General features: G+C 35.2%; 1 protein-coding gene across 1 annotated transcript; it reads right to left on the bottom strand.

Annotated features, from left to right (window-relative positions):
- Positions 1 to 4,099: 4,099 nt before the first annotated feature.
- LOC306666978 (uncharacterized protein) lies at positions 4,100 to 54,786 on the bottom strand (the record flags this gene model as incomplete). The annotated part of the gene is given in 7 exon segments (XM_079149230.1): positions 4,100 to 5,123; positions 14,070 to 14,251; positions 20,414 to 20,616; positions 48,564 to 48,749; positions 48,997 to 49,296; positions 53,738 to 53,840; positions 53,842 to 54,786. Coding segments are annotated over 7 exon segments (2,943 nt in total).
- Between the last annotated feature and the right edge of the window lie 17,303 nt (positions 54,787 to 72,089).

Consider the following 72,089-nt stretch of genomic DNA (forward strand, 5'->3'; position numbering starts at 1 on the left):
ACTACATATGAGAATGTAAACAATAAGAAAAAGATATATCATGTGAACACAATACAAAAGAAAACTGTCATTGTAATACCAGATAAAATAGATATATTAAGGAGAAAACTTACTAGGATTAAGGAGGGAAATTCATAATATTGAAATATTTAGCTAATAGGAATTTTATAATAATTCTAATTTATATACATTTTATAATATAACTTGAAAATATGACAAGTAAAAAAAGAAATAGATAAAAGTATAACTGTAATTAGAAGAGTAATTAACAGATAACTTCTGCAACCATAAACAAATAAAGAAATATCAAGTGTGCATAGCACAATTAACAAAAATTACCTAATATAGAGGGAACATTAACTTTAACAAATACATAACAAATTTTCTTTCAAGCATATAAAACTTTTACAAAAAGTTGACCATATAGTGAATAGAATAAATCAAGTAAGAATGTATTTCAAAAGCTTAAAGCTTTTTATCTGACAAAAGTGAAATCAAGATAGAAATCAGTAACATATAATGCATCCATTAAGTATTCTTAATACAGAAAACTTCAAACATAGAGAAATGGATATAGATTAATACAATCAGCAACACTATATTAACAATTTATCACTAGCTTGCTAATTGTGTTTTATCTCCTTCCTATCACATTTTTTGCCATAATTTTAAAAAAGCAAGCTCCAGGTATGATATTATTTAAATCATAAATAATTTAAAACAAAAAGTAACAATATTTTTCTTAATATCATCTATCAGTTCAACTTCAGATTTTCTGAAGTGTCTTAAGATGGACTTTTATCTTTGGTTTGTTCAAATTGAGATCCGAAAATGGTCTATACCTTGTACTTGTTGGTATGTTTCATTAATATCTTTTAATATATAACACAAGTCAGCAAACATTTTCTGTAAAGGGCCAGACATTTACTATTTTAGGTTTTGTGGTCACAACAATCTCCATAGCAATGAATAAACTAATTATAGCATGAAAACAGCCATAGACTGCAATTCAGAGTGATTTAAGTTTCAATAAAATTTTATTTATACAAATAGGCAGGTCAAATTTGGCCTTCTGGTTTAGTTTGCAAGCCAACCCCTGGTTTACAGTTCCATAAACTGAATTTCACTAGTAGAAGTTAATAAGATATGATAATTTTGTTACTTCGTACAGAAAATGACCCTAAGAGTTATAAAATGCTTAGCACCACCTATAACAACAACAACAAAACAACAATAAAGGTAACTACCATTTATTTAATTGGGGCAATAAAAAAGTGAAAGTTCAAGTTTATTAAATGTATTGTTCAATCTGACCTTAAAAACCTCCCCTGTGCTGCTACCTGTGGAAATCCTCTTGGCAAATGCTTTCTTTATCTATCACCCATTACTTTTAAACCCTGAACTTCCTGTATTTTATACTCTGCTGGTTCACTCATTATTGAACCAAATAAACCCTAGTACAGTCTAAAAATCTATTTGTATGAGAATTTTGCTTTAAGGCAGAACACATTTTGGATTTTTATGGAAAGAGAAGACCTGGTTTACCAAGAAAAGAGGTTTATGACATGTTTACTTCATATTTTAAAGCTCAGAGTCACTTTGGGTATTATTTAGGTATTATTTGAGGGTATTTTAAAATATGAATCAGATGTTATTATTTCCATAGCATTTGCTGATTAAAATCAAAGAAGACCCTTTCAAAGTGAAACATGGAATCAACCCCCGAATCTCACAAGTTAGAAAGACATTTAAACGCCAGGACTATAACTTCCTGGCAAAGACATTCTCTGGGTACAGTTTATCCTTTTCACTCTTCTTTACCTCAGAGAAAAAGAATGAAGGGAATCAGAATGCTGGACTGAATACTGATCCATCTCGTACTTGCAGTGGGGTGAAGTGGTCCAGCCGTCAGCTCCTTGATTTCCACAGGTAGGGGATGAGGACGGGAGCAGCACAGGGGAGATTTTTAAGGTCAGATTGAACAATACATTTAATAAACTTGAACTTTCACTTTTTTATTGCCCCAATTAAATAAATGGTAGTTACCTTTATTGTTGTTTTGTTGTTGTTGTTATAAGTGGTGCTAAGGAAAACAGACACTAAACGTTCTTGAAACCAGACAGCACAGAGTCTGACAATCAAAGTTGGTAAGAAATTTCTAACTATTCAGAAACACTTCAAAAATAAAATATTGAGAATAGATATATTTAAGACATTAAACCTCACAATGTCCTGAATATGCATTTCAGATGCTTTTAAGAATGAATTGCTTTCAAAGCATTATGTTTTGCTAACAAAATATATCATGGAATTGATTGGTATGGATATGTGATTAGCAAATAAAAAGAAACAAAAATACTAACATGAATTTGCATTGATTATTGCTGGATTGCAAGAATATACCTGAGTTAGATTAGGATTTTTACTTTTTTATACTTTATAAATTGTTCCAAAGAGACAGATATGTCAATTAGACAGAAGTGTTAATTCCACAACATAAGAATGTATAACAATATCACAATGTATCTCATGAATAGGTAAAATCATTGCTGTTACATTTGATTTTTAAAAGTAAAAATCAAAATATTTCATGTAAAATTTAAAAAAAGAAAAAGTCTGCAATGAAATGTTTTATTACTTTTATATATATGCATGAACTACATGCTTATTGAAGAAACCTTAAAAACAAAAGAAAAAATCACCAACTATTTGACTGCCTAGAGAAACTACTGTTAACATTTCATCTTGATCCTTTTAAACTGATTTATACAGTTCTTGCAGAAACAAAAGGGGCCTATTTTACAAACTGTTTTTAATTCACTTTAATGCCTAATAAACCATTCATTTTCCCTAGATTAATAAATAGAAATTATCATCTCTAATGTCTGTATATAATTCCTGCCCATAATTGTAGCATAACTGCCAATCATTCAGCTATTTTTGCATGTTCAAATTATTTCCATTGTTAATTACTATTTATACATGCAAGTGAAAAACATAATTGTTATATTTAAATTAATTGGACAGTTTTTGGTCAAATAAGGGTATCTGGCAAAACACACACCTTGGTCATTAGAGAGTATTACTATTATCCCCAATAGTAGAAATATTACGAGAGATTATATCCTATATTTGGCAGATAACCTTAAGTCATGATAACATCACAGTTCTCCACTGTTTTTTCATATTGTAACTATTATATGAATAACTATTAATTCCTCCTAGGTTGCCTTCCTGAGAACTGGATGTTCAAATGCAAGACAATGCCTTTGGGCTATCAAACTATGTTGTAATTGTGTTCATTTCTCTGAAGAACAAGTTTTTGGATGATCTCTCAATATATTGAGTCAGGATTCATCTGCACAAATGAAATTTTTTTAAATTACATAAAAATTTAAAAATGATTTATAGTAATTATGTGTAGTTTAGTTTTCTTCTTTCATCTTTGACTTTTAATATTATTTCAGTTTCTTAAAATAATTTTGCCATGGAAACTCTTGACCTAAATTTCACATATCTTTTTTTAATATTTTAGAGAAAATACCTCTGAGACCAGAGTTTGGTTGTTTTGGTATATTTACAAATGTATGAATGCATGCACAATTTGCAAAAAAGAATTCTTTGACTCTGTATTATGTGACAATAATTATGGTTGAAGAATCTTGAAACATTTTTTATGGAAGGAAATGATGCATGTCACAGAGTATTAGGGAATTAAGAGCTATGAGAGACAGAGGTGTGGAGGGCAGAAGTCAGATAGGTGCCCCAGGGTCTAGAAAATGCCTGAGAATGTGGAGTGAGAATTTGCTGAACTTCTGAGACATAACCTGTTAATTTTAACTTTCCACTTAGACTAAAATATTTTGGAAAACCTGTCTAGTGTTGGCCATAACTAAAATTTTTTAGAAGCCAACTTTCTTTGACAATTTTCAATCAGAAGATACCTCTGAGTACAGTGATAACTCCAGAATTACGATGGTGATTATAAAAGAAGTTCTTTACAAGACAGATGAAAAAGTGCATAGGCTTTTGTTTGTTTGCTCTTGGTTTGGGTGTGCATCTTTTCCAAAGAGCGGCTAAGCATGGTACTGGTATCTATCTATCCATGGTTCAAAACTTTTCTCCTACCCAGTGTTCTCCGGAGAGCTGCCTTGACTTCCTTGTTTCGTAAACTATAGATGATGGGGTTGAGCATGGATGTCACCACTGTATAGAAGAGGGCTAGGAGTTTATCCACACCTGGTGAGTGGCTAGCCTTGGGCCTCAAGTAAGTGACAGACCCTGAACCATAGAAGAGCGTTACTACAAGTAAGTGGGAAGAACAGGTGGAGAGAGCTTTCCTGCGGCCCTCAGGGGAGGGCATGACCAGCACTGAAGCTAGAATCCTGCCATAGGAAGCAATGATCAATAAAAATGGGCTGGAAATGCAAAGGATTGCCACCACAAAGACGGCAACCTCATTGTGGGATGTATCCCCACAAGCAAGTGCCAGGATAGGTGGGAGGTCACAGAAGAAGTGGTCTATCTCACAGGGGCCACAGAAGTCTAGGGAGAAAATATAATTGGTTTGGCCCAAACCTACCATGCATCCCACTCCCCAAGAAACCACTGCCAAATGGGCACACACCCCTCGACTCATTCGTGTTGCATAGTGGAGTGGAGAACATATGGCCATATAGCGGTCAAAAGCCATGGCTGCCAAAAGGCAGCACTCACTGATAGCAAATAAGGTGAAGAAAAACATCTGGGTGGCACAACCCTCCCGAGAGATTCCTCTGGCCTCACTCACAAGACTCTGCAGCATCTTGGGTATGACAGAGCAAGTGTAGCCAATCTCTAAGAGAGACAGATTGGCCAGGAAGAAGTACATGGGGGTGTGGAGGACTGGGTTGGTCCAGATGGCAAGGGCTATGAGGGCATTGCCCGTCAACGATGCCAGGAACATGAGTAGGATGAGGGTAAATAGAAGAGAACACTGCTCGGTGACTTCAGAGAATTTGGCAAATGCAAAACGTTTTACAAACAAGCTGTTATCCTGCCACAAGGAGCAGTTGAGGCTCATGTCCTGGAAAAAAGAACAGCAAAGTAACCAGAAGGAATCCTCAGAGGAGGGAAATAGATCACTGGGTTAGTTTTAAAGAGTCCTAGTAACTCAGAACGAGAGATTTCTTACCTGTGATTCTAAAATTCAAAAAGTTCAGATGACTACTCATTCTCATGCCTCTTTAAACCAAATCCTTTTCTGTGTTCACAATATCAGTTGATTTCTCCAAAATGTACTTAGCTACCAAGCATGAAATAGAAAAATGTTAATGGTGGTTTGATTCTCCATGCCTTCCTTCAATCAGCTGCCAAACACTACCAAATGAAGGTCCTCTCTTATCTATCCATTTCTCTCCATTTCCATTGCCACTGACATGCATTCTTTACTGGTTCATCCACCAAATATTGAGTCCAGGCTGTATTGTATTTACTCTTGTAAGCATTGGGGTTTGCAATGAACAAAATCCATTTCTCCTCAAATGAGACTTGCATTTTAGTGAAGGAAAACAGAAGTCAATAATTGTTGTAATGCGTAGAGTTAAACCAGTGTATGTTGTGGTGACTGACAAAGTTTAAGTGGGTGGTCACAGTCAGAGATATTGTATCTATGCTGTACTGCTGAGATAGTTACAGTGTTGGAATTTATTTTTTCATCTTAATATTTTTCATCTTCCATTCTTTCTATGTCAGAGCATTTTTTGCTAAATAAAAATTATAATTCCCAGCAAGTTAAGGTTCCTATTTATTAATATGATTAATGCAAATCTATGAATTGGGTCATTAACAATTAATAGACATTTTTATCTCATTCTTTACTCAGATGAACTTAAGTTACAGGCCCATCAAACTGCTTGCGTATATTTTGCCTGCACATATTTCATTTTCTTTGTGATCATTTTCTCCTAGGGCCTTGGCAATTGCTTCACTGATTATTTACCTAGTCAACTGCTTTTTTATGTTTGAATTCCAGCATAGCTTTGTCTCCTCTCTGGAAGCTCTTTCTGACCTCTACCTTCTTTGTTGCTATACTAGTCAGTTATATTGGCGTTGGATCTGCTATTTTGCTACTGCCATTATTCTCTCTCCCCCACACCACTTTACAACCCAGATTGTTAGCCTGTGAACTTCCTCGCCAATCACTGGTTCCTTGTTATTAGCCCGCGAAATTCCACTATTTAAAAATGGCTCCACCACCATTCCCTCTCTCTCTCTCTCTCCTCTCCACTCTTGCTCGCTCTGTCTGCTTCTCTCACCTCCCCTCCCCTCTCTCTCTCTCTCTCACCCTGCGGGCAGACACTCTGCCTGTCAGCTTAATAAAATCTCTTGTGTGAGTTCCCCTTCCGGAGTGATTTCTGGATGCTTTTCAAGTTACATCCTCCTTCATCTGCATTCCCATCACCCTATAACTGCTGTGATAGTACTTATTATGAAGCTGCTTGATTATTTGAGAGTAGCCTTAGACACAGATGTAAGTGTGAGGTTTTGTTTATTTATTTGCTTTTGCTTATCATTATATCTACCACTTTTACCAATCAGCAAGTTCTCATGTGATGGAAAAAGCTTTACTGCTTAGCTTCAATCTGGCTACCTATACATATTCTGACCATTTTTGCATATGTTTTCTAATTTAATCTGATCACTCTTAACTATCTGAAGTGCGACAGTTATTTTTCTTTGAATCAGATCATTACCAACTTTTGATGAAATATTCCTTGCTCTTTTTTAGGTGTACTAAAGATTATTCATTTTGAAATGTCACCAACCAAAAATCTAACAACATTTTCCCTGAACAGGGCAGAAGAATGAGGAGATTGAGTCTATCTGCTCATTGGCATAACCCAGGATCATGTTTATGGTGCATTTGTTAATATCACATCATTGTTTATACCACATTATTTTTAAGGCAGTATATACAAAAATAGGCTTTTGGAGGTACTAAATTATTTTGAATAAACAAAAAAGATACTTGTATTTACAACAAACAAAGTGTACATTTTCACTCATATATATATACATCTCTACACCCATGGAGAGAAACACATAAACAAAAATACTGAGTGATATAATGTTAAGAATATTCTGGACAGGGCTGGGGATGTGGTTCAGTAGTCAAGTGCCTCCCTGGCATGCATGAAGTCCTAAGTGTTTTTATCTCCAGCACCAAAAGGGGGAAAAATACTCTGGAGTTATTCTATATGGGTTCAAATCTTAGAATAGCCATAAAATACTGGGCTAACATTAACGTTTTCTCAAATTCTGTTCTCAAATTGTTTATTTACAAAAAGATATGATAATGTATTCCCCATGAGTTTGCTGTGAGGATTGAGTTAATTCCCAGAAGCACTTAAGAAGTGATTAAATGTTCAAGTATTACCTCCAGCAGCACGTACACATATGAACCTATATGTACATGCCGTGTCACAGTAGAATTACCTTGCATCTTCTCCTTTTGCGAACATTTTGTATCAAAATCACTAATCTTTTCTACAATTCATCAACTTCATCTTTTTCTCATGATTTTTCTATTCATCTGTCATCATGGAGAGAGGAAAAATAAAGAATACATACAAACACACAATTGCCACTGGAAGTTTATGCCCTGGGCAAAAAAAGTTGTGCATTGTAGGTCAGTTTGTAATCCTTTAAATTGATTGTCCACAGATCTATGCAAAACTTTCAAAAAGTTAAGAACGGAGAACAAGTAAACTGACCAAAAAAAAAACCACCCAATTAAATATGAAGTTGCAGCTCAACATGATTATATGAACCCTCGCACACAGCTAGTGCAAAAATTGCCAAATATCGAATAGCCTGTTAGGATGCATTAACACTCATTTGAAGTACTTATAAACACTTTCCTTGCACTATGATTAATTTAAATGTTTGTATTTCTCATGTAGTAATACAATTCACTTAAGGTAGAACCAAAAAAATTAAGACAATGGTTAACTTTTCTTTCTCTTTTTTTATTCTAGAATATTTTCTCAACTATCTTAAATCTTCAATAATAGGTTATGCACTTACATAGAGGGCTCTGGATGTGGAGAGTTTGTCATCTCATTTGTTAAACTTGTAGGTGTGGATCTTACCCATTGTATATTCCTGCCTTTGGGAGGAACTGCAGTTTGTTCAACAACACTGATGGAGAGACCAAGTGGAAAGGTTCAGCCATAAAAAAAAGAATGTCTGAACATTTTTTAACTGCTGACATCAAGAAGATTTCCTTCCATAAATGCCTTTGTTCCACTTAGATTGTTGATAGCAAATGCAAATCCTTGTTTTGGAGATGGGGGTTAGCAACGTCGGGGAAGGAGAGAAACCTTCTGGTGGATGGGACACAGCTTTGTATAATATTCTTTGTATAAGAATGTTTTATTTTATTCATTTTTGTTAATGTGGTGCTGAGGTTCAGAACCCAGTGTCTCACCTGTGCTAGGCAAGTGCTCTACCACTGAGCTACAGTTACTATCTTCAAATAACACCTGCTTTATTAAAAAAAAAAAACAGAACCCAGAATGTTTTATTTTCATTATTACCTATATAGGGAGATTAATATGCTCATAACAGATGTAAAGTTCTTCAGAAAGGAGCGTTGGCAACAATCAGAAAAAATTGGCACTCAAATCACCTTTGCTTCTCATCTGATACATTTTCTTGACTTAAAGTCTGATTATTTCCTCACAAAAGTAGGATGATGAAGTTCTTCCTATCTTTTGTTGTTAAGCAAAAAGTGCAAACACTGTAGAGGTGTACCATGAAAAAGCAGTAAGTAATGCTCATTAAAATGCAAAACCTTATGCCCTTTGTAGTCTCATGCTAATAAACTCATAAGGATACTGCACGGGTTATTCTATATTATTGTCAATCTATAAAATAGCCTATATTAAGAGTTAGAATAAATTAATTTAAATAGGCACTGTCATATAATACAAATATACAGCAATTCCATAGATGATGGTAAATTATATTTTATTTCTATTACTATACAATTTCATAAAACTATGTAGCTGCTAAACACTGGTAAGGTTCTGAAGGCTTGGGTCATGAAATATATTTTCAGTGGTAGTTGGATATAGGCAAAACATGGGAAAGAAGATAATTTTAATAGCTCAGAATGACTTTACTTGTCACTTTACATGGCTCCAAGATTCAAGATAAGTACACTCTATATAGTTCTAATTTGGAAATAATTTGGAACGACGAATTTATTTTGGATTGTTGTCACATAATTAGAAATATTCATTGACTGGCCCAGTTCCTTATTTCATCTGTTTTTATCATGAGATGCTTCATTTTTTTCTATCAGCCAAAGGAAATATACGATACACTGTTAAGATAATGCATCTGAAACAACTAAAGCAGTGTCTCACACCAAGAAACAGTCCATAAATGTTAACCTTCATTGTTCTGCAATTTTTATTTCTAAAATGGTTTAATAGTGCATAAAATTTATGAAAATTGTTCATGAAAAGATTATTAGGGGGATTGTCTATTATTTTCTACAGTCACCCCACAGTCACTTCATCAAGGCCTTAACAAAAACTACAGCTATTTCCTGATAGGGTGACTGAGTCTCTGCATAAATTGTTCTGCTCCTCAGAGAAGTAGAAAGTAACTAATTGAAATAAAATTGAGAAATAGAAATTCTTTTAGCATCAGATATCCATTTTCACACTTTACTGTCTTCAAAAGTCCTCTATTTTTAACACATAAGCTATGATACATACCTTGAATCATAAAATTTAATGGGGAGAAGTAGATGGTTATTTTTTCTCATGAGCCATGCCCTGATTTTCTTGATTTTCTCTGTACCCTCTCCTTTATAATTTCATCCTGACATTCAGAGCATGTAAATCTTCCTTATCCTCATCTCTTAGATTATGCAAAGAGAAGCCTTTGTTGTAGCCAGGGACCATGTCTGATCTCAGGAAGATTGCATGTCTCATAAGAGAGGAGAGAGTATTGTGTCCCTCCTAGCAATGCCCAGTTACATACCTCCCCCACCACCATGTATGAACTTGAAAGAGAAGCATACAGGGTTGTACTGATCACACGATGATACATTTGAGCCTTCCTCTTTCCTGAAAAACAATGCTTTATAAATATATTATACTTCAGTTCTCCTCTGTGTTCTGAGTCCTTATCCTTACACTCACCCCAAGAGACATAATTTCTTCTCACTGGAGAGTGCCAGGAAACAGTTTGATTCTGCCTCTTGAGAATTGTCATGGACAGGTCTGTCTCTATTTGTAGGCAAATGCTGATATTTGGGAAGCAAAAGAAATAAATGTAAGAGGTAGATAAATTAACAGTTAAATGTAATGAATAACATATTAATGGTAACTATCATCCAAGCTATGTATACAGTATGATATGAATTCAAGTGAAATATGTTATTTTAACCAATTCTTTGACCATTGTAAACTATTAATATAAAAATTATTAGTATGTTTTTTTATCTGAATTAAGCATGTCATCAAAAGTTATGAAAATGCTGTAACTTCCATTTTATAACATGTAGACAAAGTCAATATTTGTTCTGATTATTATTCAGTCAAGTTAAATACTTGAATAATTACTCAAATTAATAAATTACATAATCTAGTACACAAGTTTGACAATGCATCTACTTGATTCTATTAAAAGTAAGCACAATAAAATTGTGCATTAGAATTATGTTTTAGCATAGTAAAAGAACCAGGCAAGGAACTGAATGATTATTATTAAAAAGGAAAGTGAGAAAAGTACTGAATATATATGACTTAAATGATATAAAGGCAAAGGTGAAAAATTAGGGAAGAGCAAATGTCATTTAGTTAGGAAATTCTCCTTATTATAACTGCCTTAAATGTCTTTCTTTGAAATTCCACATAACACACTTACTGTTCCACTCTTTCTTATTCTAACTGGTACTTTTTGCATTTAATACTCCTGAATTAGAATTTGATTGATTAAATGTAGTTCTTAACAGTTATCATCATGAAGCAGGTATAGAACCATGGGGAGTTTTACTAGATTTATGAGGATTGGACAAAAATGTTATCTTCTCTTACATTCTCTACTTCCTTAGTGATGGAATAATGAATTTACTTATTTGTGGCAAATGCATTCAGTTAAAAAACATATTTCTCAGACTTTCTTGTAGTTGTTTAACTAATTCTGGATAATAAGATGTGAATTGAAGTAGGTTGGATATCCAGGATGTTTCCCAGGGAGGGAAATGTCTTATTTTTACCTTTTCCCATCCATCTACCTGTCCTGAAACACAACAGCTGCAGAATAAGAACAACTGACAAAGCTAGGAGTTATTGGGACAGAAAGTAGGAAAATGGAGTCCCAACAAACTGGACTAGGTATAAGAGATATAAACTTTCATTTCTTTAAAGGGCAGCAGTATTTTGAATTGTTCAGTATGTAACCCACTAAACCTTATAGATTCAGGATTAACTTCTCAAGTAGGTGATTGAATTAGAAAAGTATTTTGTGCATAGCATCTATCTTTGATTCAAGAAGTTCTTTTTCCCCATTAGTACCAAAGAGCAAATACACTCGTTAGAACTTTCTAAAATAAGTACATTGATTTGTATAATATTAAATGACTTACCCACACACTGAAGGAATGCTAAGCAAGTGGTCAGTAGCAAATTGAATTAATTAGGGAATTTTTTGTTAATGGAGAACAGATGGAAAGTGGAAGCATGTGTGAAGAAAATAAAGGTAAATTTTCAGAGCTTTCAAATATGGTTGTGCAGTTGGTGTACTGCACATAGTTGCCTAATTAATAATTCATACATGACTAAGAGAAGTTCTGTCATTGTGCTTTTTCCCCTCAAATACTTTAGTTCCTTTACTGATATGTACAATTAAATGTTTTATGTAGCAGTAAAGTTCATTAACATGTATTCAATTTGATAATATACTCAACTATTTCTGATAATAAAATAATTTTTAAAGCATGCTTATGAAAAGCCTAATAATCATTATTTTTAAAAGTAATGAACATTACCAACCAACCAGTACATGCTTATTTTGTGACATTGCTAGTTTTGGCCTATTTAATTGGATCAAGGTGATATCTTCTGGGTAACCATTTGTGGATCAGTATTCAAATATAGGCTGTTGTGTTCAAAAGTATGAAGTGCTATTCATTCACTAGAGCTAAATTTAAAACCCTTTAGAAGTTCTGTCATTCAATTAAATTCTTTTTTCTTCCAATTCAAAGTAGGAACTTTTGAAGTTCTCAAACCCCATGCTTTCTTTACAACATATCACTGAGAAGGAAGGAACACCTGGTACACGAGCTAACCTTCAGTCTTATGCTCATAGCAGACATAGAAAGTCAATCCCAGAATTTTCTGTCATTGAATTGGAGCTTTTCCTCAGAATCCTCCCAGATTGGCACTTGACACAAAAACACTTTGGATTCTCATTCTTGAAATGCAGAGGGCATGATGGATTGTTTTTGAGGTGTTAAGATCAACTGCTGGTACTTCTCAATGTCTATTTTGACTTCAGCTTCTTGGAATTACCTTGTGATCTCTAGTTTTAAAATGTCTATGGTTAATTGGAAAAGAGACTTTGGAAAATTTAAGGTTATAAGGATTTTGGCATGTGAAGTTTTGAAAAGACTTTCTTTTCATAGATTCATTTGACTTACGCAGTCATTTATCATTCTCTTTGAAAAATTTATCATAGCAGACACTAAACCATTCTCAGGGTAGAGATAAATTTTGGTCAGATTTGGTATAATTTTACCAATAGTTTATTTGTACCATTTTCTTTTTCTTTTTAATTATTTATTTATTTTATTTTTTGCTGTGTTGGGAAATTGAACCCAGGACCTTGTGCTTGCAAGGTAAGCACTCTACCAACTGAACTACATCCCCAGCCTGTATTTGTACCATTTTAATGTAGCATACTGATAGTTGTACTGATGTAGCCCCCAAAAGACCCTCGCCATAATCGTAACACCTTCTCTCCACCTCAGCAAGAGTTTTACAAAGAATGTCAGCAGGATTTCTGCAGAAAGCTCATTGTGGTTTGAAGCTTCCTCTTTCTTGTAAGTGCCAGGTTTACAAACAAATGGTGTGAAAGACTGTGTCACAAGAAAACTTGCTGCACAAAAGATACTATCTCTGTTTTCTTCATAAAAATGTGTGAAACCTCTGTCCAACCTAAGCATACGGAATAAGAGGTAACTGTCATGTAACCACCAACTGAGTATAAATCTCAAAGAATTTCCAGATGGGTCCAGAGAGTTTTAGGCATTAACCTTTTCAGATCCCTGTAGCTTAAATAAACCTACTTCCTGAAAATTCCTTGAGTGTCTGGCCTCATCTGTCCTACCTCAATGCCTTTGGTTTGGGTACATCTTTTCTTTGCAGGAACATCATAGCTCTCACTTAACTTTCCATACTGAATCAGTAGAGAAATCAAGGTGTTCAAAGAAGCTTCAGTGACTTTCTAGTTCATATTTTATTGTTGTTTAAGTCACAGATTATTCTTAGTTTTGAAATATCATCAGATTTGTGGATTGAATGCTTGTTTTTTGCTAAAATTTGTATTTTGAAGACCTGTTTCCCAGGTTGTTGGTTTATGGAGATGAAGCCTTCAGGAAGTATTTAAATACAAATGAGGCCATGAGAGTGGTGTCTCCATGACAGCACTAATGTGATTATATGAAGATGAAGAGGATGACATTATCAGGATGGTAGGACAGAATGTTCTAGCTTTCATCCCCCCAAAAAACACTGATTTTGGTGATTGCACATGGACATGGATTTCTTGGTGGGAGGCCCATAGTCTTACTGAGGTTTCAGCATCCTGGTAGAGTAAATAATCTGAAAGAAGAGACATTGAAGAGAGTAAGAGAATAGTTTCATTTTTATCTGCATCTCCCTTCCCTGAAGGTGCCACAGCTCATGCCATGAGAGGCTACCTTGGCTTGAATTCTTCTTTCTTTCTTTTTCTTTTTCCTTTTCTTTGTTTAACCATGGTAAAAAGTGAGAAATAAAGTGAGTCCCTACTTTCCCCAGCCCTCAGGATTCTGTCCAGGGTCTTCTTTCTGTTTTGTGCTACCCAGAACACTGATGGAACTGGCCTGGCTGGATCCCTCTGGGGTCAGTAGGATCAGGAAGGGGAGGAAGTACACAGCAACTGGCCAGTTGTTCTCAACAGCCTGACTCATGGACTCCAACAACTGATCCACCTGCAAAACCCACAGAGAAATTCATTGAGGACTCCCAAACCAGCTGACACGCATCACCAGCACCCTGCACCCCTCTAGAAGGTGCCCAATGCATCCCTGAGCAATTCTACTGAACTTTCCAAAGAATCAGCATTTGGTCTCATCAGTATTCTCTATTGTTTGTTTATACCAGATCCACTGGCACCTTGATCTTGGATTTTCCATCCTCTAGAACTATGAGAAGAAATTCCTGTTATTTATAAGCTACCCAGTCTATACTATTTTGCAAAAGTCAGAAGGTACTAATACAATAATGTTGTTCAAATATTCTATATTTTTACTGGTTTTCTGTCTTCCCTATCAGTTCCAAAGGAGTGTGGAGATCCCCAAATATAAGCCTTATTTCCTCTTTTTTGTCATTTTTGGTTTAATGTATACAGGAACACTGTTATTAAGCACACATGTGATTAAGATGATTTTATCCTTTGAATGACTTCCTTCATCTCATTATGAAATGTTTCTCTTTGTCCTGGGTAATATTCCTTTTCCTGGTCTACTTTGGTCATTATTAATATTCTAGTATTTTTATGAATTACATTTGCATATTTGTGTTTTCCATAATTTAACTTTTAACTTTTCTTCATTTGCAATTAAAGTAGAACTCTGATAATTAGAACTTGCTTTGTTATGAAGTCTGGCAATCTTTTAATCAAATCTTTAATCATTTATTGTTGGAGGCCGCTGCCCTGTAGGGCCCACAGTGGTAGCTGGCCTCATCGTAAGATGGCGCTGAGAATCCCAACCACAAAGAAAAACAACTTTAAGGAAGTGCTTTCTATTGGCTGACTGATCTCTTCCGCGTCTGTGCTTAGCTCGTGATCAGTACATGTCCTCATTACCCACCATTAAGTGTCCACGAGCCAAACGCCTGACCCGTTAGGTGATTGGCTGTTACATCCTATAAAGCTGCGTACTTTCCACGGCGAAGAGAGAGAGCTGCACGGTGAGAAGAAGAAGAAGAGGAAGTTGATTCGCAGGTGCTTAACCAACCCGAGGTCAACGTTTAAAGATACACTACAAAAAGGAGAGGACATTTTAGAGGAGATAAAAGAGGAATGATCCAGAACCTCTGAAAGATTATCAAAAAGAGGAAGTTTCTCGGATGAAGAAGAACTTTCAGAAGAGGAACTAGATAGGATAGTCAAAAAAGAGGAACAGGAAAAAAGAAAAAAGTCTAAATTCAATATTGTACCAACAGTACAATATTGTACTGTACTCCCCCTGCCTATAATCCATATTATGACAATAGGGAAAAACATACAAAAAACAAAAAAGTAAATGAGGAGGATATATGGGAAAAGGACTGGAGTTCTATGTTTCCTGTTTTTGAGGATTCAGGGTCACAACAAAGATATCATCAGCCCTTAGATTTTAAAATAGTAAAACAATTAAAAGAAGCAGTCATGTCATATGGCCCACAAGCAGCATTTATGCTGTCGTTAGTAGAACCAATAGGGGCCATGAACTTAACACCTGATGATTGGGGAAAATGTGTCTAGAGCGACATTATCTGGGGGACAATATTTAGTATGCAAAACAGCATGGCAAGAATATTCTTCTGACACAGCTTGAAGAAATATGGCAGCAGGAAATCCACAATGGGATATAGAAATGTTAATGGGGACAGGTCAATATACAGGACAACAGGCACAATTAAATTACAATCCTGCTGTTTACATGCAGATAGCTGCTGCAGTGACTAAAGCATGGAAAACTATACCAGGAAGTGCAGGACTGGACCTCTGTTCCACCACCAGAGCAATACTAACACCAGAAATGGGAGTACAAGTCATACCTGTTGACTTTAAGGGTCCCCTACCTGAGAACACCATGGGACTATTATTAGGCAGAAGCTCCAGTGCACTCAAAGGACTAATGATAGTTCCAGGAGTCATAGATCAAGATTATACAGGAGAAATTAAAGTGCTTGCTTCATCACCTCAGGGCATTATTTCCATTTCTCTGGGAGACCGAATAGCTCAGCTTTGTATACTACCTAGTCTTCATGGCTCATTCCCATCACAACAAGGTTTTAGGGGAGATAAGGGTATGGGATCTACAGGTATCGATTTGGCCTGCCTTACTATGGAACTAAAACACAGACCTATGTTAGAATTAATTATAAAAGGAAAAATTATAAATGGATTGTTAGACACGGGAGGAGACACAAGTATCATAGCAGAAAAAGACTGGCCAAAGGATTGGCCCACACAAAAGGCAAATCAAACATCGAGAGGATTAGGTATTGCCACAGAACCAAAAAAGAGCTCCATGTGGCTACAATGGAATAAGCCCAGAAGGTCAAGAAGGACTTTTCCAACCATATGTCTTAGAACAAATCCCAGTGACACTATGGGGTAGAGATATTTTAAATCAAATGGGGATGAAAATAATCACAGAAGGAATATTCAGGGAACAAGCACAAAACATAATGAAAAAACAAGGGCACAAGTGGGGAAAGGGCTTAGGAATCAATGAACAAGGCATAACGGAACCAATATCAATTAAACAAAAAGGTGATAGACAGGGATTGGATTTTTCCTTGGGGCCACTGATGAAATAATTAAAATAAAATGGAATATAGAAAAACCAATCTGGGTCCCTCAGTGGCTCCTAAATACAGAAAAACTTGAAGCAGCCCAGGAATTAGTACAAGAACAATTAGAGGCAGGTCATATAAAGCCCTCCACATCACCTTGGAATACCCCCATATTTGTTATAAAAAAGAAATCAGGTAAATGGAGATTATTACATGACCTAAGAGCCATCAATGCCGTGATGCAATCCATGGGGCCAATTCAATTGGGCCTACCCGTCTTATCAGCATTACCAAAGGACTGGAAATCAATAATATTAGATATAAAAGATTGTTTTTTCTCTATTTCTCTCCACCCTGACGACACAGAAAAGTTTGCCTTTACGGTCCCCTCCATTAATCATGGACAGCCTGATGCCAGATATGAATGGAAAGTCCTACCCCAAGGGATGGCCAATAGTCCAACCATATGTCAAATTTATGTAAATAGTGCTTTAATACAATCAGAAATAAGTACCCAGATATAATTATATACCATTATATGGATGATGTATTAATTTGCCACCCAGAACAAACAATACAAGATAAAGTATTATTGATCTAATAGGTCATTTAAAGACAAGAGGACTTATTATAGCACCTGAAAAGATACAAAGACAACAAGTTCAAAAATTTTTAGGCACTAAAATAAACAGAACAATCATTACACGCCTAAAAACTTCTCTTAGACTCGACCATCTTAATACCTTAAACGATTTTCAAAAGTTATTAGGTGATATTAATTGGATAAGGCCTTACCTTAGATTAACTACTCAAGATTTAGGACCATTATTTAATATCTTAAAGGGAGATGCTCATCTTTCTTCACCTAGAAAACTTACAGAGGAAGCTAGAAAAACCCTAGATGTAGTACAAAAAAGACTAGACAAGGCACAGGTTGATCGTATAGATCTGTCAGCATCTCTATCACTCATAGTACTTCCAAATAATTTAGTCCCTACAGGAGTCCTCTGGCAACAAGTACCTTTAATGTGGATACATTTACCCTACTCTCCAGGAAAAACAATAGTTTCTTATCCTGAAGCAATGGCACAAATAATATTCAAGGCATTAAAATCAGCCATCATAGTATTTGGAAAAACTCCAGACAAGATAATAACCCCATATAATTCAGAACAAATTTCTTACTTAAGCAATAATAACAATGATTGGGCAATTCTTATGTTCACAATTGCTGCCCAATTTGACAATCATTATCCAAAACATCCATATATATAATTTTATCTAAGAAATCCTGTGATTCAAATAAAAATTACAAAAAGGGAACCTATAAGACAAGCAGTGGTAGTATTTACTGATGGTTCCAATAATTTTACTGGAGCATATTTTCATAAAGACAAGGTACAAACATTTCTTTTTCCAAAGGCTTCCGCACAGCAAATAGAATTATTAACAATAGAACAAACATTAAAAGATTTTCATAAAGTTCCTGTAAATATTCTGTCGGATAGCTGTTACACTGTTAATGCAGTTCAACAACTGGAAGACGCCTGTCTAATCAATAAAAATTCCACCATATCCAACATACTCCCAGCATTACAAAAATTCATTTGGAGTAGAACAGAGCCATTCTACATAGGACATTTAAGAGCTCACACAGACTTGCCAGGTCCGTTAACACAGGGCAATAATATAGCTGATCTAGCCACAAGGGACTCTCATGTTTTTTCTATAATAGAAGAAGCACAAAACTTCCATAGTAAATTTCATGTAAATTCTAAAACCTTACAAATAAAATTCAATATAACCAAAGAACAAGCTTGAACCATTGTAAAAAACTGTAATAATTGTGTAACATAATAAATTCACCTAATAATAGCATTAATCCAAAAGGCCTATTGCCCAACCATCTATGGCAAATGAATGTAACACATATTCCAGAGTTTGGAAATCTCAAATTTGTTCATGTAACTATTGATACCTGCTCAGGGGCTATATTTGCTTCATTACATAGTGGAGAAAAAATAAAAGATGTAATATCACATTGCTTACAGGCCTTTGCAACTTGGGGAAAGCCTAAACAATATAAGACAGACAATGGGCTTGCATATACTTCTGTGTCATTTAAAAATTTCTTAAGTACCTTTGATATTTCCCATTCCACTGGAATTCCATACAATCCTATGGGACAAGGAATCATTGAAAGAGCCAATTAAACACTAAAGGCTGTTTTAAATAAACAAAAAGGGGGAATAGGAGACACATACATGTGTCCTAAAGATAAACTAAACATAGCATTATTTACTTTAAATTTTTTAAATTTGGACAAAGATGGAAAAACAGCCGCAGATAGACACAAAAATCCTACAGTGGCTCCAAAGTTCCTTGTACAATGGAAGGATGTACTCAATGGACAATGGAGAGGCCGGGATCCAGTGTTATTCTGGAGTCGAGGCTTGATATGTGTTTTCCCGCAGGGTGAAAAAACACCAGTCTGGATCCCAGAGAGATTAACAAGACCCGCATCTAAGACGTCATCATCACTCCAACAAGATGAAGACAAACAAGATGAAGACAAACAAGATGAAGACATTCGTCGTGTTCATCATCATAATGACTATGACTCAGACAACAACTGCTGAGACAAGAAAATTATGGGCTATTGTTAAAACATGGCCATATCCTTTACCATTAACTAATAGCTCTTCTATTCTTCCACCTATTTTTAGTACCAATGCCTCGACAGGATTGCCTGCAGTTCCCTTTGATTCACAGACTGTTCCATTTAATGCTATTTCTTTTTCTTTACCAGGAAACTTGAGTTTTCAAATATGGTCCAACAATAGTGCTGAGACTACAACTGAAGACCCATGTATTTCTCTACATCAACAAACCTTAGGATTATTTTATAATGCCTTAGAATCTGCAAACTTCCAAGCTGTGGGGATGATAGCTTTGCAGTGCGACAACAATGATTCCATAACAACAGAATCTTTAAAAAGTTTAAAAGGTGATGCTGTCGTCATGAGAGCATGGACACCACGCAAACACCATGCCAACAAAAACGACTTTGTAACTCCTCGAATCGATCCCCCTTGCAATCCTAAGTATTCTTCTCCCCCCATATGGTCTAATTGCCAACATGCTGGAGCTGCTGCTCCTGTTCAATATGGTTTCTTCTTTTCACCCAATATGACTTCCTATGGAGATAATTTTACCAATAATGATGTTCAGTTAGGAATGAAACGTGTCAATCCCTATGATAACTGGCTTCTACTTTCTAACACAAAAGGATATACTAATATACAGTCATTTTTCAGCCTTCTGGGAGCGGAACATAAATTGTGCCAGTGGAACTCCTCTAATTGGGACAATTCTTCTTTCCTATCTGCTACTCAGTCTCTTACCTGTAATAGAAGCATAAACTTTCCTCCCACTCCAGTCTGTGTGTCACCCCCTTTCATGTTTCTATTAACTAACCATAGTACTACCGTCCTAAATTGTTCTGATGCTAACGTAACTTGCTTCCTTTCACAATGTTGGAATGCCTCCCAGTTTTCTGTTGCAGTGATTATGTGTGTTCCTACTTTGTTGCCTCTACCAGTCTCCATAACTGATGAAGAGCTGCCCGTGATTTTGTCCAGAAACAAAAGAGACTTCGGCATTACAGCAGCAGTGGTTACAGCGGTGGCTGTGTCTGCCGCTGCAGCTGTGGCAGCAGAGACAGCATTAGCTGCTACAATACCAACAGCACAAGCTGTCAATAATGTAGCTGAAAGAGCCACCTCAGCTTTACAAACACAAAAGGTTATCGATGCCCCCTTAAAGGCTGGCATACTTATAGTAAACCAGCGAGTAGATTTATTACAACAACAGGTAGACATGTTACAACAAGTTATGGGATTGGGGTATATTTATACTACCCCAGGACTATGTGTTACTACTGTTGAGTGGAAAAATCAGACACATATTTCTAATCTCACAAGACAGCTTGGTATATACCTAACCTCAAACTGGTCTTATACTCTTGATAACCTCACCACTCAATTAGGATTAGAGATTATTAAACTGAACTCCACTAGAGTTCACATTGAACCTATTTCAGCAATCTTCAAATCACTCAAAAACTTCTTCAGTTTTACTAAAACATGGGCAGACATCATGGCTCTTGGAATACTTATGGTACTGGGATTTGGACTAATGATCCGATGCCTTATGCACATAAGATGCCAACAACAGGGAGAATGTCAGACCATCAAAATGGCACTTATGGTGCTTGAAACTGGCACATCTCCCCAGGTGTGGGTAAATATGCTGGATCGGTAGCCAATGATGGGTAAGCAAGCAGAGACATATATCAACCTAAGACAGGTCCTCATCCCAAGATGGGTGAGATACCAATGACAGATAAGAATATGTTTTGTTGTAATGCAACCTAAGACAGGCACGATCCCGGGGATCCAAAGTCACAGATAGGCTCATGGGGGCCCATACCAACCTAAGACAGGGTTCTGATGCCTGGAGGTCAGAATTCCGATGACGGGTAAGGATGGTGCTCGCCACTTGAGCTATCATGATGACCTGATCCTAAGCCCATTAATAAAACAGAAAGGGGGAGATGTTGGAGGCCGCTGCCCTGTAGTGCCCACAGTTGTAGCTGGCCTCGCCCTAAGATGGCGTCGAGAATCCCAGCCGCAAAGAAAAACTTTAAGGAAGTGCTTTCTATTGGCTGACTGATCTCTTCCCCGTCCGTGCTTAGCTTGTGATCAGTACATGTCCTCATTACCCACCATTAAGTGTCCACGAGCCAAACGCCTGACCCGTTAGGTGATTGGTTGTTACATCCTATAAAGCTGCGTACTTTCCGCAGCGAAGAGAGAGAGCTGCACGGTGAGAAGAAGAAGGAGAGAGAGAGCTGTGCGGCAAGAAGAAGAAGAAGAAGACGGTGGCGGAGAGAGAAGAACCAGGCACTCGGCTCAGAGCTCTCCCATAAAAATAAAGACCTTAAAACTCCATCTGAGAGCCGAGTCTTCATTGTACTCTCTGAACGAGACATTTATAGTCAATAGGGTTATCAGTATGGTTGGTTTAAAATTTCCTATTTTTCTGTTTGATTTTCATTTATTGTTTCTTGGTCCTATCTTCTGTTAGATTAATAGAATATGCTTTTAGTATTCTATTTTATTTCAATTATTAATATAATCAAAAGCACTGCTTTATTTTTAAAATGATCAAGGTTATATAACTTGAACCTTTAATTTATCAATATCTACCTTTAAATAATCTTATTTAGCATCATATGTAACATAAGACTCTTTTAAGAGGATACTCCAATTTCTTCTCCGTTTCTTTGTTGGCGTATATTTTATTTCTACATGCTTTGTGTATACCCCTACACATTGCTATTTCTCTTGTCTTGAAGAGTCAGTTTTTTAAAACAATGAGAAAATAATTTTATATTTATCGTATTTTTACCATTCCTAAGTTCTTACTTTTCTTTTTGCATAGATCCAAAATCCCATCCACTATCATTTTCCTCTCCCTTAATAGTTCTTTTATTAAGGTCTACTGCCAGTGAATTGCTCAACTTTAGGTGGTTCAAAACAGTTTTTTAAAAGTTTTTCTCTGGGGGAAGAAATTTAGGTTGCTAATGCTTTTATATTTCAATTGACAAAAATATCATATATACTTATGTGCGGTATATTGTTTTGACATATATACATACTGTGAAATGGCTAAATTGAGTTAATTAACTTATGCATTGCCTTTCACAATTATTAATTTTTATGGTGAGAACACCTAAGATGTACCTTTCAACAATTTTCAAGACTACAAGACATGTCAGTAACCACAATAACTGTTTCACAGTACCTCTCTGGAAGTTATTCTTCCTAAAGTTTTATATCCTTTGGTCAATATTTCCCCACCCTCCTCACAAGTCCTTGCTGAACACCACTTTACTGTCACTTCTATGAGATGAATTTGTTTAAATATATAAGTATTTTTCTTTCTGTGCCTGGCTTGTTTCACTTTGTATAATGTAGTCCAGGTGCTTCCTTGCTGTCTCAAGTTTTCTTATTTTTTAAGACCAAGTAGTATTCCATTGCATGTATGTGTATATATATATATATATATATATATATATATATATATATAAATTGCATGTATGTTTATATATATAAATATAAGTATACATTTATAAATATAAATATAAAATATTTAAAAATCCATTCATTTGTTGTTAGAGACCGGTAGAGTTTGAATTCATATCTTGGTCATTGTGAATAAAGCTATAATAAACAAGGGAGTGCAGATATCTTTTCCAGATAATGATTATATTTTCTTTGGATATATACCCAGTAATGGGATTGCTGGATCATACAGTAGTTCTACCTTTAATATTTGAGGAACCTCCATGCTGTTTTCTACAGTGGCTGCACCATTCAATAGAGATATATAATATAAAGTTTCCAATTTCTTAAATATCTTCACCAACTCTTACAGTTTTATTAACATCTTTTCTATCAGGTGGCATGTTCATTGTGGTTCTGAACTACATTTCCATTATGATTAATGATATTGAGTATGCTTTCCTATGTCTGGTGGCCATTTGTCTGCCTTCTTTGGAGAAGTGTCTATTCAAGTTCTCTGGCCATTTATTAATTGAATTATTTGTTTGCTCTTAAGTTGTAGAAGATTTTTATATATGTTGGATATTTAATGCTTTATCAACCAGATGGCTTGAAAATATTTTCTTCCATTCCATAGACTGCCTTTTAGTGTTGCATTTGGTCAAATGCATAATGAAATTAATCTACCATTATATTATTTTACATCTGTGTTTATAGTTGTCAAAACGTGGAAGAAACCAACATCTCTCTTAGTAGGTGAATGGATATATATATAAACTGTGGTACACCTTGACAATAGAATATTATTCGGTGTTTAAAAAAAAAAAAAAAACTAGGCTATCAAGTAATGGAAAGCCATGGAGGAAATTTTAGTGCAGATTACAAAAGAGAAAGAAGTCAATATTAAAAGTTTACATGTCACATGATCAAACTGTATGACAAAAGACAAAATTATTGAAACAGTAAAAAGATCAGTGTTTGCTAAGGGTTGATGGAAAAAAAGGGCAGAATAAACAAGTGTAACAGACAGTTTTTAGAACAGTAAAAATACGCCTTTTTTGCATATTGTTGGATTCAACTTGCTAATTTTGCCAAGGAATTGTGTATCTTTGTTCATGAGAAATGATGCTATTTAGTTTTTATTTCTTGCTAATGTCTTTGTCTTGGCTTTGGTATTAATGTATTGTTGATCATATAGAATGAGTTCAAAGTAGTCTCTCTGCTTCCGTCTTTTGAAGGATATTGAAGAGAATTAGTATGATTTCTTCCTTAAGCTTTTGACGTAATTCACCAATAACCCTGATGCATCCAGCAGAGTCAATTTGGTGCGGGAGACAAATGAGTAGCGAGGCTCTTGAATTCGGAACCGTTTATTGTAGATTCAGGAAATCAGGGAACCCCAGCGCTCAGGAGAGCCAGTTTATATCCCCTCCAGGAGTAGAAGGGTAGGGCTGACGCCAATTATGCAAAGATTAGACGAGGAGCTAGATGTCGGAGCAGGCACGATTAGGAGCACTCGGAAACACATGCGCAAGCATTGTGTGCATGGACTTAATTGAATATGGCCAATGACAAATCACCTGGGTGTGCTTATGTTAATCAACCTCCTCACCCACCAATGTGATCAAAACAACTTCTGGCTGGCTGCCAGGCGCCATCTTGGCATAGTCTGTATGGCATAGCCCCCAGCATAACCCCAACTGGGTCATTTGCTTTCTTTTATGAATAATTATTGTTGTTTTGATTTCTTTAATAGATTTAGGCTATTCAGATAGTCTATTTCTTCTTGTGAAAGTTCTGACAAATTGTGTCTTTCAAGGAATTAGCCCATTTCATCTAGGTTATCATATTTCTGACATAGAATAGATTATAATATTTATTGTTCCATTTCCCATGAGACCTATAGTAATGTCCCCTCTTCTGTTTTTTATATTATTAATTCATTCTCTATTTCTAATTTGACTGGGCCAGAGGTTTATCTATTTCACCATCTTTTTTTTTATTATTTTTTATTTTTTTATTGTAAACAAATGGGATACATGTTGTTTCTCTGTTTGTACATGGCGTAAAGGCATACCATTTGTGCAATCATAAGTTTACATAGAATAATGTTGTTTGATTCATTCTGTTATTTTTTCCCTTCTCCCCACCCCTCCCACCCCTCTTTACCCTCTATACAGTACTTCCTTCCTCCATACTTGCCCCCCTCCCTAACCCTAACTCTAACCCTAACACTATCCCTTCCCTCCCCCCCATTATGTGTCATCCTCCACTTATTAGCGATATCATTCATCCTTTGGCTTTTTGAGATTGGCTTATCTCACTTAGCATGATATTCTCCAATTTCATCCATTTACCTGCAAATGCCGTAATTTTATCATTCTTCATGGCTGAATAATATTCCATTATATATATATACCACAGCTTCTTTATCCACTCATCAATTGAAGGGCATCTAGGTTGGTTCCACAGTCTGGCTATTGTGAATTGAGCAGCTATGAACATTGATGTGGCTGTATCTCTGTAGTATGCTGATATTAAGTCCTTTGGGTATAGGCCAAGGAGTGGGATAGCTGGGTCAAATGGAGGGTCCATTCCAAGTTTTCTAAGGAATCTCCACACTGCTTTCCAGAGTGGCTGCACTAATTTGCAGCCCCACCAGCAATGTATGAGTGTACCTTTCTCCCCACATCCTCACCAACACCTGTTGTTGCTCGTATTCTTGATAATCGCCATTCTAATTGGGGTGAGGGTGGTTTTGATTTGCATTTCTCTTATTACTAGAGATGTTGAACATTTTTCCATATGTTTGTTGATTGCTTGTAGATCTTCTTCTGTGAAGTGTCTATTCATTTCCTTAGCCAATTTGTTGACTGGATTATTTGAATTCTTGGAGTAGAGTTTTTTGAGTTCTTTATAGATTCTGGAGATTAGTGCTCTATCTGAAGTATGATTGGCAAAGATATTCTCCCACTCTGTAGGCTCTTTCTTCGCATTGCTGATAGTTTCCTTTGCTGAGAGAAAGCTTTTTAGTTTGAATCTATCCCAGTGGTTGATTCTAGTTTTTATTTCTTGTGCTATGGGAGTCCTGTTAAGGAAGTCTGATCCTAGACCAACAAGGTGAAGATTTGGACCTACTTTTTCTTCTATAATCTGCAGGGTCTCTGGTCTGATTCCGAGGTCCTTAATCCATTTTGAGTTTAGTTTTGTGCATGGTGAGAGATATGGGTTTAGTTTTATTCTGTTGCATATGGATTTCCAATTCTCCCAGCACCATTTGTTGAAGAGGCTATCTTTTCTCCATTGCATATTTTTGGCACCTTTGTCTAGTATGAGAAAATTGTATTTGTTTGGGTTTGTGTCCGTGTCCTCTATTCTGTACCATTGATCTACCTTTCTATTTTGGTACCAATACCATGCCATTTTTGTTACTATTGCTTTGTAGTAGAGTTGAAGATCTGGTATTGCAATACCCCCTGTTTCACTCTTCCTGCTAAGGATTGCTTTAGCTATTCTGGGTTTCTTATTCTTCCAGATGAATTTCATAATTGCTTGCTCTATTTCTGTAAGGTACATCATTGTGATTTTAAATGGAATTGCATTGAATTTGTATAGCACTTTAGGTAGTATGGCCATTTTGACAATATTAATTCTTCCTATCCAAGAACATGGAAGATCTTTCCATCTTCTAAGGTGTTCTTTAATTTCTTTCTTTAGTGTTGTATAGTTCTCATTGTAGAGGTCTTTCACCTCTTTTGTGAGATTGATTCCCAAGTATTTTATTTTTTTCGAGGCTATTGTGAATGGGGTAGTTTTCCTAATTTCTCTTTCTGAAGATTCATCATTTATGTATAAAAATGCGTTGGATATATGGGCATTGATCTTGTAACCTGCTACTTTACTGAATTCACTTATGAGTTCTAAGAGTTTTCTGGTGGAATTTCCAGGTTCCTCTAAATATATAATCATGTCATCAGTGAACAGGGATAGTTTGAGTTCTTCTTTTCCAATTCGTATCCCTTTAATTTCTTTGGTTTGTCTAATTGCTCTGGCCAGAGTCTCAAGAATGATGTTGAATAGAAGTGGTGAAAGAGGGCATCCCTGCCTTGTTCCAGTTTTTAGGGGGAATGCTTTCAGTTTTTCACCATTTAGAATGATATTAGCCATGGGCTTAGCATAAATGGCCTTTACAATGTTAAGGAATGTTCCCACTATCCCTATTTTTTCTAGTGTTTTGAGCATGAAGGGGTGCTGTATTTTATCAAATACTTTTTCTGCATCTATTGAAATAATCATGTGATTCTTGACTTCAAGTCTATTAATATGGTGAATGACATTTATTGATTTCCTGATGTTGAACCAACCTTGCATCCCTGGGATGAAACCCACTTGATCATGGTGCACTATCTTTTTAATATATTTTTGTATGCGATTTGCTAAAATTTTGTTGAGAATTTTTGCGTCGATGTTCATTAAGGATATTGGTCTGAAATTTTCTTTCCTTGATGAGTCTCTGTCTGGTTTAGGTATCAGTGTGATATTGGCTTCATAGAATGAGTTTGGGAGGGTTCCCTCCTCTTCTATTTTATGGAATACTTTGAGAAGTATTGGAATGAGCTCTTCTTTAAAGGTTTTGTAGAACTCGGCTGAGAACCAATCTGGTCCCGGACTTTTTTTTGTTGGTAGGCTTTTGATGACTTTTTCTATTTCAGTACTTGAAATTGGTCTATTTAAATTGTTTATGTCTTCCTCGTTCAGTTTAGGCAATTCATATGTCTCTAGAAACCTGTTGATGTCTTCGAAATTTTCTATTTTGTTGGAGTATAGATTTTCAAAATAGCTTCTAATTATGTTTTGTATTTCAATCCTGTCTGTTGTGATATTTCCTTGTTCATTCTGAATTTTAGAGATTTGGGTTTTCTCTCGTCTTCTCTTTGTTAGTGTGGCTAAAGGTTTATCAATTTTGTTTATTTTTTCGAAGAACCAACTATTTATTTTGTCAATTTTTTGTATTGTTTCCTTTGTTTCAATTTCATTGATTTCAGCTCTGAGTTTAACTATTTCCTGTCTTCTACTACTTTTGGTGCTGTTCTGTTCTTCTTTTTCTAGGGCTTTGAGTTGTAGTGTTAGGTCATTTATTTGTTGAGTTTTACTTCTATTATTAAATGCGCTCCATGAAATAAATTTCCCTCTAAGTACTGCTTTCATAGTGTCCCAGAGATTTTGATATGATGTTTCTTTGTTCTCATTTACCTCTTAAGAATTTTTTAATTTCCTTCCTAATATCTTCTGTTATCCATTCATCATATAATAGCATATTGTTTAATCTCCAGATGATGGAATAGTTTCTGTTTTTTACTCTTTCATTTATTTCTAACTTCAATCCATTATGATCTGATAGAATACATGCTAGTGTCTCTATCTTCTTGTATTTGCTAACATTAGCTTTGTGGCATAATATATGGTCTATTTTAGAGAAGGATCCATGTGCTGCTGAGAAGAAAGTGTATTCGCTCTTGGTTGGATGGTATATTCTATAAATGTCCATTAAGTCTAAATTATTGATTGTGTTATTGAGATCGATGGTTTCTTTGTTCAATTTTTGTCTGGAAGATCTGTCCAGTGGTGAGAGAGGCGTGTTAAAATCACCTAGTATTATTGTGTTATGGTCTATTTGGTTTCTGAAATTGAGAAGGATTTGTTTGACATACATGGATGAGCCACTGTTTGGGGCATAGATGTTTATGATTGTTATATCTTGCTGATTTATGCTTCCCTTAAGCAGTATGAAATGACCTTCTTTATCCCTTCTGACTAACTTTGGCTTGAAGTCCACATTATCGGAAACGAGGATGGATACTCCAGCTTTTTTGCTGAGTCCATGTGCATGGTATGTTTTTCCCCATCCTTTCACCTTTAGTCTATGGGTATCTTTTTCTATGAGGTGAGTCTCTTGCAGGCAACATATTGTTGGATCTTTCTTTTTAATCCAATCTGCCAGTCTATGTCTTTTGATTGATGAATTCAGGCCATTAACATTCAGGGTTATTATAGAGATATGATTTGGTTTCGGGTCATTTGGTGCATTTTTAAAATTTTATTTATTTATTTGTTTGACACAACTTGTTTCCTCCTTTATTTGACAATTCCTTTAGGATAATTCCTCCCTTTGCTGATTTGCTTCTTTGTTTTTCATCTCTTCCTCATGGAATATTTTGCTGAGAATGTTCTGTAATGCTGGCTTTCTTTTTGTAAATTCTTTTAGCTTTTGTTTATCATGGAAGGATTTTATTTCATCGTCAAATTTGAAGGTAAGTTTTGCTGGGTATAAGATTCTTGGTTGGCATCCATTTTCTTTCAGGGCTTGAAAAATGTTGTTCCAGCCCCTTCTAGCTTTTAGGGTCTGGATTGAAAAATCTGCTGATATCCGTATTGGTTTCTCCCTGAATGTAATTTGGTTCTTTTCTCTCACAGCCTTTAAAATTCTGTCTTTATTTTGTATGTTAGGTATTTTCATTATAATGTGCCTTGGTGTGGGTCTGTTGTAATTTTGTGTATTTGGATTCCTATAAGCCTCTTGAACTTGATTTTCCATTTCATTCTTCAGATTTGGGAAATTTTCTGATATTATTTCATTGAATAAATTGTTCATTCCTTTGGCTTGTTTCTCTAGGCCTTCCTCAATCCCAATAATTCTTAAATTTGGCCTTTTCATGATATCCCATAGTTCTTGTAGATTCTGTTCATGATTTCTTACCATCTTCTCTGTTTGTTCAACTTTGTTTTCAAGGTTAAATATTTTGTCTTCAATGTCTTAGGTTCTGTCTTCCAGGTGTTCTATCCTATTGGATATGCTTTCTATGGAGTTCTTAATTTGGTTTATTGTTTCCTTCATGTCAAGGATTTCTGTTTGGTTTTTTTTCAATATCTCAAACTCTTTATTGAAATGATCTTTTGCTTCCTGTATTTGCTCTTTTAATTGTCGATTGGTGCGATCATTCAATGCTTGCATTTGCTCTTTCATCTCATCATTCAGTGCGTGCATTTGCTCTTTCATCTCATCGTTTGCTTCTCTGATCATTTTAATTATGTACCTTCTGAACTCCTTTTCTGTCATTTCTTCTGCCATGCTGTCATTGGGTTTTATTGATGTAACATCTAGATTTGTTTGCAGCATTTTCTTTCCTTGTTTTCTTATATTGTTCAGGTATCAGTGGACCGCTGAGATATTGCAGATTTCCTCTATTGACTTACAATGTCCCTGAATATTTCTATATATATCCCCCCTTAGCCTTCAGTAGGCTGAATTCTTGGAGGAAGTTGATAATGCGGTACTCCACAAGAAAGCTGCCTCTCTGGGAGTGGTGGCCTTCAGGTGGGGTATATTCCCTGCTAGTGGGCAGAGGTGCCTCCACTTGTTGACCAATGGTCATCCAAAGGGGACCTAGGCTGCGGGCTGAGGCAAGGCCTGTTTGGGCCTGAGTGTCTGGTTTTACCGTCCTTGTGGGGAAACCTCACCCGGCAGGGAAGACTCACCCGGTGGGGAGGTCTCGCTGGTCAGTTCCCTCCTAGAGGTTCCCCTCAATTTACAGCTACCGCCTGGGCTGGGCTGCCTTCCTCTGCAAAGTTCCCAGGGGTTCGGCCCTACCTCCTGGGCCTGGGAGCCTCACCCTTCGCAGATGAATCTCCTTAGGCTGCCCCTCCTCAGAGAATCTGCCCGCAGGCCTGGAACCTTCACTCCGCCCTAAGCCTGTCTCTGTGCGGCTCTTCCACCAAGAAGCCTCCTAGATCCTGGGACCCTGCTCTGCACCTAATCACCTGGCTATGCGGCCCCTCCTCTGAGCAGCCACCTGGGGCCCCGTACAATCACTCTGAGTCCCAGAGACCCGCCACATGCCTCTTCCTCCAGACAGCCGCCCAGTATTCCGGTGTGGTCACTAGGAGTCCAAGAAACTTACTGCGTGCCTCCACCTCCCACCAACCACCCGTAGCCCTGGGCAATCAATCACTCCGAGTCGAAGTGACCCTCCCCGTTCCTCCTCCTTCTCCAGATAACCCCCCGGGTGTTCAGGAGCAATCGCTCTGAGTGGCTCTGAATCCACATGACCCGCTGCAGGGGTCCTCTGGGCAACCGCCCGGAGCTCTGGTGCGGCCACTCAAGACCAAGCGACCCACCACGCTTCTCCTCCAGGCAGCCCCCCTGTGTTCAGGAGCTGTCACTTTAAGTCCAAACAACTCACCACTTGCCTTCTCCTCTGAGCAGCCACCTGGAGCGCTAATGCAGTCACTGCGAGTCCAAACGACCCGCCGCGCTCCTCCCCCTCCTCCTACTCTTCCAGGCAGGCCCCGGTGTTCAGAAGTGGTCTGAGTCCAAACAGCTCGCCATGCAGCCCCTCCTCTGGCAACCGCCTGTAGCTCTGGTGTAGTCACTCCGAATCCAAGTGGCTGCGCTCCTCTTCCTCCTCCTCATCCTCAGGGCAGGCCCCGGTGTTCAGAAGCAGTCGTTCTGAGTCCAAACAGCTCGCCGCGCAGCTTCTCCTCTGGCAACCGCCTGTAGCTCTGGTGCAGTCACTCCGAATCCAAGCGGCCACGTTCCTCCTCCTCCTCCTGAGGTCAGGCCCCGGTGTTCTGAGTCCACACAGCTCTCCTCGCCACTCCTCCCCTGGGCAGCTGCTGGAGCCCCAGTGGTTGCTCCGAGTCCCAGCGCTGTGCCGAGCGGCCTCCTTTACGGCGCTCCCAGTTGTCCCTATTTCACCATCTTTTTAAAGAACAAAATTTATGTTCCTTAATTTGATTTCCTGTTTAATTTTTCTTGGATAAATTCTGAGGAATGGCATACAACTGGATCATATGTGTATCGGTTAATTTGCATTGTCAACTTGATTGGATTAATAGATGCCTGATGATTAAGGGGCTACTAGGTGTGTCCATGAGGGTGTGTCTAGGAATGATTGGAATGTGGGATAGTGAACTGAAGTGCAGACCCTTCCTAAGTGTGGGCAGCACCACCCAATAGGATGGTGGCTTGGATGGAATAAAAATTGGAAGAAGGAAGCAGATGCAGATGCAAGCTCAACTCCTCTTGAATGGGTTCTTGATCACTGCTTTGATTGCCTGAGGATATCCGTCTCTTGCTTCTTTACTCTTCCAAAGTGAACTCTGCCTGTGATTTTCTAGGGAGTTTCCAGAAGCCTTGGTATCCGACTAGGATAGCACTGTTGATCCCTCTTGTTCTGGGGTTTCTACCTCTTGGACTACACAGCTACTGGTTCTGATGTAGTAGGTAACTGAACCAGGTCTGGATGGATATAAAGTGAACTAAGGACACTGTCTGTAAGAACAGGTGCCTCAGAGAGTGAGAATTCTCCTCCCTCATTTCCACCAACTGAGTTTCAAGAAAACTAATGAGCACCTTTTACTCCTTCCTTTTGGAATGTAGAGGACTTTCCTTGGGACCTAACCATGTCCCTTTGAAGTGCCAATGCCCCTGTGAAGGCTGGGGCCCAAGGCTAGAGATACAGGAGACCTTGTAAGAGGAGCCAGTCTCCCTTATCGAATTCTGCTTCTGTAAACACTTCCCACTTGAAGACCCTTATACACATAATATACTGTTTCTTGAAACTTTGTGCTCAATTATGTACTGTTTTAGACTAGAAAAATTATGACACTAGATAGTCTATAAATATTATGAAAAATGGGTAATGAGAGCTCAGAATTTTGGAGTGCTAATCTCCTCTGGGCCTGCCAGCATAAAATAAAGTTTGGTACCTCCCATTCTTTGAGTGCCCTTTGCCACTTCTTGTGTGATTCCCACATTTTCAACTCTCCAGCTGGAGACGGCCATTGTGGATTATCCAGCTTCTGGTCATGTAAGCCAAACTAATAAATCCCCCTTTTATAACATACTTCCTGTTGATTCTGTTCCTCTAGAGAACCCTGACTAATCTAATAAGGGAGTTCTATTTTAAACTTTTAAGGAACAACCATACTGATTTCCATATTGACCAACACTCACTTACATTCTCATCAACAGTTTATATGAGGTCCTTTTTCCTAGATGCTCACCAGAACTTATTGTTATTTATATTCTGGATGACTGACATTCCAACTGGAGTAAATTGAAATCTCAGTATAGTTTTGATGTATGTTTCCTTGATGACTAGAGATGTTGAGCTGTTTTTCTTTTTTTAACAAAATTGTTAAATATTTGTACATGCTCTTTAGAGAAGTACCTGTTTAGCTTGTTTGCTCATTTATTTATTGAGTTACTTGTTTTTTTGGTGTTGAACATTTTGAGTTCTTTATGTATTCTAGATATGAAAGTTTTGTTGGAATAGTAGCTGGCAAAGACTTTCTCTGCAGGTTCTTTCTTCAGGATGTTAATTGTTTCCTTTTCTATGTAGAGTCTTCCTAGTTTGATATCCTCCCATTTATAGATTCTTTACCGCTCTTACTGATACAAGAAAGGTGTTGATTTTTAAAGTCTGTTCAATGTTTTAATCATTGTTAATATAAAGCTTAACAACAAGCTATAGGATATGAAAGCAGAAACCAGTACTCATTGCCATTTTATCTCAACTCCAATTCTTTTAGTGATGTTGATTTCAGTTTTTTAGAATTTTTTTGAGAAGTTTTATATCTGGGCTATGGGCTTGATTTTTTTCTTGTAGTGTCTGTTAGGTCGGAATTTAGGCGACTGTAAGGGGCAGAGCAGAGCAGCCGAAACAAAGGCCAGGCTGCCAAATGATGACCTGATCAAGTGGGCTAGAAAATTCCACTGACCCTTAACATCCACCCATCACTCACCAGGACCTCCTCCCATTCTGGCCTATAAAACCTCTGGGCAGCCAGGACCAGCGATTTTCTCCGGGTCCCTACTTGAGCTGTGCCCCAGGGTCTGGGAATTTCGGCGGAGAGCCAAATTCCAATAAAGCTTGCTTTGGCCACTTTCTGTCCGACTTCATTTGGCTGCTAATCGTGCCCCCTGAACTTACAGTGTCTTTGTCTGGCTTTGATATCAGGCAATTTTCTTTTGTATTATTATTTCCAGTGATTGAACCCAGGGGTGCTTGACAACTGAGCCACATTCCCAGCCCTTTTAAAATTTTTTTATTTTAAGACAGGGTTTTGCTAAGTTACGTAGGGCCTTGCTAATTTGCTGAGGCTGTCTTTGAACTTGCTAATTTGCTGAGGCTGTCCTCTTGCCTCAGTCTCTCAAATTGCTGGGATTCTAGGCATGAGCCATGGCACCTGTCTAAAATCTATTTTGTTTGATTTCAATATAGTCACCAAATTTTCTATCAATTGCTGTTTGTAAGAAATTATCTTTTCCACTTTCCAGTTTCAATTTACTGATCTGTTTGTATCTAAAAAATGTGTCTTGTAGGCAGCATAGTTGGATCAAGTTTCTATCTATCCTGCCAGTCTTTGACTTTAGAGAGTTTAATACATTTACATTAAAGTAATTGCTGATAAGGAAAAATTTGGTTCTGAAATTTTTCTAATTATTTTCTCCATGCAGTACCTACTTTTCCCTCATTTCCTCCATTACTGCCTTTTTATATACACTTGATTTTTATAGTGAATTATTTTGATACTTTTCACATGTGCTTTTAAGTATTAATTGACATTTCTTTGTGGTTAGCATGGGGATTCCACTTAGCATCGTAAAGTTTGAACAACCTTATTCGTATTATGACCAGTTCACTCCACAAGAATACAAAATACTCTGCTTTACTATAACAAAATGACATATTTGGACATTTTGTGCCCAATAAGATAAGAATTATAATTTTTATGTGTTTGTCTTTTAAAATATATCAAATAAAAACTGGAGTTACAAAGCAAAAAAAGTAAAGTCAATTTAAAAGAACTTACTTTTTATTTGCCCATTACCAGAGATCTGTATTTCTTTCTTTTTTTATTTATGGCTAGATAATATGGTGATTAGATAACACCGATTTATATTTGCACCAAAAGTGCATAAGACATCTTAATTTCTCCATATTCTCACCAATACACTTTACCTTTGAGTTTTAAAAATAGTATTCATCCTATAGGTATAAGTAGCATATATGTGAGGTTTGGATTTGCATTAACTAGTAATTAGCTATTTGAGCATCTTTACATATGCCATTTGTATGCCTTAGCTTCATCATCAAAAGCAAGGAATATGAAAAGAACTATCTCTCCCAATGCTTTTATAGGATTAATGAAAATTTATGCAAAACAGATTTTCAAATATTAGTAATAGCTATTCAAATAAAAGATGATTCAAATTGAAATCTGTGAACACTGCAAAGGGTTATTAAAGATACCTGTGATTTTCTTCATGAAGTCATCCTCTAAATAAATTTAATGAAGTAATAGAAGTGAACTGTGGTACTGCTATAAAGACGGACATACACAAATAGAGTATAACCCAAAGATAAATCTTCACATACGGTCAAATGATAAGTATTTATTAACCTTTTCTTTTGTTTCTTTTTATTTCCTTTGTTAATTTTGATATAAACATTTTTCTGTATAATTTTCTTTTACCTGCTGTGGTACAACATGTAGATTTTTATATTTAAAAATTTCCCATTAATTCTTTATTATATACTGATTTCTTCTCTATTGTCTTCTATCGTACTGGGAACTTTCTTCTCCATGATATTAAACAGTATGACTGAGACTCCTGGTGAGGCTGACAAGATGTTATTCTCTTCCTTTATTCAGTGATAACCAAGTGATTTTGGCTTTTTCTTCAATGGGTAAATGACACCCATGTTTGAAACTTACATGTATTTCTTCGTATGGTTTTGAGTAACTGTTCAATGCCAACTTGAAGAATTCCTTTTAGCATTTCTTGTAAATTCAATTTAAAATAACAAACTCCTTCAGCTTTATTAATCTGGGAATGTTGTATTTTCTCTCTCATTTTCGAGGGACAGTATTGCAAGATAAAGAACTCCTGAGTGACAGTATTTTTATTTCAACATCTTGAATATATCATGCTATCATCTGCAGCCTCCATGGTTTTTGGTGAACAACCAAAAGTCACTCTTATTGAGGAGAGATTACCTTGGATTTGTCTTGCTGCTTTTAAAAGCAAGAAATCAAAATCAAAATCAAAATTTTGATTTTGACAGACTTATTTTTGTGCATCTCACTGAGTCTCTTGGGGTTTATCATTCTTGAAATTGTTGAGCTTCTTAGATCTGCCATTCCATATATTTCATCATATTTATTAAATTTTTAGACATTATTTTTTCAAATATTCACTCCTTTCTTTTTCTTCTGGGATAATTAACACATTGGTCTACTTGATGGTGTCCCACAGGGTCTGTTCGTCTCTGATCACTTTGTTCTTTTTCCTCTCTGTTTGTCAGGCCAACACCAATTGCCCCACTTTCAGTTTTACTGATTCTTTCTTCTGCCTTTTCAAATTTGGTGTATCTTTCTAGTGAAATTTTCATTTCAGTTTGTGGTCTTTTCAGCTCCAAAATTTCTGTTTGATTCCCTTTTTATAATTTCTCTTTGCTTGTGTTTTCATTTTATTCACACATTGTTGCTCTATTTTCTTTAGCTTTTGGGGAATATTTTTAAAAGTTACTTTCAAGTATTTATCTAAAAATTGCTCTGCCTGGGTTTCTTCATCTATTTTGTTCCTTTAAATGATCCATACTTTTCTATTTTTTTTTTTTTTTTGTAACCCTTGAAGATTTTTGTTGTGGAAAATTAGGTGATCTATAAATTTAATCAGATTCTTTCCCTTTTAGGATATACTTGTAATACAAAGCTGCTCTTTTGGGTGCAGCCATTTTCCCCACCTCCCAACCACTTGTCAATCTGTGAACATCCTAGCTAGCTATTGGTTCAATAGTCAGCTTGCAAGTATCCTCCGTTATTAGCCCTCCCCTGTTAGCCCAGCAGAATTTAACTGCTTCAGGTAGCTACCCACCATCTTTTCTCATGTTTCTTTCTCTCTTGCTCACTTTCTCTGTCCTCCTCACTTTTCCACTCTCTCTAGCATGCGCCCTTTCTCATTCCCTTTCTTTTCCTCTCATTTTCTCTCTTACCCTGCAGGGAGACACTTTGCTTAATAAACTCCCTTATGTGATTTCTGTGTCCAGCGTGGTTTTCGTGGGATCGTATTTTTGAAGGTTATAACTTTGTTTTTGTTTATTTACTTTCTCTACTTTTTTTTTTTTTTTGTAGTGCTGGGAATAAAAACCCAGGGTCTTGAACATGCTAGGTAAGTTCTCTATTACAGAGCTACATCCCCAACCCCCAAACTATTTTTGAAAGGGTTTATTTTGTGCCATGTGTGATAACTGAAATTGCTGTTCCTTTAAATTTGGGAGGTATTTTCTTGTATGTCAGGAGCTAAAACAATTGCTCCACAATAAAGCAAAAACAGAAAAGAACACACACACACACACATACACACACACACACACACACACTCATACACAAAATAAATAACACAATCTTTGCAAATTGACTTTTTTCAGGGATATTCTTTCAACACCTAGCAAGGTTTTCACTGAGCCTAGGGGTCAACCTAAAGAGAAAGCCAAGGGTCTTTTGTATTTTCTGGCAGTGTATTTTGCCCTGAGCATATATAATGGCTTTCTAAATACCCCATTTACATAGATGCCTTTTGAATATTCTAATTTCTCTAAAAGTATTTGCCAGATTTTGCTCCTGGCCTTAAGCAATCTGTCATTTATTTCAATCATAGACTTTTGCTGTAGGAGTATATAGTTTGAGTTAACCCTGTCAGGTTTTGTAGTGCCAACTACTTTTCTAGCCTGTGTTCTGAGTTAATTGAAACAAAGATGAGCTCATTTCATCAGTCTGTCCAATAGCCCTCATAAAGATTAAAACAGATAAACTAGTTTGCAAGTGAGGACTGCTCTGCTTTTTCTGTAACAAGGGACAAAGGTCCTGTACTGGGAATTCAGGCTGCTGTCATTTATAAGGCCACCACCATGGAGGAAGTGGCTAAAGCAAGGACAATAAGGCCTTCACAAAACTTTCCTACTATTTGTAATTTGACTTTTTTCTTTGTTCAGCAGTTACTACAAATATTTGATGTTTTCCAGAGTTTTAAAAACATTGGTTCTGACAGTTTCTACTTGTTTTTGATGTTTCAGTAGAATAACATATTTAGTGCTGCTTACACCACCATTTTGCTGACTTCATTAATTATTATTATTATTATTTTATTTTTTTGGTACTGGGGATTGAACCCAGGAGCACTTTACCATTAAGCCACATCCCCAGCCCTTTTATATATTTTATTTAGAGACTGGGTCTTGCCGAGTTGCTCAGGGCCTCTCTAAATTGCTGAGGCTGGCTTTGAATTTGTGATTATTCTACCTCAGCCTCTGGAGTTGCTGGGATTACAGGTGTGCATCACTGTGTCCAGCTTCATTAATTATTTTTAAAGTTTATATTTTTATTTAATATACCTTCTGATATATTTCTTTTCTTTTTTTTTTGTACTGGGATTGAACCCAGAGTTGCTTAACCACTGAACCACATGCCCAGTCTTTTTATTTTTACTTTGAGAGATTTGAGAGAGGTTTTCACTAAATTGTTTAAGGGCCTAACTAAGTTGCTGAGAATGGCCTCGAACTTGCAGTCCCATCTCAGCCTCCTCAGTCACTTGGGATTACAGGCATGCACCAGTACACCTGACCGACATATATATTTTTTTCTTTTCTTTTAGAACTTTTCATTTTATAACTGTTGCCAATTTTAAAACCATTCTTTATTTCCTTCTAGTGTTATAAGCATTATATAGCCTATACCTGTTTACTAAGAGGTTACTCAAATGAGCTCTGGAAATTATGAGAAAATATTAGAATATTTAACATGTTTCTGCCTATTTTTCCCTAATTCTCATGCTATTGTATACATTTTTAATAATTTTCATTTGTGCTCTATTGTGCTAAAATAAGCTAAAAATTATTCTGTTCAAAAAAAGAATTCTTAGCTTAATTTCAGCTGTGTATAATAAAATATTTACTTTGAATTCACCATTCCCTATATTTTTGTTTTCCAATATTTATGTATAATCTCTGCTTTCAGTTTGCTTTTAAGTATGACATATAGTGAACTGTCTTGTTTCAGAATCTTCTCAAAGGTGTAGACAACAGTAGGATTCTCAGTCTGATGCCAGAAATTTCATGATTACTTTCCATGCAATTCATGCTATTTGAATATTTATAGTTAGTGACTTATAGGTGATGTCAACATATAGGTATCCTTTCTATGCATGCATGTTTCTATGTCAGGGTCTCTCAGAACTTGTTCTACTGCCCTATTTACCCAAGTTCTGAAAAAGTGCTACCCAACAAAATATTATTTAGTTAAATGATTTGGGAATATTCTGGAAGAAAATTAGTGTGAGCAGACATCACCCTTGTATGGTGTGAATTTCTAAGAAGTACCAATGTATGTATTTTGTGAATTTCTAAGCAACTCCTCCAAATTTATTAGATCAGGAAACCTTTTAAAAACATTGAGAAATGCTGACAAGACAAATATCTTGCTACCAAATTTTCTGATGTCTTCTCTCTGAAACAGAATCCACAAGTATCCTACTGGCATACATGTAATGCACTCACATATATTCAGCTTTTTAAGTCTTGATAATTATAATTCTTTGGGAATCATGTCTCTAAACATACCTTGCTGACAGTAAGAACTTTATTTTCACCTTTGTCAAGAATTTATTTTAGCATGAGATTTGAAGACCTGGAAACATTTTAGATGGAAGATAAAAATGTACAGAAGTAGTTCCTTCTTTACAGTTTCCCTAAGAGATCTTTGTCTTGGTCACTTTTGTGCTTGGTACTAATTGCTCTATTAGGAATACAGGGTTCCCCAGGTCCCAATCTGGGCCTGACATCATTTCCTGCTACAGTAACAAATTCCAGTGTTTTCTGGCTCTGGAAATAAGCACTCACACCCCAAACTTGGTGGTGGATTCAGAGATTCTGATGTTTCTGGAAATGTTCCTGGAAAACTCATTTGTAAGTTCCACCTTCTGACCTTATAAAACTAATTAGAAAAGTGAAGGGGTGGAATTTTCACAGGTGAGGAAATAATAATATATCTTTTTCCTTCCCTACCTACATGTATCACAAATTTTCTTTCTAGAGCAAACAATAATTATTTTCTTTAGTTGCTCATTTCAGCCTTCCTCAAACATCCCCAGCCAATAATTTACCTCTTTTATGCCTACTTTTTAGCATTTTATTTCTGAATAATGGGTTAAATTGACTTAGTACTAGTTTATAATAGGATTAGATTTGAAGTAAATAATAATTTTTTTTAATCTCTCAATTTCAAAGAATGTACATTTAGGAATAAGAAAATGAAGAAATAGAATCCTTTATGATACAGTCATAACTTTGGATACATACATGTTACTGAGGCAGGTTATTTATGTTTGTGTATGTACATACATATATATGGTGCCTATTCTTGCTCCCTGGCTTTTTTTTTTAATTTTCTCAGAGACTCCATTCATGAAAATACCTGCATTTAAAAATGTGGGATTCAGTAAATTATGATATTCATGGTTTCATTTCCTAAGAACAAGTGAATCAACAGAATGTAGTTCAATTAAATATATAGATGGACAAGATGACTGTACCAAGAGAAAAACCTGAAGATACAAATATATAGTAGATACCTTAAGAAAGCTCCTTAACATTTCCAGAAAGTATATTTCACAACATTCACTTTTAAAATCTTACTCCTACATAATTTCTAAGGACATTGAAATTTCTTGTCTAACTATTGGGGGAGTGAGATAACAAAATGCATCTTTTGAAGTAGATATTAACTTTTTAAATGAACATTTTTCTGTGCCAGTAATATTTTTTAAAAATACTTTTTATTTGTTGATGGACTTTATTTTGTTTATATGTGGTGCTGACAATTGAACCCAGTGCCTCACACATGCTAGGCAAGTGCTCTTCCACTAAGCCACAACCCCAGCCCACATGCTGGTAATATTGCCATACATTTAATATATGTTTTAAAAACATGGTTGGCTAGTTAAGACAAGAAAAACGGGAGAAAGGCAATTTAATAGAATAAGTAAAGGCATCAGTTTATTCAAAATACTTTTATTCAATCCATATTTTCTTCAAAAATAAGGCGGCTGCTGATAACAATAAGAAGACATTTGAAATGTCTTTTCCCATTAAGAGTTTCTTTTCCATTTTAGGATGCTTGGCATGCTCAATGAAATAGGTCCTTATGTGAATTGACTCACCACTGAAACCAGACAATTGGATTTCAGAAGAAAAGCGATTTGTAGAGTGGATTTGGGTACTTCTTAGAAGATGTAGGTTTGGGAATAAATATTAACAAGTGAATAGAAGTTAATAAGGGTAAAAGGAATTGAATAGTCATGGAAAGAAAGAGAATTTGCAAAGAATTTGAATGAGAAGTTAGAATTTTGTGTGTTCAGAAGAGTAAAAAGATTGGTTTGGCTAGAAGAAATTACAAATGTTGGAAGATAATTCTGAAAACAGAAATAAGAAAATTGGACAGAGATTTGAATTAAGTGATGACATTTGTGAATTTGGTATTTTAAGAAACAAAAATTTTATCTTGAAAACATTTTTGTCTGATTCTGTTGTCTGTGTACAGGTAGGTAATGAAGACTAAAAGTCAAAGGATAAGAGACCACCTAATATATTTTGCCATCTGTGATGACATCAATTAAAAGTCTTTCATAAATATTAAATGAAGTGAGGAATCAAAAAGATTCATCGTTCCACTAATATATAGTAGGAAGTTACAATAGGGAAAATAGAATCTAAACTGCAAACACAACTTCATTGAAATCCATAAAAAATGATATTATCAAAAAGTTTAACTTTAATACAAAAATTAAAATATCCAATTCTAAAAATGTCGTTGTCTAGGTATCAAAATTTATTTGCAACTTACAAGAATGCTATTCTCTGAAGACTCTCACTATACTCTAAACTAGACTGTCCACTTTCATATCACTAAAAAAAAGCTGTTTAATGTGTAGATGATATATATTAACTAATTAAAAATGATGATTAATTATTTCATCCTTAGAATGATATTGACAAATGTATGTGTCAGGGTACAATATTGAAATACCATATAAAAATTTTTCAAAACTCTCTGATCTTTATTGGCGATTTTTGTATGGACATCTGATAAAATAGCTACAAAATGTTTGTTGATTTTACCACCTCTCCTGTTTCTCTTTTATTTATAATCTTGCAAGATGCTATTGAGGAAGAAAAGGATGGATTTCTAAGGAAAACAAAATGAAACAATTTAGAAGAACCGAGCAACCACTAATTAATGATTACTTCTTATATGGTCTATTTTATGTCCTCATATATTTTAATGGTTCTTGGTAAGTTCTGCAGACTTTTATGTTTCTCTTGGAAATGTTCTTGCTTCTCTCTCTCTCTTCTTTATTTTCTCTCTTTCCCTCCTGCTCCCCATTCCATAGTCTATACATAATATACCCCCATCCTCGGTCTTTGGGGTCAGTGTTTCTCAAGTATAATTCTGATTCTAATTGCATTGCATTAACACCTGCATTTTTATATTTGTCTCTCTCCTTGTCATAAGTAGGGTGATATGAAGATGCTTAATGAGAGTTTAGGAGGTTATTTCATACTGGTGGGTTTTTCTGATCAACCACAACTTGAGAAGATCCTCTTCGTGCTTGTGCTAATCTCTTACCTCCTGACGCTGGCAGGCAACACAGCAATCATACTGGTTTCCTGTCTGGATTCCATGCTCCACACACCCATGTATTATTTTCTTACCAATCTCTCCTTTGTTGACCTCTGCTTTACAACCAGCATTGCTCCCCAGTTGCTGTGGAACCTCCATGGTCCAGCCAAGACAATTACACCAATAGGCTGTGCCATTCAACTCTACGTGTCTCTGGCACTGGGATCCACTGAATGTGTTCTCCTAGCTGTCATGGCATTTGATCGTTATGCTGCTGTTTGCCGACCACTCCATTATGCCACAGTCATGCACCCACGACTTTGCCAGTCCCTTGCAGGAATTGCATGGTTGAGTGGAGTGGGCAACACACTCATTCAGGGCACCATTACCCTTCGGTTGCCCCGTTGTGGGAACCATAAGATTTACCACTTCATCTGTGAAGTTCCTGCCATGATCAAGTTGGCCTGTGTAGACATTCATTCTAATGAGGTCCAGCTCTTCATGGCTTCTTTGGTATTGCTTCTTCTCCCACTAGCACTCATCTTGGTCTCATATGGGTACATTGTCCAAGCAGTGATGAGGATCAGGTCAGCTCAAGCCTGGCGTAAAGCCTTTGGAACTTGTGGGTCTCACCTGTTGGTAGTATCTCTCTTCTATGGTACCATCACAGCTGTCTATATCCAGCCCAACAGCTCCTATGCCCACAGTCAAGGAAAGTTCATCACCCTTTTGTACACGGTAGTAACTCCCACTCTAAACCCCCTCATTTATACTCTGAGAAACAAAGATGTAAAGGGAGCTTTGAAGAGGTTGATGAGAAGAGATAAGAGCACAGGAGAAAGAGAAATTCTCAGGAGGTAAAGAGGCACATCTGATTTAAGGTATAGATGCTGATGGAAAGATATTAGAAGGCTTTACCCAGAGAGAGCCTAACATAAATGCAACAAAATGAAAACTCATAAGACCCTTTGGAGAATCTATAAGAAATGGAAATAGCTTTCCCTCATTTCTGTACTTAAAATCAAAGATATCCTTTCTAGACTGACAACTTTGTTATCTGCCAGTCAATCAGTTTGCTCAAAGAAGTGAAAATAATGCTTGCTGCGTCTAGAATCTCTGTGGTTAATTTTCTTCCTTTTTTCCTTCTCCTTTGTAAATCCTGGATCTGCTCTATTAAATGGCATATATCTATTGATTGATATCATTTATATAAAAATAAATGATATGCTACTAATTAGCCAGATGTCTTTTAGTATTATTTGGGAATTTATTCCTGCTAGTCCAGTAAGATATTATTTGTCGGGATCTTATCCTTGGATCAAGAGAAGTGTCTCTTGTAAGTGCATCTAGTCTGCACTGTGTTCCTGGACCTTCCACTTACCCTCTCCCCATCTTTACTTTCGTCCTGTGTCCTGGTAGAGTTTTTGTTTGTTTGTTTGTTTTTTGACTTTTACTTCCATGTTTGATTAGTTGCCAAATTAGTTTTTCATTGAAATTTTAATGTCCATAGCTTATGTACCTACCTTGGTGGTGGATTTTGAGTTTTGATTTTTTTGTTTAGATTATTAGGTGATTTCTGTTGGTGACAGATTTTGGGAAACCAGTTCCTGGCAGGTGAAAAGTGACGAGGAATTTGAATCTTATTCATTTGGAGAGTGTGTGTATGTGCATGGTTGTGCATGTTTATTTGTCTGAGGATTCTAATATTTCTAGAATTATATTTCCTTTTAGAAAAGATACAGGGTTGAGAGGTTTTTAGACTTTTGTTGGAATCTTCTCTATGCATTTTGTGTTGGCTCCAATATGAATATAACTAGTTCTAAAGATAACACTCTTCCTTTTGCTATCACTTGGACTTTTTAAATGTATATCAATTATAGGACCAAGAATTATCAATAAGAAAGAAATTTGTATATTAAAGATGATCTTAACATGCCTTACTCTCCTACAGATTTTTGTATTTAATAAAATTGTGTACTTAAGATACTCCTTAAAGTAAAACTAGATTCCTAGCTTCTCACACTGCTCTTTGATTGGCTTGCCAAAGCCTCTAAATTAAATAATTTGAAATCAGTGTCCTTAATGACTCTCTAAATAGACTAAATAAAAGAGAGGAACAAAAAAAACTTATATTACAAATTGAACAAATTGTCAGCAAAATGAGTTTCAAACAGCTATGTCTGTCATGATTTAATATTTTGCAAACCGTAAGCATGGTATTTCTGTATTGAAAAACTAATGAAAACTAATGTCATTATTTCACTGTTATTTTTGCATAAGGATTTTTATCCTTACCAAAAGTATCACCCAATACAAATTAATAATGAATTAGTAATATAAATGGTCTACTTGGTTATTAAAGTCAGTCAAAGTTTTGAGAGATATTCTGTAACTGTATTTGCATCTACTAAGTTTAAGATGCTAATATTTTAATATATGTTTGAGATAGTACTCGTCTGTAGTTGCACAGTGTTTCTGTCTGACTCAAGGTGCCCAAATGTTCTTACCTAGTCATTATTCTGAATAAATCCAACTTATGATACTATATCAAAAGCTATATAGAAACATGTAACAGCCAAACATTTTTTAAAACAAAATTAATGGGCTTATGTTTCCTGATTTTAAAATTACTACAAAGGTATTAAACAAGAAAATGTGGTACAGTATCAATGCATTGAATAATGCATCAATAATCACTTATATTTACAATGGCTTAGTTTCTTCTTGTTTTTCTAGTTCCTTGTGGTTAGGTTGTTTTTCTTCTTTTTTGATGTAATTATTTATTGGTATAAATGTCCATCTTAGAACTGCTTTTGGTATATCCCATAGATTTTGATATGTTGTGTTTCCATTATTGTCTCAACTTTTTAAAATTTTCCTTTCAATATTTTCACTGATCTATTGGTTGTTCAGAAGTGATATATATTTGTGACTTTTCCAAAGTTTCTCCTGCAAGTAATTTCTAGTTTTATATCATTATGATCAGAAAAAGAAGAATGTGCATTTTGTAGCTGTTGACAGGAATATTCTCTGTATTTCTATTAGGTCCATTTTATCTAGAGTGTAATTTAAGTCCAATGTTTTCTTATTGATTTTCTTTCTGGATGATCTATTCATTTTTGCACATGGGATACTGACGTTCCTACTATTATTGTATTGCAGTCCATCTTTTCATTCAGTTCTGTCAGTATTTGCTTTATGTATTTAGAAACCCTGATATTGGATGTATGTGTTTTTAAAATTCTTGTTTTCTTGCTGAATTGACTCCTTTAACATTATATAATGTTTTTCTTTGTCGCTTTAGTTGCAGTTTCTGAATTAAAGTTTATTTTATATTATTTAAATATAGCTATACCATCTCTTTTTTGGTTTCCATTTTCAAGGAATATCTTTCCCTAGTCCTTCACTTTCAATCTATATGTATCCTTATAGGTAAAGTGAGTCTCTTATGGGCAGCATATAGGTGGGTCTATCTTATTGTTATTTTGTTTTTATCTATTCACTTTATGTTTTTTATTGGAGAATTTAATCTATTTATATTCAAGTTAATTATTGATAGGTAAGGTCTTACTACTGCCATTTTATTAATTGTTTTCCAGTAGTTTTATAGATTCTTTCTTCTTTTTTCCTCTATTACTGTTTTCCTTTGTGGTTAAGTGATTTTTCTCTAATGGTATGTTTTGATTCTTTGCTTTGTGTGTGTATGTGTGTGTGTGTGTATGTGTGTGTATATACTTTACGTTTTGCTTTGTGGTTATAACAAGTTTTACAAAACACATCCCATAGTTATAGCAGTTTTTTAATTAATTGGTAACAAGTTAACTTTGATTACAAAAACCAAAACCACATTTTTAATCCACTACATATGCCAAATTTTGAATTTTGATGTTGCAATTTATATCCTTTTATAATGAGTATCCCTTACCAGATTATTGCAGTTATTTTTAAATAGTTTCATCTTTGAAACTTGACAGTAAAGTTATAGGTGATTTACACATCAACATTACATTATTATAATATTTTGAATTTAACTGTATACATACTTTTATCAGTGAGTTTTTTATTTTCAGATATTTTTGTATTACTCAATAGTATCATTTCCTTTCAGCTTTAAGAACTCCCTTAGCATATTTTGTAAGATAGATATGGTGGTGATGAAATTTCTGTTTTTGTTTGTCTTGAAAGTTACCTTTCTCTATTGTTTCTGAAGGATAGCTTAGCTGGGTATACTGTTCTTATTCTTGGTTGGCAGGGTTTTCCCCTTCATCATTTTGAATGTATCACCCTACTCCTACTCTCTCCTAGCCTATAAGATTTCTGGAGTGAAATATGTTGCTAACTATATTGAAAATCTGTTATTTTTTATTTTCTTTTTTTTTTTACTGCTGTGTTCGGAATCCTCTTTTTGTCTTTGACTTTGAGAGTTTGCTTATATATGTCTTGGGATAGTCTTATTTAGAGTGATTCTAATTGGAGACCCTTGAATTTCCTGCACCTAAATATTTATATCTTTCTCCAGTTTGGGAAGTTTTCTGCTACTGTTTGTTTAAATAAACTTTCTACCCCATTGTGTCTCTTCTCCTTTCTGAACTCCTTTGACTCAAAAATGTTCTTGGACTCTTTCCCATGAATTTCATAAACTTTCTTCATTCATTCTCGTTCTTTCTTTTCTACCCTATCTTCATTTTTTTTAAAATAATCCATCTTGGAGTACATGGAGTCTTTCTTCTGCTTCATCACTCTGCTGTTAATGTTTCCGTTGCATTTTTAATTTAATTCATTGTATTTTTCAGCTCCTGGATTTCTGCGTGATTTTTAAAAATTATTTAAAACTCTTGTAAATTTCTTTCACTGGTCACTCATTATTTCCTAATTTTGTTGATTTATTTATTTGTATTTTCTTGAAGTTTGCTGAGCTTTGGGAAATAATTGTTTCAAATTCTTTGCAGGTAAGTTCATGCATTTCTTTGTCTTTAGGATTAGTCTCTTTATTTATTTTATCTACATGGTGATGTCATACTTCTCTGATTGCATTAATATCTGCATGTTGGAATAAGTAGGTACTTATTTCAGACTTTATGGACTTTATTTGTCTGGAAAAGACCTTCAATAATCAGCCTGTCCAGAGATTCTGGGCTGGCTATCTGGTATGGTTCTGAAGCCTAGGGTTATTGACACTTTCAGTGGTGCAGACTAGAAATTGAATCGGCCTTGAAGGCTTGAAGCCTGGGGCTATTTTGGTTAGTAGTATAAAATTATGAGTCTAATATTTATTTATATGATACTAATGTGGTTGAACATCTTTTTGTGTATTTGACTGGTAATTTAAATATGATTCTTTTGGTAAGTACGTCTTCAAAAACTTAAGATATATTTTCAATTAGGATTTTATGGTTTCCTACCTTGATTTGGGGGTGTTATTTATCTATTCTGGTTTAGCCTTTGATGTTACCAGCATTGTAAACATCTTTCTACACTTTATGGTTTGCTTTTCCCTTCCTTAATGTCTTATGACTACCAGAAATTTCTAATATTAACGAAGTCCACTTTACATGTCAGTTCCTTCAGCATTTTATTTATACATTAATTATTTAAAAATGATTTTGCCAACCCCAACGTTGTGAAGATATTCTCCAATGTTATTTTTTGTTTTGCTTTCTACATCAATATCTATAATTGTATGATAATTATTATTATTATTTTTTGGTACCAGGGCTTGACCCCAAGAGTGCTTTACCACTGAGCCACATACTTGGCTCCCCATTTTAAATATTTTATTTAGAGTTGCTTAGGGTCTTGCTAAGTTGCTGACGCTGGCTTTGAATTCAAGATCCTCCTCCCCCGCGGCGGCGGCAGCGGCGGCCGGGGCTGAGGCTCCGCAGCAGCGCCTGCGGTCGGCCGCACAGGGCTGGGCGGGCGCCGTCCACGCCGCGTCCATGGCGGGAGCCGGAGGCGGCGGCTGCCCCGCGGGCAACGACTTCCAGTGGTGCTTCTCGCAGGTGAAGGGCGCCGTCGACCAGGACGTGGCGGAAGATCTTACTGCTTTTGTCTCGAAGTACAAAAATAGAGTGTTAAATACAGTCAGATGCTGCGGATGCATGAGGATGGAAACTCACTGCTCGTTCCTGTCTCTGCTGTCTGGGACCTTCCTAAAGACGCCTCCTCTAGGCAGCAGACGTTCAGACCGTCCATCGGTTCCTGCTTCATGACTTGGTTTGACTATGAGACAACAGGTCTCGGTCACACTCGTGGAATCCTCTCTAGACGTCACTCTGTGACCTGCTGTTCTCACCGACAGTTCCGGGGTTTCAGGTCTGGGTCACACTCGTGGAATCCTCTCTGGACGTCACTCTGACCTGCTGTTCTCACCGACAGTTCCAGGGCTTCATTCCAGGTGCTCTGCACCCCGGCTCCAGCTAGGCTGCCCTCTGGGTAGTCCTGTTCCTCCTGCTGGTGACTCTCGTGCTTCAGTGCAGGTGGTCTCACTACTACTGGCAGTACAGCAGTCTCGTAGTCCGTCTGCCTGCAGGCCAGCGTCCAGCCAGGAGTGAACATGCAGAATCTGACGAGAGGTCGTATATGTGGATATTTGGTTGCTCCCAACAGCCATAGAAGACAGCACCAACTTACAGCTTTGACTCTAGCTGAGAACCTAGGCCCTTTTACTTGGACAGATTTTATCTAAATCTGCAGAGGTGATAAACTGTGGCGAATACAGAAATGCAGTTGTGTGAAGGCATGGACCATGGCTATCTTTTGCCATGTCGTGCCATACCCAGCCCAGTGCTGGCACAAAGGAAGTGTCTTAATAACTTAGGAATCTCACTGAGTCAGCATACCTCCCCCAAATGTAGCAAGTTCCCTAGTAACTAGGAGCATTTGGGTGACAAAAACCAGATGCATTCTAACCACATTTATTCATTTAAAAAGGGAGGTGAGGACCAGGTGTGGTGGCACACACCTGTGATCCTACAACTTAGCGGCTGAGGAGGAGGATCACAAGTTCAGGGCCATGCTGGGCAGCTCCTCAGCAAGACCCCATCTCAAAACAAAAACTTTTAAAGGGGTCAGGCATATAGCTGAATGACAGAGTGCTTGTCTAACCTGCTCAGGGCTTGGGTTTAGTCTCTAGCACTGTGAAAGGGGGAGGGGCAAGTAAGAGAGTCCATGTAAATCTCAGAGATGGCATCAATAAGCAAAGCAAGCCTGATTAAAGCAATTTTAAACATTCAAAAAAAAAAGTCTATAGGTTGTAATTTACTGTTTTGTGTGCAAGCAGTATTTTCCTTTCAGTTTTACTAAGATTAAGTTTTCAGAATCAATATTTATCAGGATTTATCGGTTTTATCTAAAACCATAAGGCTCCTTCCTCCCTCCCCATTCACATTCTTCCATGTTGCAAGCCAATAGGAAGAAACATCTTTTACTACCTCTAACAGAGTCTGGGATTTTGTAAGAAATACACCAGATAAGAGACCATTTCTGTGACAGAACCTGGCAGGCATCATTTTTATAGATGAAGCATAGCTCTTTTTCCTTCATAGTAAGTTTTTATACCAAATTAAATAAGACTTGTGCCTTGGTTATGGATATAATATATTTAATTATGTTATTGTTTTAGTTTTCTGTTGCTGTGACTAAATATTTGAGAAAATAAATTAGAAGAGGAAAAAAAAAAATTCAAGATCCTCCTGCATTAGCCTCCCAAGTTGCTCAAATTTACAGGTGTGTGTGTGTGACATGTGATAGTTTTTGAGAGCTAAGAGTCAATATTGATTTTACATGTACATCCAATTAACAAAGTATTTATTTTATTAAAAGACTTCCTTTTCACACTTCTTTTCATTGCTATGATTTAAAATAATAGATCCTGAGTTCATGTGAGTCCTTTTATGAATTCTGTATTTTGTTTCATTATTCCCTTTGCCAATTCTTATACTAAAATAGAATGTCTTATTGTTATCTCCTCATTACAAATCTTGATGTATATATCACAAGACCTCTAAATTCGTTCAGGAGGTAAGAATTATAGATCCACTTCATTAATATAATGCAAAATCCTAAGCAAATTAGTAGCATTTTAATCTAGTCATAAATATATTGAAAGGAGACTAGATCATGACTGTATTGATTTTTTTATAGGAATTCAAAGTTGTTTTAATGTTAACAAATTGTACTATGTAATTGTCCTATTAACAAAATAAAATGGAAATAATATGACCATTTCAATATATCCAGTAAAAGTCTTTGACAAAATGCTGTATGGACCTCATTGTCTCATCATTTTGTGAATAGTTAAAAATTATGTTATACAGCCTGGTGCAGAGGCGCATACCTGTAGTCTCAGGGTCTCAGGAGGATGAGGTAGGAAGTTCACGAGTTCTTAGCAAAAGTGAGGTGCTAAGGAACTCAGTGAGAACCTGTCTCTAAATAAAATACAAAATAGGGCTGGGGATGTGGCTCAGTGGTCAAGTGCCCCTGAGTTAAATACCTGGTGCCCCACCCCCCAAAAATTGTACTATACATAAACATTAGTATACTTTTAAGCTTTGAAAAAAAGATGAAATGGTATCATTGTGACATGGGTCTGTAGGACATGAAGTTAAATAAGAAGACCAATACTTCATAATCTCATTCATTTGTGAAATCTAAAAAAGTTGAATTAATTGAAGCAGACAATAGAATAATAGTTATTAGGGGTTGCATAATGAGTAGTTTGGTGGGAAAGGTGTGGTTTAAAGATACAAAATTTCAGTTATATATTATGTATAAATTCAAAATACTTATTGTACATAATGGTGATGATAGTTAAGAATATACTATATACCTGAAAATTGCTTAGAGAGTAGGTTTTAAATGTTCTCAATACAAATGATAAATGTGTGGTAATATATACTTCAAGTAGCTTGATTTCATCCATAACATATACATGTATCAAAACATCATATTTGTACCATAAATGTATATATTTTTGCTAATTAAAGATAAACACATTTTTAAAAAGTAAAAAAAAAAAAAAGGTTTAAATTAAAACTCACATAGCATACTGGAAATATATAGGGAACTTCCTTAATCTGATAAAGGGAACCATTTATATCTAACAAGAAGCAGCATATTCTTGGAAAAAAACATTTTAATGGAAAATTTCCAGAGTTATAATTATGATATATTACCAAGAAATTACACCAAAAGTTCATGGTCTGTACATGCACTGGCGGTATTTAAAATATCACTCCATGCTTCTGATACCCAGGAAGATCACAGTGGAGGCCCAATAGGAGCCGTCACTGTGTAGTAGCCCACATTTCTCTGTACTGGTTTAATATCAGGTCTCCAAATGGAGATTGAACTTTGCAATTTTTCTTTTTAATTCTGTCTGTCCAATAACTCAGCTACCAGTTTAACATTAAGTAACTCCTTTCACATGAACATCAAATTTTAAGAAAAATGAAATATAGAATATAACAGTATATTTAAAAAGTCTAAATATAATTACAAACTCTATTTCCTATCTATTCCATTAAATAACAAATACCATATATATAGAAATTCTTGTGAAAAGTCAGATATCAAAATTTTTCCTAGAGAATGATTGGTACTAGGATATTTGTACTATTGGAAACCTGCCCAAATGCTAGATACACAAAGATATATTTACATATGTTGTTATCAAAAAACAATAGCATTTTTATTTTCATAGTATTAAATGTGTGAAGGTTGAATTGAGGAAGAAGAGCTGATTATGTACATACAACTTGAAGAATGGTAGAAATTTTCACCATGTTTTTAAGCAGCTCATTTTCTATATTTTGTGGGAGGAATGAGCTATGTATTCACTGCCCAGACACATTTGGAAAGGGCGTGTATGTCACATTCATAAAATGACCTATTGCATTACGATCTTTGACAGTGGGTGCTTTTTTCCACTTTTTTTATTGTAACTTCACCCAGATGAGCATTCAGTCTGTTTTTCTCCTCTATTCCCTATGTACAAGAAGATAACAATGTAAGTGATACAAATGTAATGAGATACATTGCTAATAGGAATGTTCTTTCAGATATTTGGACCATTTACAGAGTGTATGTAGGAAACTCTTAATTGTGTCAAGTCCAAACACCTTTATTAAAATACAGACTTTTCATTCACCAACAAATATATAATATAGTTCTTAAAATGAGGTATTAAGGAAATATGTCCCATGTATAGGGAAAAGCTCAGAAGCTATTAGATTTCTTGCCATTAAGTTTGGAGAAAAATTGTTATTATTTCATTCCAATTTAGCCTGCTGACAAGAGCTGTGATAATGCTGATCAAAAATGATTGAACAGAGGCTGGGGAGATAGCTCAGCTGGTATAGTGCTTGCCTCCCAAGCACAAGGCCCTGAGTTCGATCCCCAGTACCAAAAAAAAAAAAAAAAAAAAAAAAAATATTGAACACCAAGAATAAAATACACACTGATTAGGCAGCAAGATGTTTTTTAGATCAATAGGCCACTGCTGAAATATGTATGTGTGCACGTGTTCTCCATGTGTGTTGTATGAAGAAAATCTTCTGTAAACTGAGATATAAAGAAATATGCTACAAAGTCTGTTAGATACATGAAGAAAGAGTTGGAAGCATTTCACAGAACTTATTATATGTATGCCCTTCTTTCTTCAGAGCAATGTAGATGACCATAGTATCTACTTGACTCACAGAGAATGTCATCCTAAAATTGATTAAAATAAGATATAAAAAATTTGTGCTTCCAATATCCTTAAAATATACAAAGAAGAAATGAAGTTTCATCTTGATTATTGGTCCATTACATTGTGGCTTAATTTAGTTATTTCCTGATCTTTAAACAAGTCTCAGGATTCCTACCTTCACCAATAGTCTTAATGCGTTGTGGGAGAAGAAGTCATATGCTTATTAATTGAAAACTTCACCAGAAAAGACAACATAGACTAACCAGAATGCAAACATTTCACTAACATTTGGGAATACTCATTAATTTTAGAGCTCTATTTCATAATATCTGGAAGAGAATATTCACTCATTGGTGGGGTGGTAGAAATGATGGCAATTAGCAGTAGGTATTGTGGAAGTGTGAAGTTTGAATTATGAGAAGACTGCATTCTCCTAAGCCAAGTTCCACCCTTGCTCTTGTTCTCTCCCTAGTAGCTTGTTTACTGCTCTTTTAACATCCTTATTTCTCAAGGTGTAGATAAGGGGGTTGAGCATTGGAGTTATGAGTCCATAGAAGAGTGCAAGAAGCTTGCCCTTCAATTTGGCTGAGTTACTCTTGGGCGCCATATATGCATAACCACTAATGGCAGAGCCATAGAACATGATGACCACCAGAAGATGAGACCCACATGTGTTGAAGGCCTTCTTTCGACCTTCAGAAGACTGAATCCTTACTACTGCTCTGAAAATGTTGATGTAAGAGAAAAGAATTAATGCAACAGGAATAACCTTTATGACCATCACAGCTGCGTACATCTCCACCTCATTGATCCATGTATCCACACATGATAATTGTAGCATGGCAGGTACCTCACAGAAGAAACTCTCTACTTGGTATTGGCCACAGCGAGGTAATAGGAAAGTCAATACTGTTTGCACCAAGGAGTTGCTGAAACCAGTCATCCAAGCCACTGCTGCCAGTTGTTGGCATAGCCGAGAATGCATGATAACTGTGTAGTGGAGAGGCTGGCAGATAGCTACATAACGGTCAAAGGCCATTACTGAGAGAAGTACACATTCAGTAGATCCTAGACCTAAGAAGACAAAAAGTTGAGCTATACATCCCACGTAGCTGATGCTTCTTTTGTGACTATGTATATTCATCAGCATCTGGGGGACAGTGGAAGTTGTATAGCAGAGGTCCAAAAAGGAGAGATTAGCCAGAAAGAAATACATAGGGGTATGGAGTCTGGAGTCAAAGCGGGACAAGAAAATGATAGCTGAATTTCCCAGGAGCGTCAATATGTAGAAGATAGAGATGACCACAAAAAGAAACATTTCTAGTTTGGGCCATTCAGAGAAACCTACCAGAACAAAGCCACTTAGGTGCTGTAAGGTGGTGTTGAATCTTCTCATTGCTATGGCACTGCTTGCTGGAAACATCAAGGCTAGAATTTTGAGATTCTGGTTATTATGTGCTTGGAATTTACAGTTGGCTTGTGGATCTGCATGCAATAGAAAAACTGGAAAGGGGATGTTGAAACAAATAAAATCATGAATATATTTCCTTTTACTACCTCAGTAAGAAAAATAGTACCAACAGTTACACATCTCTATTTTAGCAACTGCATTTAATCTGTGATTTCTCACATGTAAAGAGATTTTACAGAAGTAAACATTGTATAGATGTATTACAAGGTATTTGTTATAAAAAGATATTGGATCTCTCAAGATTGAAGAAAATGGAAACTTCATGGGAGCTTCAGTAAGTCTATTCAATATATTTTCTAACTATATTCCTTTCAATTTAATTTATTCTGACTTTTAAATGGTTTTATATTTTGGAAGATGAAAATTACTGTCCATGAAAGGCATTCTCAGTTAGTGAAAATAAATTATTCTTTCTTCTTATTTCTCCTTTCTGCTTACTGTAATTAAGTCAATATGGATGAAACTCTAAGGACCCAGGGCAATACACTCATGAAATTAATTTATGATGATATTTAGCCAAGAGATAATTAGTAGGAGTTAACATGTCTAAGACTAGTAGCATAAAATGTTCTACCTACTTTGCTTAGGTAAAAAGCACATCTGTATTTACATGAAACAACATATTTATATTAAATAACCAAAACTATGGTGATTTCCATAGGTTGTACCAGTATTACATGCTTAGTCACACTTCCAAATAGAAAAATTCTAAAACTAGGCTGTCTTATAATTAAGCTTAACTGCAACATAATCTTCTGTTTTCTGGGAAGTATGCTTACATAATAGATTTTCATAGGAAAGTGGAAAAACTGTGAATAATGTATTTAAAAATTCTCTGATGTTTGTCTTGCATGTGACAATTACCAAATATATGACCATGTACACATCCACATCTGCACATGTACTATCTGTATTTCATTTTGCCCACATGTAAACAATTCAAATAAGAATGTATTATTCAAACTTTCTATGTACAATGCATGGCATAAAAATAAATACTACTATTAAACAGTAATAATCATTATTATTCATAAAATGATTCTTAATGAAGGACTTTTATAAGTACTAGATGTATCTTTTACTTTTTAAGTAATTATTTTTATGATAAAATTATGTGTAATTCTTTTCTTTCGCCATCTATGGCAGAATTCTGGACACTTTTAAGGAAATTCAATCTTTTTATTATTTTATTTTTTAATTGACATAGAATTGTATGTTACACATACAATTGTATGCTATAAAGTGATATATATAATATATAAAATTCTGCACTATGTTACATATAATAGAATGACTAAATCTAACTGATTAACATGTACGATCTCAAGTAGTTGTCATTTTTGTGATGAGAACACTACATCAATTCTGTTAGCATTTTTCAAGATTCAAATATATTTTTATGAACTGTAGTGACCACATTATACAATAAATCTCTTGAATGTATTGCTCTTACCTAACTGAAATTTTGTATCTTTGAACATTGTCTCTGAAATTCCTTCCTCCAACTGCTGCAGCTCTTGGTAACCTCTATTGTGTTTTGTAGTTCTATGAGATCAACTATTTCAGATTGCACATATGAGAACATGTATTTGTCTTTCTGTACATTGTTCATTTCATTTAACCCTCATAAATTCTCTAGTTATATCTATTTTATAGACAAGAAAACTGAATTTCAGAAAGGTTAAATAACTTGCCTTGCAATCATGTAGATAGTATGTGACAGAGCAAGCCTCAGACTCTTGGTCTGCCTCAACTAAAATCCTGTGCTTTTAAGTACTATTGTATGTAGCCACCAGGATAAATGAACAGACCTGCATTGTGTGAATATGTAAACATGCATTTAGTAGCATATTTTATTTAAGCCTTGGATATTATATGGCAAAGAGAAAAACATTTTATCTGCATGCCTGAAGTTAAGGTCACTCTTAAGGGTCATCTTTTAACTTAGAGATGAGAAAGCACATTAAGCAAAGTAGGATATTAACTTGGAACAAACGATAAGCTGGCTTACTAGCCATCATAATGAAATAATAATATCAAATGATAAGTAAAAATGCTAGGAATAATGAGACACTTTATAACTATCCTGAGATTCAATTATTAAAAAACCATATTAAGTTCATAAAGTGAACAGTTACCAAAGGCACAATATCAAAAGATTATTACATAAATAAGATCTTTTATAACAAAGTTTAAAACAGCAACAAAAATAAAGTATAAAGTAATGCCATTTTTAATATTATAATTTATCTTGAAATTTCTCTTAAAGAAATTATTTTAGATATATAATCAATGCACATAATTACTCACTTCTAGGAAATGTATAATTGGTATATTAATAAAAATGAGAATAATTAATATTATTTTAGAATAAAAACATTGAATATATTTTGCTTTACCTATTGATTTTTGTGTCAATAAAATTAATTTTAAATGTGTATTACTTTTTCATGATCCTCACACTCATTACATACATAAAATAGGCATAATATAAAATGTAAAGTATTTTTCTATTATTATGGAAATATGTATATACAAAGCATAAAAAATAATCAACAAAAATAGTAATTAGGGTTATATCTAAGTTTGAGATTATTAATGATTTTCATTATACATTTGCACTCTGCTTTTACAAATCTAATTCAGTGACTAGGCATTCTTTGTATAATGAGTGAATATACAATAGCTGTGATTAATCAAAGAAGATGTAAAGTACAATATCAGATATACTTTATGGCAATGAAAATATTATAACATGAACCCAATGACAAGAACTCCAGTTTTTATTGCCATATGGTACAACTGAGATTGTGTTTTATATCTTCCTTCTCAAGATGTATGATGAAATCATTCAAGCAGTCAGCTACTAAAAAGGGAGACTACACATATTTCATTTACATCATATTAATTTTATGTCCTTGGATGATTCATTCAAGTAACTGTCATGTGGACGTTGTTATGTAGATTCAAAAAATTAGTGTAAAATAGCACAGAGGTGGATAAAATAAAAAGGTCTCAACACTTATTTTTGTAGTGATTATCTTTTCATGGTGGCTAAAATACTTAGAGTAGTCATCAATTTCTTTGTGTTAATCATATTAATAGTAAAAATACACAGAATTATTTGATAGGCAGCCAGAAAAAAATTAAAAGTTTAATTCCTTTATGTTAACACTTTATCTTGCTAAAATGTATGCTTTTCCTTATAATATGTATTATTTGCCATTTACGTTGGGATTTACTTGATAAGAGAATAGCTTATATGGAAAGAAGAGGTTTTTCTACAGTATATGAAGGTTTCCTTTCATAGGTGTAGTTTGAACACTGTAGAGCTTCCAGAGAATATCTCAAAAAGGAGAGCAAGCAATAAAAATATAATCAAAATCACTGAGACCAGATTTCACTGAGTTAAAAATTTTATCCATGGGTAGGGGTAACTTTTCACACATTCAGAGGATATTTTCACTACTAATTTCAGGGAAACGAGAAGAAAGAATGAAGCATTCGGACTTTCATGATATTTCCTGAAAATGATAAAAAAATTAGAAATGACTTTTTTATTGTACAGAAATTGATTTCAAAGACTAATCATAATATAGTAAGCCTAAGTTGGAGATATCTTTGAAAAATAATTTTTATTACCTAAACATCTCACATCAATGATTCAAAGCTTTTTCTCATGTTTTTCCTCATTAGTAAAATATCTTTATTTTTAATCAAAAAGAACATAAATGTGAGTAAGATACATAATCAAATTGTTCTTGAAATCAAGTACCTTTGCATCTTGTTTTACCATACATGCTACCTATTGAATAGTGAACTCATTGAAGAATTCAAAGGGTGCATGTCAGCACACTTTTTATGTCTTTGTATTGCTAAAACAAATTTGTAATGTCACAAAGGCCTCTGGTGATTCCTTCCAGATTAAAAGCAGTGTAGTGTCACATGCCTGTAATCCCAGTGGCTCTGGAGGTTGAGGCAGGAGGATCCCAAATTCAAAGCCAGCCTCAACAAAAGTGAGGCATTATGAAACTCAGTGAGACCCTATCTCTAAATAGAATACACAATAGGGCTGGGGAGGTGTCTCAGTGGTTGAGTGCCTCTGAGTTCAATCCCTGGTAACAACAAAAAAAGTTAATATATAAAGAACTATGTATGACTTCTTAGTAAATAGGGACCCATCCACTTGATAATTTAAGTCAGTTTCAAAACTCTAATCTGATTTATTACTAAATCCACATTGGTATGCCAGGGAAAAGATTAGTTTCTCCTTTAGAAGAATTATTCAGCACAATGTCCCCCATTTTTCAACTACTCCCATAAGCAATAATTCTAGAAATAAAAACAAAAAAAAAATAACCTTCCTAAAGTCAATACCTTATTCACTCATGCTATTCAGATTTTAATATAGTATTTTTTTTTATTCTTCTATTGTAAAGGAATTATATTCCTGATGAAATTATTTTTAACTCACTTATTTGAACTGTGTCTCTCTTCTGCTGTTGATTGTAGTTTAAACACCTGTATGACAAATTATTATCAAAATTACAGTTCTATAAGTACTTATTTCCATATTTAAGATCTAGAAAAAGCATAACAAGCATAAGTAACTTCCCTTCTTTTAGAACTGTGGTCCTTCATCCTCTGAAAGCAGCATCGCTGAGGTTCCGTCATACCACTTACCTCTTAGTTTTGTTCCATTTTTACACTTTAAGGTAATGATTCACTCTGTAATTCTGCCTGGGTCTGACTTTCTTTGTGTCTAAATCCCACCAAAATATTGAGTTTGCTTGCCTTTTATGCCATATTTGAAATGATGCAAGGATACCTAGAATATCTTTGTTTTTTAATCCTCACAGAATAGAGTGACTTTAGGATGGGTGTGCTAGAAATTTTGACCTTGGGGAGCCAAACTCTCAGTTGTAATTAAGCAGAAATCATGGAAATAGTAACTTGGACCATCGGGGAAATATGAAAAATCACATCATGAACTACTTACAAAGCAAATAAATTCTACATACATGCAAAAAATATAGAATTATAAAATTTTAAACATAAAAGCATTTGACTTTTCTTCCTATGGAATAAATCCTGAATTTTGGGTCTATTTCTTTTCTATTTCATTTAACTATTGGCTTTTAAGTCTGTCTTCTTAATTTCTGAAAGTTGTACCAGGAAGTTGGTCCTTTGCCAAAATTGCTAATTATGAATAAGATTTTTCAATTAACATTTACAGTTTGATTTTTGCTTGATAGATTTTCCATTAAAGCATACAAAAGTGTAAAAGTTGTAATTGTATAGCTTATGAATTTTTTAATGAACAGATCCCTGTAAGTTTTATCTTTGTCTGATTTATGTAATCAAGACCACCATCTCAAGGCTACAGGCATATTATACTCTATTTTGTTCTAGAGCTATTATTATTTAACATTTCATACGTAGATAACTAATGTATTTTTATGTATTGTGTGTGATAAGGGTCAATATTAACTTTTTTCATGTCAATATCTGATTTACAGAACATCATTTCTTGAAAACCCCATCCCTAACACAATTCTGTGTTCTCTTTATCACAAGTCACACATATTTTTCACATACAATTATAGGTCTGCCTCTCAATTTTCTGTTTTTCAATTCTAGCACAAATACTGCCCAATTATATATGGCTTTACCGTGGGTTCAAATAATTCTGATATCTGGTTGTACATGACCTCTAGATTGAATATTTCCTTTGAGTTTGTCTTGTGTAATTTGTGCTCTTTATATTTATTGATGAATTTTAAGAACATCCTAAAAATTAAAAAAAAACTACTGGAATTTTTATTTCATATTCCCCAATGGAAAACACCTTGGCCAGCTTCTAAATATGAACTACTTCACAGACTTGGATTCTTTCTATCAAAAGAAAAGAATTGGTCATTTAAAAAAATCCATCCTGCAATACTGTCGTAAATCTTTTCAGTGGAAATTCACATCATTTTACTCTAGAAATCTAGGACCATTTACCAGAAAAAGTGTTCACTGAGGAAATGGAAATATTCATATCTCTGATGAAAATCTACATATTTAAGCTAATACTAATGACAGGGTATTCAGAATACCTGTTTATGAGAAAAAATACCTTTATGTATTAGGAACTTGTTCAGAAAGAAATACATGAATTGATCATGATCAATTTCAAAGACAGCTCATTAAAGAAAGTTTGCAATTTCTAGTTCATCTGAAGTTTAGGATTCAAGCTGTGGGAGTACTACTTCTAGGTGAGGTGAACGACAGAATAAATTCATGGAAATTCAATATTGAACAGTGAGAGAATCATAAAGACCCAGAAACCTGAATGCTTTGAACATAAGACAACAATGGATATATTGGTGCCAGTTCAGCAGTGGCAACATTGCCAGTTAACTACAGAAGTGAGGTGTAGCAAACAGGAACAGAGAAACAAAATGAACAAATTTGATATGCCAAAACTCTAAAATAGGAAAACAGTCTAAACTTAGCTGAATTATAGACTGCACAGTGAACTGATATTTGAGAAGTGCTCCATGTTTCCCAAATGGAAAGCATACAGCTGAGTTGGAAGCCACCTTTAATAGGCCACACTGCAGTTTGCTGCTATGGGATACTAGAAGTTAATAACAAATATTTCCCTACTGTCCTGGGAAATGCTCATAGTGTGACCTAGGGCATGCCTAGTGGAGTTCACTAGGAACCCACAGATATTGAAGCAGATGATATTCCAGAGAAAGGGTCTAAAATTGATTATTAAAATGATTAGTACACCAAAAGATTTTCTAAAGAATAAATTATGAAAGCAAATGAAAGTGATCAAAGACCATGTCAATAAAGACATAACGTTTCTGAAAATAAACTAATCTAATTTCTGGAAATAAAAATAAATGAATAAATAAAATTAAGAATTCACATGAAAGTATCATAAACAGATTAGATTGCATAGAAAACAGTACTTCAGACCTCAAAAACAAGGTATATAAACTTGAACACTCTGTATGCAGTAAAGATAAAAACAAAAGATTAATATAAGAATATGCAAAAACTCTGGGACAAGAGTAAGTGATCAAACTTAAGGGTCCTTGGGATTGAAAATTCCATGGAGGTACAGGATAATGACATTTAAAACATTTTCAGTGAAAGAAAGCAGAAAAGTTTACAAATTTTAGGAATGAGATTAACATCCACATACCAGAGGTACATATAACCCTGAATGACAAGATTAAAAAAAAAAAAACTCTGTAAGACACATCATAATTAAAATGCCCAACATATAGAATAAATATAGAGTATCAAAAACTGGAAGAGAAAAAAAAGGCCACACTTAGAGGTAAAACAATAAGGCTTACTTAAGACTTCTCAGCTTGAACTCTAAAATCCAGGAGGGTGTGGAATGTGTTAATTCAAATTCTGATAGAAAACAATTAGCAATCAAGATTGCCAATCTCAAAAAGCCAAAGGACGAATGATATCGCTAATAAGTGGAGGATGACACATAGTAGGGGGGAGGGAAGGGTTAGTGTTAGGGTTAGAGTTAGGGTTAGGGAGGGGGGCAAGTATGGAGGAAGGAACTACTGTATAGAGGGTAAAGAGGGGTGGGAGGGGTGGGGGAAGGGAAAAAAATAACAGAATGAATCAAACAACATTACTCTATGTAAATTTATGATTACACAAATGGAATGCCTCTACGCCATGTACAAACAGAGAAACAACATGTATCCCATTTGTTTACAATAAAAAAAAAAAAAAAGATTGCTATATACAGCAAAACTACCATTTGGAATTGTAGAAGAAATAAAAACTTTACAAGATAAGGGAAAAGTAAAAGAATTCAAGACTACTAAGCCAATACTGCAGAAAATGTTTTAAAGAAATGTTACTCACAGAAGAACTCAAAAACAAACTCCTGATTCCTGAATGGATGAAAATCAGTAAGCAGTAGATAACTAAGACTTAATTAAAATGAAATAAATAAAAATGGCAGGAAATAAAAAGTATTTTTCCATAATATCTCTGAATTTAAATGGTCTCACTCTCCAATTTAAAGACACAGGATGGCAGTATGGATTAGAAAATAAGTTCAAATACGAGTTGTTTGTAGAGACTTACCTTATAGGCAAAGACTGCCACAGGCTGAAAGTTAAGTGGAAAAAAGTTAAGTCAACAAAGCAGACTTCAAGCCAAGACAAAGAAGGTCACTTCACATTGGTAAAGGGAACAATCCCACAAGAAGATACAATGATAGTAAATATTTATGCCCTAAATGTTGGTGTACCTAATTATGTAAAGAGGACAATTTTTGACATTAAGTTTAAGATAGGCCCCAGCACAACAATACTGGATGATTTTAACACAACTCTCTCACCAATAGACAGGTCATTTTGACATAAAATCAATAAATATATTTCTGACCTAGAACTAAGTAATACAAGGACCTAACAGACAGCTATAGAATATTTCATCCTGCAACAGCTAAATTCATTTTCCTCTCAGCAGTTCATGAAATATTTTCTAAAATAGACCATATATTAGGCCATCAAGGGTCTTAGCAAACACAAACAAAAGATCAATATAATCCTGTGCATTTTATCAGATCTTAATGGAATAAACTTAGAAATTGACATCACAAAATATAGAAACTACACAAACACATGGGTTTGAAGAATACTCTTTTGGATGAGGATCGGACCATAGAATAAATGATAGGAGAAATAGAAAAATTCCTAGAATCAAACAAGAACACCGATACAATGTATCAAAATCTCTGGGACACAATCAAGGTGATTTTAAGAGGAAAACGCATAGCTTTAAGTGTTTACATTAAAAAAAGAAAGATTCCCAAATAGTCAAATACAACATCTCAAGGCACTAGAAAATCAGGAACAAATTCCAAAATCATTATGAGGCAGGGAATAATTCATGCTAGAGCCAAAATCAATAAAATAGAGAATAAAAACCACAAAGGATTAATGTAACAAAGGATTTATTCTTTGAAAAGGTAAAGATTGATAAACCCTTAGTCAAACTAGTGAGAAGAAAGAAAGAAACCCAAATGTTCACAATTAAGGATGGAAAGGGAGATTCTTATGGTTTAAACATGAGTTGTTCATCAAAAGCACCCATGTTAGTGCAGGAATGTTTGGAAGTAAAATGATTGCATTATAAAAGCTGTAACTTAATCAGTCCATCTTAGCTTAAATGGAATGGGGGTTTACCAGTAGGCATGTGGGTCCTTGCTGGAGGAGGAAGTGGGTAACTGGGGGTCTGCTGCTCTGGAAGGATTGTTCTTCCTTGTGGCTTTTTCCTCTTTTCTCTCTCTCTCTCTCTCTCTCTCTCTCTCTCTCTCTTTCTGCTTCATGGTTGCCAGTAGGAGAGAAGCTTCCCTCCACCTTGACCTTCCAGTACAATACGTTGTCTCACCTTGGGCCCAGAACAATGAACTTGACTGACAATGAGCTAAATCTCTTGAAACATGATCCAAAATAAAATTTCCCTTCTCTAGATTGTTCTTATCAGGTACTTTGGTCACAGTTACTCAAAGTTAATTAACACAGATATACCACCACAGATATTTCTTAAATCCAAGGGATCATTAGGGACTATTTTGAAAACTATATTCCAATAAATTAGAAAATCTAAAAGTGCCAAATTCCTAGACACATGTAACCTAAGCAAGTTGAACCAAAAGGATCTAGAAAACTAAACATACAATAGCTAGCAGTGAGTTTAAAACAATAATTAAAAACATTCTAACAAAGAAAAGACCAGGACCAGATGAATGTTTGACTGAGTTCTTCCATATCTTTAAAGAATTAATAACAATCTAATCTGCTTCAAATAATTTTATGAAATAGGGAGGAAACATACCAAAATTCATTCTATGAAGCCCATATGATACTGATAACAAAACTAGGAAAAGAAACATCAAGAAAGCTATAGACCGATATCCCTGATTAACACAGATGTAAAAATTGCTAATAAATATTTTCAATTTGCATTAATATCTTAAATTTTGGGTACCAAAGAATAAACCCAAGGGAGCTTTACCAATGTGCTTTACCAATGTGCTATTTTCCTGGATGCATCTTGCTAAGTTTCTGTATTTTTGTGATCTTGATCTTGATCCTCTTGCCTTGACTCCAAGTCATTAGGATTGCAGACATGTGCTGCCACTCACAGACATAAATCCACATTAAAAAAAAAAATCAAGAAGATTGTTCACCATGATCAAATTGGATCCATCCCAGGGAGGCAAAATTAGTTTAGCATGCAGAAATCAGTAAATTAAATTCATCACATAAATAGAGTTGAGGACAAAAATTATATAATCATCTCAATAGGTGAAGAAATGACCTTCATCCAAATCCAGCACATGTTCATGTTAAAAACTCTGAAGATACAGAAATAGAAAGAATTTACCTCAATATTATTAAGGCTGTATACGAGATACCCAAAGTCAACATTATACTGAACAGAAAAAACTGAAAGCATTTCCTTTAAAATCAGGAACAAGACAAGGATGTTTACTCTTATCAATCCTATTTAATATAGTTCTTGAAACTTTTTCTAGAGCAATCAAGCAAGAGCAGGAAATTAACAGATACAAATAGGAGAGCAAGAAATAAACTGTCTCTGGTGATGACATGATCCTATACTTAGAAGATTCCCCCTAGAAAAAGTCACCAGGAAAATTCTAGACCTGATAAATTCAGCAAAGTAGCAGGATGTAAAATCAAAATACAAAAATGAATCTACTGTAAAAAAAAAAAAAAGAAAACTATTCCCTTGACAATAATCTCAAAACAAAACAAATTAACTACAGCAAAAACCTAAAATTCTTGGGAATAAATCTAAGTAATTACAAGGAAAACTGTAAAACATTGAAGAAAAGTAATCACAGAAATTCTTAGAAGATGATAAGCATTCTCATATTCTTGGATAAGGAGAATTAATATTGTCAAAGTGGTCATATTACCAAAAGTAATATAAAGAATCAATGTAATCCCCATCAAAATACCACATATGTTCTTCACAAAACTAGAAAAATAACAATCCTAAAATTCAGATGGAACAATAAAAGATCCAGAGTAGCCAAAGCAATATTCAGAAATAAGAGTGATATTGGGGGCATCCCAATACCTGATCTCAAATTATACTACAAAGTTATAGTAACAAAAACAGCAAAGTACTTATATGAAATCAGGTAGGAAGAGCAATGGAAGAGAATAGAAGATAGAGACACAAATTCACATAGACAAAGTCATCTTATCCTTGACAAAGTTGCCAAAAATACATTTTTAGATTTTTGGGAAAAGATTGCTTTTTTAACAAATGGTGCTAGGAAAACTGGATATCCATATGTAGAAGAATGAAACTAGATCCCTATCTCTAACCCTGTACAAAAATGAACTTAAAGTAGAAATTAGACCAGAAACATTTAAATTGCTAGAGGAAAATGTAGGATCAATGCTCCAACATATTGGCACATTCACCAACTTTCTTAATAAGACTACTAAAACTCGAGAAATAAAACCAAGAATCAGTAAGTTGGTGTCATCACATTAGAAAGTTTCTGTACAGCAGTGGAAACAACTAAGAATGTAAGGAGAGTGCATATAGAAAGAGAGAAAATATTTGCCTGCTACTCTTGGAGAGTGGATTAATATTCAGAATATATAAAGAACTTGAAACACTTAACACCAAAATTAAAAATAATAACAATCCAATCGAAGATGGGGCAGATGAACAAAGCAGACATTTTCAAAAAGAAGAAATAGAGATGGACATAATATATATGAGAAAATATTCAACATCCTTAGCAATCAGGGATGTACAAATCAAAAATACATTCAAATTTCATCTTGCTTCAGTTAGAATAGCAATTATCAAGAGTACTAAGAACAATAATTGTTGGTGAGATTGATAGGAGAAACATACATTATACATTGTTAATGGGACTGAAAATTAGTACAACCACTTTGGAAATTAATGTAGAGATTCCTCAAAAGACTAGTAAGGAAACCACCATATAATCCAGCTATGCCATCCCTTGCTATTTATCCAAAAGTTCTAAAAGCAGCATAAACATGCATGTACATGTTTATAGCAGCACAATTTGCAATAACAAAGTTATTGATTCAGCCTAGGTACCCGTCAATGAAGAATAAAAAGAATGTGGTTTATACACAAATAGAATTTTACTCAGCCACAAATAATGAAATTGTGTCATTTGAGGGTAAATGGCTGGACATGGAGAAAAACATACTGAGAGACATAAACCAGACTCAGAAATTCAAGGGTTGAATGTATTTTCTCATATGCAGAAAGTAGAGAAAATAATAAATGAAAAAAAAATGTTGAGAACCTCATGAAAATAAGAGGGAGAACAGTGGCGCAGAGAAAGGTGATTGAAGGGGAAGGAAGAGTGGATGGATAAGGGAGAAACTATGAAGTAAAATTGACCAAATTATACTTTGTGAATGTATGAATATATCACAATGATTTCCACTTGTGATATATGTATAACCATATGCACCAATAAAAAAAAATAATAATAAATAGAGAGAAGACCAGTAGAGTATGGGAAAGGGATCAGGAGGATGGAAGAGGGAGGGTAAGGGTCAGCACTTGGGATTGAAATGGAGTAAATTATATCATATGCATTTATGAATGTGTCAAAATGAAACCCACTAGTTTGTGTAACTATAATTCAGTAATGAAAACAGTAAAAAAAAAAAAAAAGAGATTGCATCAGATTAGACAAAGTTGTCATAGTATACATTTGAAAAAAGATAGCTTCTTCAACAAATGGTGCTGGGAAAACTGTAAATTTAACCCCAGTCTCTCACCTTGCACAAAAAATCAACTCAAAGTAGATGAAAGACCTAGGCATTAGACCAGAGACCCTGCACCCACTAAAAGAAAATGTAGGCCCAACTCTCCATCATGTCACCTTAGGAACCTACTTCCTTAACAAGATTCCTGAAGCACAAGAAGTAAAATCAACAAATGGGGAGGTTATCAAACCAAAAAACTTCTTCACAGCAAAGGAAACAATAAAAAATGTGAAGAGAAAGCCTACAAAGTGGGAGAAAATCTTTGCTATCTGCTCTTCAGATAGGACATATATATCCAGGATTCACAACAATCTCAAAAATCTAACAAAAAAAAAAACAACAATCTATAAATGGACAAAGGAACTGAACAGGCACTCCACAGAAGAAGAAATACAAACTGTGAACAAATATATGAAAAAATATTCAACATCTCTAGCAATTAGAGAAATGTAAATTAAAACTACACTGAGATTTCATTTTCACTCTGCTCAGAATGGCAACTATCAAGAACACAAGTAATAATAAATGTTGATGAGAATGTGCTAGTGGGACTGCAAATTTGTGTAACCACTGTGGAAAGCAGTATGAAGTTTCCTCAGAAAACCACCATTTGACCCAGTTATTCCATTCCTCGGTATATATGAATAGAACATAAAATAGACATACTACAGTGGTGCAGTCTCATCAATGTTTATAGCAGCTCAATTCACAATAGCAAAACTATGGAATCAACCTGGATGCCCTTCAGCAGATGAATGGATAAAGAAAATATGGTGAATATACACAATGGAATATTAACCATAAAGAAGAATGTAATTATGACACTTTCTGATAAATGAATGGAACAGGAGACTATCATGGTACATGAAATAAGCCAGTCTCCCTCACCACCACCACCAAAGAAACCCAAAGGTCAAATGTTCTTCTGCTATGTGGATGGTAACACACAACAAGGGGCAGGGATGGGAAGAATAGAAGTTCATTGGATTAGGCAAAGGGGAATTAAAGGAAAAGAGGAGAATGAGAACATGAAAGATAGTAGAATGAATGGGACATAACTTTCCTATGCTCGTATGTGAATATATGACCAGTGAAACTCCACATCATGTACAAGAAGAATGGGATCCTAATTAGAATAAGTTGTACTCCATGTATGTATAATATGTCAAAATACACTGTCATACATATCTCAAAAGATCAAAACAAAAGAGAGACTGAATATGTCAATACCATATTTATGGAGAAAAACTTGTTTGCATTTTTATTTTTTAACATTTGAGCAGACAGTGGTTTATTTATTTATATCATTATTATTTTTTTATTGATGCATTATAATTATACATAATAATGGAGTTTGTTGTGCCAAATGGAATTTCTTATCCCATGACAATTTTCTATCATTGTCATTCCCCACACTGGGGATGCATTTTTCTTCCTTTTCCTGGAAACATTTCCTCTCTTTCCTGTTTTGTATGACTTCATTGTTAGAGATGTACTGAAGATCAAGTCTGCAATAGGGAGACAAAAGCATTTGTGACCTGTTCCTCCCATATAATTATAGGGTCTATCTTCTATAAGACAGTTGTCTGCATGTAAATACACGTGGAAAACAGTCAATCTCAGGATGAGGGTCAAATTTCAGTATTTTTTATTTTATCATTACCCCTAGCTTGAACCCATTGATATATATATAGTCAGAAATGAGGAATTAAAGAAGGTCTCGAAGAGCCTTATTGGAAAAGAAAGTTTCTGGAAGCACAGCAGTGCAGTAGGAGAAGATTGGTTTTTCTGTGGATTGTTGCCAGGTCAAATGGATAGACTTATGGAAGAAAAATATTTGAACCTCATATACAACAATTGCAAATTAATTATAGATAGAAATGTGATAAGCAAAAAAAAAATATGGGACTAATAGTTTTCCTCAAGAACTTTGAATACAAAAAGAACAGTTAAATAAGACAAAATATTAACCATAATAGAAGTTGATTATATTGGGCCATGGTAAAATTAAGAATGTCTGTGTACCTGAGGATTCATTAACAGAGGCAATGTGTGTTTGTGTGCATGTGCCTCTGGGTGAAAATCCAGAATATATAAAGAATTTCTAATGATAAGAAAAAGATAAACAGAATGTCTTCACAAATAAGTATATTCAAATGGTCAATACATTAAAATGTGCTAAAGTTTACTAATCAGAGAAAATTACAGAGCTGTCACCACAAACAAATACTCCTCTGTAAAAACATAGTCTATTATTTCAAAAGGAATTCAGTTCCTTATAATTTATATTAAGGCTTTGAACACATATGTTTGTTAGGGAATATAAAACACAAAATCTTACGTGTGCATGGTCTGAATTTCATGACATGAGTGGTATCACCCAGACCACAGGATATAATGAATTGGCTCAAGGTCCTGAAAGTGTCATTGATATTCTTTTACATTTGCTAACTAAAGTTGGATCTCAATGTTAGCCTGTAGTCAGTGAGGTTGAAAAATTGTAACTTCCCTATCTCCTTATTAGTGGGCTGGGAAGATAGGAATTTTGGAATTTATCTGATACATTATTCTTAGCCACCATCTAAGCTGACCCTCTAGTATGCTTTGAGTACATTTCCTTCAGTAAGCAAACCTAATCACCAATGTGATGAAATTAGGAGGTGATAGTATTGTGATGGTATTAGTCAACCTTGAAAGGTGATTAAATCATGAGGGAAGAACCCTAATTAGAGGGATAGTGACTTTATAGGAGGAACCAGAGAGATGCTTTGTTCCTTCCATCATGTGAGTACATAGTGAGAAGACACCATTTATGAATCAGAAAGGGGCCCTCACCAAACAACAAATCTGTCAATATCTGGATGTTGGATTTCTCAGTCTCTAGAATTACGAGGCATAGATAAATATTGTTATAAGTTACCCAATTTATGGCTTTTATAGTGGCCCCAATGAATTAAGAAATTCACTAAGATGCTAGTTGAAACACATGAGCACAAAAATTCTAGGTCTAGGGGCAGAAACCTAACTTGAAAAACCATAGTAGTGATTCACGTTGTCTAAACCCGTTTTCAGACTTCAGCCAGCTCACAGACCCAGATCCTCTTGATTAAGGGGAGAAATAATCCCTTCAAGAAAGGACCCTGAAATGTAGCAAAACAACATTCTGTAATCTTCCATCAAGTCTTCCCCAGAGGACCATTTCAGCCACTTAATTAGTTGACCACCCACTGGAGAACTGGTATTAGGTGCTGGCTCTGAAGAGTTCCCAGTCCTTGGTAATGGGGTAGATACTCAATGCTACATTGATGATTTCCTGGTACCTGGAAGTAAAAAGAAGACTTAAAGTTGAGTTTTAACTGCTTCATTCTGAACAGTCAATTATTTTATTATCTTCCTCCCCAAGGAGAAAAATCTCTGAAGGTAATTTTGCTCTATGAACTATGATAAAATTCATCTGAAACTTTTTAATAGCTTCAAATAGGATTGGGAAAAGTTAACATCCAAAGTGAAAGAATCCCTTGGGACAGGAAGAAGTGAGATGATAAACACCAGTAGTTTTGTTCAACTTTATAATGAGATCCCTTGAGTCATACCCTTCCCTCTTGTAAATAACTGCTTAAATGAAAAGCTCTCTTGCTTTTTCTCTTAATATTAAATTTAAACATGAGTCCTTTATTCAGAATTCTTGAGAATTTTCCCCAGTCATGGAGAGGGAGAGCAAGGGCAAACACAAGAATTCATCATTTCTTTGAATAGACTACCCAAAAGTTGAAGAGCAATAGAAAGAAATATAATCTGATTCAACATTCCCAATGCACACTTTTATTTTTCCCTGTCTTAAAACTTTAGAATATAAAAACTACCTGGCAAATAAGCCAAATATTCAATGAAATAAAGGATGAGTTGTGTCCTAGTTTTCACTTGGAAAGTGTAGGGAGGTACAGTAAAAATACAGGAAACCAGATACTTTGAATAGTTTTCTTAGCAATTTATAATACAATGTTATATTTAATGAAGAAGAACAAAACATTTGGGAGAAGAAAGCTACTGATATTTTATCTTAAAGATCCTTTTTTGTAATAAGAAAAAAAAAAATGTATGAGAAAACCATTAAGGGGAAAGCAAATTTTAGGGGTGGACACCAAGGATTGAACTTGGGGGCACTCAACCACTGAGCCACATTCCAGCCCTTTTTGTATTTTATTTAGAGACAGGGTCTCACTGAGTTGCTTACTGCCTGGCTTTTTCTGAGGTTGGCTTTGAACTTGTGATCCTCCTGCCTCAGCCTGGTGAGCCACTGGGATTATAGGCGTGCACCATTGTGCCTGGCCTGGAAAGTACATTTAATTATATGTAACTAGTAGTAAAGTCTACACAAAC

The sequence above is a fragment of the Sciurus vulgaris genome (assembly GCF_902686455.1).
Source record: "Sciurus vulgaris genome assembly, chromosome: 7".
NCBI lineage: Eukaryota > Metazoa > Chordata > Mammalia > Rodentia > Sciuridae > Sciurus > Sciurus vulgaris.